Source organism: Falco biarmicus, chromosome 11 (assembly GCF_023638135.1).
Source record: "Falco biarmicus isolate bFalBia1 chromosome 11, bFalBia1.pri, whole genome shotgun sequence".
Classification (NCBI taxonomy): domain Eukaryota; kingdom Metazoa; phylum Chordata; class Aves; order Falconiformes; family Falconidae; genus Falco; species Falco biarmicus.
In genome coordinates, this window is record NC_079298.1 from 7,925,643 (window position 1) to 7,996,328 (window position 70,686).

Here is a 70,686-nt window from a genome sequence, read left to right on the forward strand (position 1 = left end):
ATGAAGGTGGCATGGCTGGTGCGGGCAGGTGGTGGTACCCAGGGTGGGCGGTGGTACCCAGGGCGGATGGTGGTACCCAGGGCGGGTGGTGGTACCCAGGGTGGGTGGCATGGCCAAACCATCCCTGTGGCGCGGCCCCGCTGGGGTCTGCCAGGCCCGGGGGTACCGCCTGCACCGCGGCCCCTCGCAACTGGCCCGGCACGTGGAGCAGAGCTGGGGGCAGGAGGGAAAACTGGGAGAAAAAGGTTTAAAGTGAGTTTTTCCTGTTCTCTGCCGTTAGCACCTCTCTGGAGCCCTGCAGCCCTGCCTCCCCCCGCCCTCCCTCCGCCGCGCTCCTCTTCGGTGTGCGAACGCTAGAGGCTCCCTCCTTCTGGGCTGCCTAAAAACTTTAGTTCCTGACTGTTGTGTTTGGTTTTTTTTTTTTTTTTTTTTTTTAACTTCCCTCAGGAAAAAAATATGGAGTTAATTATCTATGTAAAATGTCAGATGCAGGAAAGGGGCTGTGCTTACTTGGATATCCCATCCGAGGCGAAGTGACTGATTTTTTTTCCCCCTTCTTTTTTTTTTTTTTTTTTTTTTTTTTTTCCTAAGGGGTGGAAAGGACCTCGCGAAATAAAAGTGCAGAAACAAGCCGGTGGCTCCCAGAGCGGCCGGGGCGGGCGCGGCGGGAGCCCCCAGCGCAGCGCGGAGCAGAGCGCGGAGCAGAGCGCGGAGCCCACCGGAGCCCACCTGCCCCCGGGACTCGGCATCGCCCGGCTCTTCGCTCCGCGCCTTCTCCCCCCCGCCCCCCGCGTACTGAGACCGTGATACATATATATTTTTATCCCTCCCCCCGGCTTTTCCTCCAGGACTTTTCCACCGCCTTGGGACACCCGCAAACTTCTCCCTCGCTCCCCCTTCCCTCCCGCCCCTCCTTCGCTGGTGGTTTTGTGCTTGTTTTGGTTTTGTTTTGCTTTTTTTCTTTTTTTTTTTTTTTTTTTTTTTTCCCCCGTGGAGGGGGAGAAGACCCACCCGCCTGCCCTTCGCCTCCCGCGCCCCACCGGAGAGGCCGGGAGCGGCTCCGGCAGCGCGGGCAGCACCTCCCCGGCGCACCGCGTGTGAGCCCGGCCCGGCTCGGCGCGGCCCGGCGCGGCTCGGCACGGCTCGGGCGCTCGCCCCCGATAATGCAGAGCTACAAGTACGATAAGGCGATCCCGCCGGAGAGCAAGAATGGGGGCAGCCCGGCGCTGAACAACAACCCGGCCAAGAGCAGCAGCAAGAAAGCCCTGCTCATCTGCCTCGACTTCCTCTGCCTCGTCATGGGTGAGCAGCCGCGGGGGCTCCGCGCCCCTTCCCACCGCCCCCTCCCCAGCGGGACCCCCTCCCCGCCCCCCCCCGGGCTCTGTCGGGCGGGAGGGCCGGCCGCGCTCAGCCGCGCCGCTTCCCGAACAAAAGCGGAGCGGGGCGGCCGGTGGGGGGAGCGGGCCGGCCGGCCGGGCTCTCCGCGGGGCGCTCGGGGCGGGGGGCAGCCAGCTGCCGTGCGGGAGGTGGGCGCGCCCCCCCAGCCCCCCCGATTTACCCAGTGTGCTCGTTGCCGTGCTCGGCGACGCGGCCGGGCGCTGCGGCAGGGCGAGCAGCCCCGGGGGGCTGGGGCCGTGCCCCCGGCCGCCCCTCGCCAGTGCCGCGGCCAGCTCCAGGTGGAGGCAACGCTCCACGGCTGCGGCGGCCGGGGCCGCCCGGGGTGGGGGGGTTCCTAATTGCCCAAATCCGTAGGAACCCGGGCCCCCTTGTTAATTTGTGCCGCCCCCCACCCCCCGGCCCGGCCGCGTCCCCGTCCCGCGCCCGGCACCGGCCGCTGAACTCGGCGCTTTCAGAGTTGGCTTTGGAGTGCTCGCAGGCATCCCGTGGTGGCTGGCAGAGCTCCGGCGTTGCTAGCCCGCTTGGCTTTGGGAGCGGTGTGGCACGGAGGGGAACTGTCAGCAGGCCCTCTCCGGAGCAGCCCTGCGTGCGGTGCCGGGCCGTGCGGTGCCGGGCCGTGCGGTGCCGGGCCGTGCGGTGCCGGGCCGTGCGGCCGCTGCGCTGTGATGCTCCCTGTCACATCGACAGGCACGGGCAGGGGAAACCAACCGGCTCCCAACAAAGAGATTAATAACACGGCAGCACGTGAGTTTAATACTCCAGACACCACAGTCTTTAAAAGAATTGTTTCTGCTTAGAGCCCATTTTTTAAAGACTGTCAGTTTGATTTAATTTTTATGTAGTTTATTGATCATCTGGTGTATATTATGGGGCACTAATACATTAAGAGGAGAGGCATGGTTTTCTCTTTATATTCCCACAAGAATAGAGGCTGGTGCAGAAAGCTTCATCTTGTATCTGGAAAAAATAAAAATACTTGATAGCCCATATATGAAACCAACATAAGTAGAAACATAACTAGCTTGACTTACCTCACTTATTTAAACAGAAGGTTGGATTCCTAGTAAAACAGCTCCTAGGAGTCAGTACTTTTAAACTTTTATTTACACAAGTTTTCTTAAGGCGTTCCTGGCATGAGTGAGTGCCGTTTGAATGGGTAAAGGGTTTTTCTTCCCCTTCTCTGGGCTAAGGGTCCTAAACAAAAAAACAATTAGTTGACATGTGTTATTCTACTTTTGATAGTTTGGGTAAACAGAACTTATCAAGCATCACTGGAAGGTATTGTTATCGGGGAGTAATGTGATACAGCAAAAACTGTGATTGTTGCTTTGTTTCACGTTACTACAGGTGGAAATCAGAAAGTAAACACCAGAGTTAGTTGGTTTAGTGTTTTGTTTGGGTTTTGGGTTTTTTTTTTAGTGTGAGGAACATTTAAAAGTAAGAGCATAAATTCAACAGCAGAAGAAAAGTTTAGGTCTGGCTGATCACCGGCAGGTGAAGAACATGGGTGGGACGTGGTAAGGGAGGTGATTATGTGATGGGTAGCACATGATGTGTGTTTGGGGAAGGGCTTTTCAAATACACCCAGACCAGTAGTATCGGATCTGCTAGGGGATGACTGGGCATGAGTTGCTGTGAAAGCCAGCTGCCCCACTTGCAGGAGGCTTGGCTTGCTCTTCCCTCTGGCTTTTGCCAGGGAAGACTAAGAGCTTAGAGTTTCCAAGCGTTTAATTCCCATTTTCTTCCTTCCTAACCTTGTTAAAAAAAAAAAAAAAACCCAACAAAAAACCCCAAACTGAAACACTTTGAAGGTGTAAAGAAGATGCTGTAGCTAAAGCCTGTAAGAGAAAGTTGGACAGACACAAGTTGATGGGTATTTTACACATTTAGTAAAAAAGAGTCTTCTGTAAGGTAATGAAAACCAGAACTGGGTAAATGACTTGTTTTAAGGTGGCGGTACCCAGCAGAGGTCTTCTGCTGGTGCATGCAGGCACATGGCCAATGGCCTCCAGTGCAGTTAAACTGAGTTACGCCTCTTGAGCGCCTGCCCAAAGACATTCAGAGTAGCAGGGAAACAGAAGGCTTTTTCTCATTTGAGGACCACTTGAGGGAATATTAAAACTGGTCATTTGATTTGCAGAGGTCTGTGATGCTGCATTGGCTTCTACTGCAGGTACTACCATAGTTCTGACTAGAGTCGGTTTTCTATGGGGGGAAAATGAAAAGAATAAACTATGGCTGAAATCTCTTCCGAAAATGACACACATCAGCTCTCTGTGAGGTGGTAGATGTGTACAAATCCTTCTTTGTTTACATACAAATTTAAACAAATTACCCAGAAGACAATCATCATAAACATCTAAGAAAGTCAGAATAAGTAAAGCAGAGCTATCAGGAGCTTCCTTCAGCTTTAATTTGGTGCAAGGGGTTAGAAAGATCCACTTTTGTCTTTCATCGTTAAGTACAATGATTATCTTGATAGTAAATGCATAACAGGAAGATTTGTATCTTTGTTTCTTGGTGATTGTGGGGAGCGAAGTGAAGTCCTGGAGCCGTTGGCAGAAGCATGTTGCTGGTGGAGTAGATTGGATGAAGATCTGCTGAACCAGACCCCCAGTTTCTCCTGCATTTCCATCTTGGGTTGGCAGGGAGCTGCGTATTTTTGAATACCCCCCTCCTCTACTGAGTGCACTTGGCACTGACAAATCCCTGGTTTCTTGCATGAACAAGAGGTTTCCTCACCAGCACTGTGATCTTCCCAGAAATTTCATGTCGGTGCTTAACTCTGCAAAAGAGGCAGAAAAGAACTGAGTGTGCATTTATTAAAACAGGTCATCCAAGGGGGGAAAATAACTTTCTCCATCTGCTTCCTCCTCTCGGGAGGGCTCTGTTTAGAGAATTAGAAGATGCTTCCTGAAATTGTTAGGACTGCAGGCGAGCTTGGTGGTGTGGAAGAGACCCCGCTGCCCTGTCCCTGTCTCACTGGTCACCGCGACACATCTGAAAATGTGATTGAGGAACTCGGCCAGGGGGGGCTGAAGTTGCCCCCATTAAGCCAGTCGGTGTCTTCACATTGTAGAGCTGTAAGGAGCTCTCTGAGCAGCAGAACGGGAGGTGTGATGGGAGGACCTCACTCCACCTTCATCTGATCGTCCTCAGCCCAACTACAGCCCCATGCCTTTGTCAGGAGTTTCTCGTGCCTCCTGCCCGAAGCGTAGAGCTGTTACTGGGGGGGACTGGTGTGGCCCTGGCCAGGGCAGGCCCCCCATGGGTTTTGCTGCCCAGATGCAGCACTGCACAGTGCTGCCACAACCAGCCAGCACCTTCCTGCAGGAGACCTGGGCCAGGTGGGGAAAAGCCTCCTGGCCCTTGAGGTGGGATGCTTTGGAGCCTGGCCCCACAGATGTGACATGTAGGGTTAAATTTATGCCTCTCAGGCCTGTTTTTTTTCCCTTGCCAGGGACTCCCCGCGTTCTAGCAAACTGTGTGCAGCCACCTGTGCTCTGCTGACGGGCACTAAGTCGAGCGTTTAATCTGGGAAGAGGGGAAGGTTATGTCAGCGAGGCCGACGGGGCAAATGGGGGTCTTCGGTAGCTTGTATTTGTGCAGCTTGCGCAGGTAGAACAGCTTCCAAAAAGTCCTGCTTGTGCTATAAAATAGAGGGATTTGATCTGGCATACCTGCTTCCTAGGCTCCTGGAAACTGGGTTTATGGGAGCAGATGTTTCAGGCTGGTGAGATGTAAACTGCACATAATTTACTGCCTGCCTTATTTTCTGTCTCTAATTTAATTTTCTCTCTTCTGTCAATCCCAGTTGTACAACACAAATTTTACTGCCTTTGGGAGATTTTTGAAGCAGCAGATGGATAGCCCTCTTACGACCTTAATATCTCTTTAGCTTTCTCACACATTTGGCATCTCCTCTTCTGTAGTGAGCTTGATGCTAAAATGAACTTTCAAAGTAAATATTTACACTAGCGGGACCTTGACATGTTTATGTAAGTGGGGATATAATCTTATAATTTGGGCTAACAATTTAGATTACTCTTAACTTTCCTCTTCTGTGCGGAAAACTGTGTCGCCGTCCAGCTTTCAGAAGCAAAAAAAGGTTTGAGTTCCACCGGGGGCCCTGTCGCTCTGTCACAAAAATTGGCACAAACAGGCCTGGCGTTGTCATTTAAGCGTAAGGAGTGGGAGGAATTAAAGATGAGGGATGAGGTTAGAGTTATTTGGATGCTGTAAAGTTGAATTTGATGAGCTAAGCAACTTTGCTTTGTTTGGGTTGGGGTTGTTTTTTTATTATTATTATTATTTTTCAGCCTACCCTGCTGTGCAGGGCTCACTTGTCGTGTAGGTAACATCTTTCCATACGCTCCTGAAGAAACTGCTGACCCAACCATTTCTTATTTTCGGCAAGGGACAACAAGATCTGACTGTACTAAACCAGCTGGGCAGTCCCAGCGCCTTGGTGTTGTCTTCTCCATGCTGTGTCTTCTCTGTGTTGAGGAGGGCTGAGTCCACATCACACGTGAGAAGCTGCGTGGGTGAAGAGTCATCATCGTGTTTTGAGCATCCCTACATGGGGTTTGATCATTAATGTTTATGTATCGCTTGTTTTAATACCCGTAGGATCTTTTGGTGGCAGCAAGCTCCCTGCGAGGCAGCAGGGTCCGTCTCAAGACGGCCGCTCTGGAAGCGCTTTTGCAAAGGCAGGTTTGCAGAGGTGGCATCTTGGCGTGGGGTCGTGTGGCTGTCCCCCACGATGAGCTGGGAGTAAAGGAGCTTTTCTGAGCCTTGAAAAGCTTCTTATTGGACCAGCAGTCAGCATGTAAGCACAGTACCCGTCCTTAGTTTTGCCCCTCTCTTGAAAGACCAAGGGAGCCTGGTCTTATGGATGAAAAGACGGGAGAGAAGTATTTTGGAGGTGTTTAAAGGACACTTTTTTTTTTTTTTTTGTTGCATTTGCTTTATGAAAACCAGAAAACCTATCAAGAACAGGTTATTAGTGACAATTATACTTGAGGTGTTAATTGCAGAACAGGGAAATGCTGTACCTATGGCAGACGGAGTCCTCGGGGGTATAAATCTGCTGGCTTCCCCGAGCCGGTGGAGTTTGGCCAGCCTGAAGACGTGGCTCCAGGAAAGCAGAATTACATGCAACTGCTTCATGGCCAGAAGTGCTTTGAATCCTGTCTACCTGCTGCTGAGACAGGCGGGAGATGGGATCACAGTTACAGTAGATGACATTTTTTTTTTAATTGTCTGTTTGTAGTGAGCATAGAAAATAATATAAACATCACTCCCAGATCAAACAGATTATTTTTATACCCTTTAAATCTCAATTTAATATGCATGCCTTTCTCAGGCTGTTTTGGTCTGGCTTTGTTTGTCTAGATACAGGCTGATGGTATATTCTCCAGATGCGTGTGCCTCCGTATACCGCCCAAAGATGGTTTGCATACCACAGCTGGGGAGCCCGCGCTGCACGGGCACAGCCTTGCAAACCAGGGCTCCTCTTTAGTGCCTGCATCGGAGATAGGAAGGGTGCTTGTATCTCTGAATGTCTGAAATTACTTAAAAGAGGGGGGGAAAAAAGCCCCAGCTCTGCTCCCGAGCTTGCAGTGGCAGAGCAGGCTCCATCCTCTCCGTTTCGGTCATACAATGCCCTCGCTTCATCCATGGTAATCCAGAAGGGACCGTTGTGGTCGCCCAGCCTGCCTGCGCCTCGAACAAGGGCATGCCTGTTGAAGGCAGCGTGGGGAAAGGCAGCAGCCTGCACACCCTCCTACCCCAGCATCCACACAGCCGGCACTGGGACGGCGGCTTCCCCCAGCCCTGTGCATCCCGGGGGGCTGTGTTCGGGGGGGCAGCAGGGGAACCCCTTCCCCAGATGCAGCTTTCCCTCCTGTGCAGCAAAATGCCAGCTGGGCTTTCAATACAAGCGCTGTCATATTGTTGGCATTTTGGTGGTGTGTTTTTTTTTTTTTTTCTTTCTTTCTTTTTGTTCGGTCTTAGGGCCCTGGCTTCTGCAGTTGTGTTGGGGTGGGGTTTTTTTGATAGGTCAGGTTCCGTATTTCCAAAAAAAAAAAAAAAAAAAAGGCTTGAAAATGAGAATCAAGTGAGTGATTAAACACTTTAAAAAAAAAAAGTGAATTAAAGTAATCTAGCACTTATTCTGTAATTATAAAGTCTGAAGTCAGTTTTCTGAATAGATTTCATGGTGATGATGATCTTTTTTATTATTTTTTTTTTTTTTCCCCTGTGTGCATGGGCGCCCTGCCTGCGCCCGGCCGTCACTCTGCCCTTGCAAGTACCTTGGCTGGCAGGGAGCTCACCGCAAGCTGGGATGCTGCTGCTGCCTCTCACATCTCCTCATGGATCAGCGTGACCCTCTCTTCAAAGGGCATTCGTATCCCTTTCAAAGCCATCCTGTCTGTCCCGCTTTTGCTCTCTCCCATGACATCCACCTCGGAGAAGCACTACCTGCTCCACAATTTTAGCAGGTGGAAAGCTCCCTAGCACGGGTCGGGTGTCTGTGTACGGGGTGGTGTTGGAGCAGCTGTTGGGAAGTTATGCTTGAGAATCCCTTCTTGCCTCTTAGCCGCACGCTGTGGCTTTGTGGTGGGGTCATGCAGCAGGAGCTGCTCCTCAAGTTAAACCTAAGGAGGCAGAACATCACCAAAAAAGAGGAATTTGGAAGTGTCTTCATCAGCTTTTGATGCAAAGCACGGGAAAACTTGCCTTAAGCATAGGTTTGTTACCAAGACGATGTATTAATGAGTCTGAAAATTAGGTTTGTCCCGGTGGGTTTCTAAGCATCAGAAATTCCTATAAACTCTGTCCTTTCAAGTTAGTCACGTAAGTGGGCTTGTTTTTCACATGCGTTGGATGTTTTGAAGACAGAGGGTTGAAAACCAACTCTCTGCATCAAGCAAACATTATAAGCAGAACATGTAATTTAATTCCGGAGCTTCTGATGCTCTGAAAATGCCTGTGCTCTTTATGCCGTGTGTTCTTGTTCCAGTGTTGCTTGTAGCTCGCACCCATATATGAGCTTGTCTTATCTGAGCATATGGTGCTCTCAGTCAGGAGCTACAGGGCTAGGCTGGGGCTGCCAGCCAAAGCCCAAATGAAGCTGCAGTTGGTCTGACGATGCTGGTGACACCAAAATGGTGGAGAATGTTCATAATCCTCTAGTACTTTCCCATTATTTTTCATCCCTGGCCCAGAAAGACATGAAAGCTCTGTTAACCATAACACAGAGAAGCTTGGGAGATGCCTCCAGCCTTTCTGATAAAACATACCAGTGGGCTTAGCTTACAGTGCTTGAGACACACAGCAAATTGAGGCTGCATTGGCATTGCTGGGCTAACCCAGAACTTGCCCTGAACACCGAAGGCAGCTGTGGCACGGAGGTATCCTCTGCTTTGGGTGTTTGCAGGCAGCAGGCTGTACCTCTTGGAGCCACTTCACCTTTGCTGGCTGGAGGAGCTGAGAACAGCATGGTTCTTCCTTCCACAAGCTTAAACAGAAGAAGTGCATGTTACTGGTTAGTGGTTTTGGGCAGCCGTCCCTCTTGAAACAGATGATGCTCCCCCTGAGAGCTCGCTTCTCCCAGCTGTGTCAGGGTTGTAGCCTGCTGTCCCGCAAAGGAAGCGACTAGCTGCATGGCATCCTGTAATTAGCTTTAACCTGGTTTTACTGTAAATTAGCGAGAATGACAGCCATTTTTGAAAGCTTTTACAGCAGTGCCTCTGTGTCCAATAATGCATGTACTGCAGACAGGCACTGGATGCAGATATTAATTGCATTGCGCTTAATTCAGCACATGCTTTTGCAAAACTGAGACATCATCGCATGCCTCAAAATGTCCAGCCCCTGAATTTGAAAGCCAAAGTGCCAAATGGGATCTCAACTTCTTGTCTTCTTGATGCTCAGCAAGTTATTTATGGCCTTTGTTTCGGGGTGGTGTGATGGGCCTTTCTTCAAGCCTGGCTGCGAGGCTCAGCTCGCCCTGGTTGTTGCTCCCACCGATGCCGACAGGGAAGTCTTTGCTCTGGTCCCTGCAGCAGCGCAGTGGCTGTGGCAGCTGGTCCTGCACCCCAAGCGCTGTGAGGGCTTCCCAGGCTTTCCTGCAAAGCCCACCACTCTTTAAAGTGTTGGCTTCCAAAGGGAGGGTTGAAAATAGCGTGGCGTAAGTGCTGATAAGCAGGTCTGGTCAGTGAACACTGGGTGCATTTATGTTCTGAATGATGCTTGCAGAGTAATTTTGGATAGATGATAAGCTGATGGCAGGCTGGAAGGCTCCTTTGAAGTCGATAGCTGTGAATCAGTTTGGTGTTAGCAGGTTTCTGAAGCTGCTCTTTGATCACTGCTCAGATGGCCCTTGCTTTTTGGGGAGCTGCTTCTCCCTTCAATGGGTGGGTTGCAGTCTGGGAGAAGCCCTGGAGGAGCCCTGTGCCAGGGTTTGAGCCCTGCTGCCCTTGGTCCTGCCCAGGCATGTCACAGGGGAGGTTGGTTCCTCTGGGATTCTCTAATCTAAGGAGACGGGGAGCATGAAGGAGCATCACCTCCATGTGTGGGCAGGGAGCTGGAGACCGGTGGGGGTGAGGGCACACTTTGAAGGTGGTGTTCCCAGTACAGATGCACCCCAGGTGCCCAGTGGGGCTTTCAGAGCTATTGAGGTACCTCTAATTCCGAACAGTTCCAGTGGAGCTGCAAACTTACATGCTTCTGCCACTCCTGCCGGGCCATGACTCCCAAGATACCTTTTGAGATCAGATCTTCAGTGATGTGCAACCATGGAGGAGAAGCCTGCGTCTCCCAGGGCTTGGGGCAGAAGCGTGTCCCCAGGACATGTGTGCACCTGTCCCAGAGCTTCCCACCTCAATTCCTGGGAAAGCTCTCCTGGTTGGCTCAGTTCCCATGCTGCCATGTTCTGCAGAAAAGGGAAACGACCTCTGAATACTCATTGCGGTGGGAACGGGCTTGTCTCTTCCTAAAAAAAAGAGCTGAAGTTTTTCAGGTTAAGGCTGTAGGGGGAAAGGTGCGCTGAAACATCTGCCAGCTGATAATCCGTAAAACAAATGGCTAATTCTCAAAGGAAGCACCTCGAGGGGGCTTTAGCCTACTCATACTTGCCAAGCTAAGAAAAAATTCCTTTTGCTGCCTAAGCACAAGGGGCTGTGTTTTCAGTAGAGGCCTTGGGGTTTGTTTTTTTTTGTGTTTGGTTTTTTTGTTGTTGTTGTTTTTGTTTTGTTTTGGTCTCATTTTTCTTATCAAAGTTTGCAGCATCAGTAACTATCTCATCAAATAATTCCATATTTTTTCCCATAATCTGGGATGGATACTTTTTTGTCTAGCACTCCTGTTTCTTGGCCATCCATACAGCAGCATGCAGCTGTCATTCTGCTGCAGCTCCCACAAAGCGGCTGAAAACCAAGGTAACAGCAACATTTTGAGCGAAGGGGATGAAATGTGGAATAGGTTCAGCGTATTTCTTTGTCATTGTTGGAGTCCTATTCAGTCTGGAACTGAATAGGAGACTGATTAGCATGTGGAAGCATTTCTAAAGCATTGGGCTGGGAGGGTTGGGTGGTTTTGTTTGGGGTGTTTTTTTTGTTTTGTTTTTTTTTTTTTTCCTTAAAGGAGAAGTTTTGTGGCATTTATTTTTCTGAGTGAGCTGGTATGAATCTTTGTCAAATGCCACCCCCATGGAAAAGTCCAATAGTGTTTTAGAGAAGCCTGTTTTGATAAATCACCATGTGCATAGGCACAAAGAAGTTTTCCAGTGCCTAAAACTCGAAGAGCTGCTGCAGGATCTAGGGATGTAGCGTGTTTAAGAGCCAGACGAGTGGGACAGAGTTTGGGATTCATCTGGATTGTGGATGTAACAACAGGGACTTTGTTTTTGCTCTTGCTGAAGTTGTCTGCAAAAGTGGGTGTTGCTTTATGAACGCAGGATTGGGTCCACAGTCTGAAAATCCACCTGCTTAAATGCTCAGCGTTTTGCTTTCACAGAGAAAGATACAACGCTGAGGTCAATTAAAAAGCTAACGGGAAGTGAAAAACAACTTTTCCCCTATGAAATTGCTTCAAGTCCTGGGCCTGAGGCTGGTTTCGGAGAAGAGGGTTTGTTTTCCCCTTGATGCTGGGGCGAGGTGCTGGGACTGATGTTCCAGTTCCTCGCTGCAAGATCTCCCTGTCTTGCTCCAAGAGGTACCTGAAATTACTCCCTTGGTACTACTTGTGGGTCTCAGCTGGGTCAGTGCTAGACCAGAGGTCCAGCCATGGCAGTGCCGTACCTCCTGCCCTTTGTGGGACTGAGGGATTTTGGGGTGTTTGCAAAGCCCAGGGAGCCGGGGGATCCCCTTGTGTGGCAGGGTCTGGGTGGGTGTAGCACACTTGTGCCCCTGAGCTTGTAGGCAGAGTGGGCGGTGCAGGAAAACGCAGCTAATTTCTGGGTGCAGTGAGAGATGGACTTAAGTTGCATGGAAAACTCATGGCAGCAGTGGGAGCTGAACCCTCTTGGTGATGCGTGTATGGCCCAGACCCTGTGCCTGGGTTTCTCCGATGCCTTGTCTAGTTTTCGTTCAATTATTCTGGTTTAAGAGAGGGGGAAAAAAAGTGTTTCTCCAGCTCACTGGTGCGCCTTAATGTAGGCTATTGAAGGCTGATTAAAGCTAATATTTAATTAAGGAGAACTTAGCTCCTCTGTTCACAATTCACGATTAAAGGATCGTTTGAAGTAATTCTGCAATGCTTTCTTTTTCATCCTCCCCCCCCCCCCCGCCCCCCCCCTCCCTCCTTTAACGTGAAGAAAGTTCCTAGCACTGTACGTGCCCCAGCGCCGAGGTTTTGAACGCTATTGCAGGACCGCAAACCTGCTGGCGAATCTGGCCGCTGCCAAAGGCATCTGAACATTAAAAAGCCCTGCAGAGGGGTGGAAGGGAGTTCAATCTCAGGATACGCTGATTTGGAAAGGGAATCCAAACAAAGAGGCTTTTCAGCAGAGGCTGAGGCTTGGCTTCTCTCAAGGGCAGCTTGGGCTTGGGGAAGCATCCGGGAGGCGGCGGAGCAGGAGTACACGAGCTGGATGCTGCGCGGTGTAAGGTTTCCCAGCACAGCGCGGTTTTGTGTTACAGGCCGGGGAACTGGCTGTAAGCACTCCTCTCTTTTTCTTTTTTTCTTTTTTCTTTTTTTTTTTTTTTCTCCTTTTATTTCTGTTGGAAACAAAGGGGAGGTTTAGGCATTTTGTTTTGTTTGGTGTTTTTTTGGGTTTTTTTTAATAAAGGTTCCCGTCCCCTGCAGGTTTGGCGATGCCTGTTGGTGTTGGAGGGGGACCCATCGGTGTCTCCAACCTAGAGAAACCCTTTGGTGGGTCCTTTGCCAGCCTCGCAGAGACACTTGATTTTGCTCAGAAAGCACAGCCCTCACGGGCTCGCCAGGGGTGCTCTGGCAGAGCCTGTGACGCTGAGGGGACAGGCAAGGCTGTGACTCAGATAAGAAGTGAGGTGGATGCTGGGGCAGCTCCTTCACAGCCGGAGGGATGCGAAGTGGGGCGTGTGTCTGCCGGACCCCAGTCCCCACACAGCCCTGTCCCTTGCAGTGGCACCTCCGAGTGCCACCACGCTCCCGAGCAGTGCCCGGGAGAGCCCAGCGGGGAGGAGGTGCTACCAACCATCCCAACCAACCCGTTGGGGTTTTTTATAGGCACCAGATGGTTTTAATAGAGGAAAGCTGAACTTCTTATGACCCTTCCCCACAGACGTTGTTTGTTGTTTTGTAATTGTGGCCAGGACAAAAACGTGTCCCAGAACCTGCAGTGTGAGAGCGTGGTGCCTGGTGCTGCCTTCTCCCGCTCCGCCGGGAGCCCCCGCCGCTGCCCGCGCTCCTCTGCCTGCCCTGCCTCGAGTCATCTCGGGGAGGCTGCCGGGCATGCGAGCCTGGAGCCTCTCCACCGATCCCCCCGGTTAAAGAGATGAGCAGGAGTACAAATTGGAAGAAACAGAAACGTCTAAAAGCAGAGCGCAAGGAAGCAATAAAAAGTCAGGCCGTGTTTTCCCTCCTAGTTGATTAAAAATTCTCCTGATAAGCAAGAAAGCGTTCATGGCTGGACAAGACCTGTATCATGTCAAATGGAGTGAAAGGTTTATTAGAAGAGTAACGTGGTGCAAGCATTGGGTTGTGCGCGCAGCCTTTCTGGCGTTGAGTTGCCCCCCAGGGCTGAAGCTGTTGCAATGGTATGGGAGCAAGAAGTGTGATGGAGAAACCGCTTCTCCTATGGAGAAAGCAAAATGTATGAAAAGGGGGGTGTCTGGAGAGGGGAGCGGGAGGTGGGGGTGTCTGAATGCTGAACAACTGTCAGGAAAATGAGCAGAGAAACTGGCTGTTGGGGAAAGCTGTATGACAAAGGTAAAGGGAGTAGAGCAGAAGCCATCAAATTAATGCTAACAAGGGTCTCTGGGTGTTACACATATATCCATAATGCATGCAAAGCCATGGCTGAGCGTGTCACTGTCCTGTGACCGTTTCTGCAGGTTCCCTCTTGCTGCCCCTGTTTGCAGTCTCATCTCTGCCCAGGAGCATCAAGCTAAGTAAATCTGAAATCACGCCTGTCTCGTGTGCCATTCCTTTTATGGTGGCTCTGGGGACAGGAGGCCACTGAGATGCTGCAGGCTGGTGGGAGGAGAAGTTCAGTGGACCCACTATGGCTTTCGGAAAGTAGAAAGTCAGGCAGAAGAAGGAAATGAGGGCTAGGTCTCCTGCCCTCCATGGGGAAACTAACACTGGTGGCAAACCAGTGGGCTTGGAGACCTCCTCCAGGTCTGTGCCAGGATGCTCCACCGGGCCCATGGTTTCCCCATAGCTTGAGAAATCTGTTTGGGGATCAAACACAAGGCAAGGATGAAAAAGCAGGAAAACAAAAGGCTTGCTTCCATGCCGTTGTGTTTGACTTCCCAAGGTTTTAATTGCCAAGGGCTGCATTGGGAGCCAGCTGGCTGCAAAAGGGATGCAGATCTCAAGTAAGGGAAGAAGGGTGCGCTTTTTTTGCCTTTTTTTTTTTTTTCCTGTCTGAGGTATCTAGTAAGTGCTACATTTTCCTGCAGGAGATGCAGCTTTGTATAAGTTTTTTTCCCCAAAAGATGAATTATCATTTTTAGGTATCTGCTTGCTCAGCTTCTCCGGTTGCTTTTAGAGCTCCTGCTGTTATTGTTTTGCTAGCTATAGGAGTAAGAGGGTGCAAGCAGCAGGAAAGGCAAGTATGGAGTGCAAACTGTACCTCAATTCTAGAGTTTTTCTCCTTGGAGCAGAAAAGTATGCTTTATACAAAGGGAAAATACAGTAGGTGATTCAACTTGCAAGCCCTCGGCCCATGCACTAAGGGGTGCACGCATCCCTGCAGATGCTGGTACACGGTGACAGCAGGATCAGGCCCACTGGTGTGTGGCCTGGGAACAGGCTGGACAATCTGAATTTTGCTGCCAAAACCTTGCTTGTACAGTAACTTGAAAAAGGGTGGTGGTGGGGGAAGGCTAGCTTAAAAATAATAATAATAATAATAATAAAGCATGGGATATTTGGCATGCTGGTTGTATAAATCTCGACATTAGCTACCTGTGAATCATCCAGCAGCACGTTAATTGGTACCCCTCGGTAGATGAGGATTTGGCATCAGGTCTGCATGTAATTACAAGCCACACACAGAAGGACACAGGCAGCTAATGAACTCCTGCCAAACTCCAGCTCCGCTTCTGCGGCTTTTGAAGTTCACTGGTCTTTCAGTGTTTTGTATAGTAAGCACTGAAAGGCATCAAATCACTCCTTTGACAGCGTTTAGAAAGGGTTGGTTTGTTGAATAACCGGGTCCCTCCAAACTCCCATCGGAGAACTAGAGCATCTATAGGCGCCTTTCTCAGCGGAGCAGTAAATAGGCTGGAAATAGAGGACACCCCCTAGGAGCCGCTGAGCTCCTGCCTTGCTGACAGGAGCCAGCAGGCTCCGGTTGCCACGACGGGCTGCAAGAAAAGAAACTATTTCCATTTAAAAATCCTTCAAAACAACCCGACGAATGGTATGGGCTTTTTCCCAAGCCTCAAAGTGTTTAAATCGGAGGCTGTGCAAAGTGGGTTGCAGCGTGTTGGACGGGTCTGTGGTGGCATCGCCGTTCCGAGGGCGGTAGTAAGAGGGTTTTGGAGGGTTTCTGCCCCATTGAGAGGGCGAGTTTTCATGATGCTGGATTTGGAAGGTCGGTGTGCTTTTCTGTGGATGCTTTGTTGCTGGGATTGGATTGGAGCCCAAGCCGTTCTCCTCCTCTTGTCATGTCTGAGGTGACAAAGGGAGCTGTTGTTGAGATAAAAACGATTTCCATGAAAACCTGCCATTTTCAGGCAAACATACCAGGGGGGTTTCATGGCAGTACCATGGTGAAGAAGAATAACGCAACTTGGCATGAAGTTCTTCCAAAAAAAAAAAAGGGGGGGGGGGGGGAGGAGGAACAGAAGAACCTTTGTCAAAATTAACCGCAATAAAGAAAAAGGGACTGCTATTCCCTTGGGCTTCTTTAACCTTTTTTCCCCAATTTATTCACATGTTCCTTGACAGCAGGGCACAGCATTGTTGCAGGGGGGCTGGAAAGGGAAATTGGGAGTTATCCATTTTTGGTTTTAAAAAGCACAGTACATGTTGTGTCCCTTGAGTCAGTGTGAATAGAGACTTGGCCGCTGCCTGTACCGTTCGGATGTGGCCCGATTTATACTGTCCCCTAAGGAAGCAGGGCTATGGAATGTCACCTGGCTGCAAAACGCAGCCGTCCTGGGGAGGTGTGGGCTGCGCCTGGGAAAGGGGCTGTTGCGACTCTGGGTGTGACAAGGTGGACATGCCCACTGTGGCTGGCCCTTGTGCCAGCGCTGGCCTTGGGCTTGCAGAAGGCGGTGGTGAAATTTCAGGTGTTGCTATGATACTGCTGCATCACCTGGATTTGCAGAATATGCAGTTTCTTACAGGGATAAGAAGCACCCAGAAGTCCGAAATTGGTGTGCGACGTGGAACCGTGCTGTCCCCCCAAAAATCTGTTTGGCTTTCAGGGACCCAAACATAGAGTCTCATCCAGAGGCAGGTGGGTCAGGGTGGGTAAACCCTTGTGAGCAGCATGGAGTGGGCACCTCTGTTGCTGCAGGTGACAGCTTGCCACCGAAATACCCCATTCCCAGCTGCTCTCCACCAAAGTCGCTCAAACTTCTGCGGGCAGCGAGGTGGCAGCATGGCCAAGGCAGCCGCCATCGCATCTCCGCCTTCTCCTGCAAAGTCTCCCCTGCCTTTAATACAAAGCTGTTTTAATGAGGAGCATGATTTTTTTACTTCTTTAAAATATTACCTGGGTACTAGCGCAATCTCAGGTTTATTGCGTACTGTTATATGTTAGGGTGCCACTTTATGCTGTAATTGTGGTCAAAATACAGAGGAGGGAGAAAAGAGATACTATTATGCCTTTTTAACCTGCAAAGCCTGACTGAGATCTGCTTTAAGGGCTGTGAGATCAAACCCCCATCGCCTGAAGGGCCTTCGGATCATTTCCACCTCTGCTCACGTTTTTTTGCCTTTCAGCACTGTGTACTGTGCGTTATATCCTGGAAACTCCACCAAATCTTGACTACCGAGGGGGAAAAGTTTCATTTCCAGTTAATCAAGGGAGTTGTGTAATACCATTTTCTCCTGGGGAACTTCCAGAAGAAAGAAAGGAGGGGTGGGGTGGGGGGGTGGGTAGAAAGGGTATTACATAAAGCAAGTATATTAAGAGGAAATAAATTATGAATTAAAAGTGATTAGTGAACTTTTAAGGAAGAGGTCAGGAGTGCCATTTGGACTACAAACTTTTTAAGCTTCCAGTGCTTGTATTGGGTTACAGAGTTATAACCCAGCCTTATTTGTGCAGGTGGCTGCAGCTTCAAATCCAAAGAAGGATTTTGCATTTACAATAGGTACATTGACAGAACTGGGTCAGAAAGCTACCCACGGCAGGCTTCAGTGCTGGGACAAGGGCTCTGCCGCCTCCTGCGCAGGGCAGTTGCTCCCAAAGACGTGCTTAATTGCAGCTGCAGTGCCTGGCTGGGATGCTCTGGGAATGGGGAGAGGAAGCTTGGGAAGTTCAGCAGATGAATTTTTTTTTTTTTTTTTTTTTTTTTTTTTTTTAAGAGACCTGATGTTGACCAGGTTAACTGGCTTTATTTTTGCTTCAAAGGCTTTGCGCCTTTGTTGATTTAAAAATAATCAAGAGGATTTTGTTGACTGCAGTCGCGTTGGCTGCAGTTCTGTATTTCCACTCGTTAATGTTAGGGTTCAGCGTGGCTGTGCAAAGAGAAGAGCCAGGGCTTATACGTGGCGGTGTTTGGGGGCTGTAAGCTGAGATAAGGAGTCTCTGCTTGATAGCTCATATATTAAAACAACACCTACAGCCCACAAAACTTTCCTCCAGAATAGAGGTTGGTGGAGTGGAGCAGATTTGTTACTATATGAGGAAATATCGGGGTTCCCGCAGGCAGTGTGTGCCAGTGGGATGATGTGGCTGAAGGGGAGCCGCAGCTCTGCTCACCTTGCTTTGGTTTGGAAGAAAGCTCCTGGATTGCCCCCAAAGAAACGGGGTGTTGCACCCCTTTCTCATGGTGGGAGTGTTGCTGGGACTGGGCAGTGGTCCGAGCTCTTCCTCGAAGGCAGAGCCTGGAGGAGTCATGGTGAGGCAGGGCTCGTTCCAAACCCTGCTGACCGGCAGAGTAAACCGTGTTCGCTTCGTTTGTAATTGAAAACATAATAGTCGCTGCAGTGTATTTTTCGCATGATCTGTTTGCCCTCAGTATTGCAGCGTTCACAGGCACGTTTTTAATTCTGCCCCCCCATTCAAGCTGGGTCATCCTAGGTCACGCTTGTCATGTCTTCGAGACCTTCCAAAGCACTTGGATGTACAGAGGTGCCTCAAAAGATGCTGACACACTGGGGTTTTCAAGGTGTATCATGTTTTATTCCTTGCTGTAGACAATGTGAAATGATGGCTTTGTTTCCATCGTGTTTGGCTGGAACTGGCTTTGGAGTCCTGTTGATAATGTCTTTTATGTTCACCCTCTCCAACTGTTGCTGGTCAGCCAGTCTGGCCTAAATCTGATTTACCCTACAAATGCAGAATTTTATATGCATCTAGGTATTGTGGCTTGGATAAGACCTTTTGTTCTTATTAATGCATTTTTTAGGTATTAAAAATATATGTGCACTTTAATATTAAAGCTCTTTTAATATCAGCTCATGCCAAACTCCCAGGAGGAACAACTTAACATACTTCTTAGAATTCGCTTCCCTTTCTTCCTTTGTATGTGGTGTTTGCCTGTGGAAAGAGGTAACGGGTATTGTCTAAAGGCAGTATTTCTCCCAGCAAAACCAATGGCAGCACTCGTGTTCATCTGCAGCTCCTGGAGCATGGGGTTGGCCCGCTGTGCTCCAGCTGCACGGGGAAGCATTTCTACCGAGGTTTCGAATCCAAAGGAATTTGCAGTGTGTGAGAATAACTTGACATTTGGTTTAAAGTGTCTGTGACCAAGGGCCTTTCCATAATAATATTCTCCCAGGATGGTGGGGTCAGTAAACACGCTCCAGGTTCCAAAGGGTGGGTGTGTCTCTGGATGATGTGTTTTGGCAGCAGGTAGAGATACCTGTCATTCCTGCCACCGCCATCAGGGTTTTTTTAGGCACTTCTCAAATACCTCTGCAGCTTGGGGTCATCAATGTTACAGGGTTCTTCATATAGAAAATGAATATTCTTGGCTTTCTTCTTGTTTGCTGTTGCACTAGCAAGCATGAGGAGGCATTTTGCCCAGAGTTCCTGAATAACCAGTTCTGATTAAAAAATAAACAAACAAAAAAAACCACCCAAAAGGTAAGAACCCAGAAAATATCATCATCTAGGTCAAAATGAAACTGTGTTTGCCCACTAGGAAGTCTCCTGGACTCCGTGGCAGCCGGTGGATCTAAAAATGGTGAGGTTTATGCTAAAGTTCCTATGATTTGGCCGAAATATAACTAATAATAATAAAGTGGACTGAAATGTCACTCTTTTGATAGGAAGGACACCAGAGGCATTGACATAGGTAGCTGCAAAAGTTCATGTGAGTTACATGGGAGAACCTAAAGCAAGTAGGAAATGAACCAATATCTTGGGTTTGTGGAAATCAACCCATTGCGTCCTCGGACTTTTCTAGACAGGTCAAGTCAGAGAAATGCAATATATGCTGATCCTTGCTTATAGGTTCTTTAGCACTCTGAAGCAGGTTCCTGTTCTACAGTAAAGTCTAGCATTTGTTTGTGTGTTTGGAGAATTTTCTATCCTTATGTGTCTGCGTAGCTGAGAGTAGTGGAGCTGTAATAGAGTTGAATGGGAACCTGTTTTGCAAACAAAGATATTACATGTGTTTCCAAAATACAGGCAGATACACAGAGCAGTCTTCTGGACTGCTGGAACCAAGGTGAAGAACAATTAAGACTGAGCCCGTAATAAAATGAGTTGAGGGTACTCTGCATTTCTGATGCTAGCCTAGTTTTCTCCTGTGAATATATGGGCCTCAAGTGTCCAGTTTCAGTCAAAAACCATTGGCAAGGAGGTGCACCACTGATGCTTTCAAGACCTTTAAAAATTCCAACATAATGGCCCAATCCAGTCTGCAGTAGGATCCTTCTTTTGGCTACCCTTGGGCTGTGGATCAGGTCCCTTTCAGATTACTTTTTGGTTGACCAAGCTCCTACCGCTCCTTGCCACCCATTTTGTTGGGGCTCGTGCAGAATCAGGCCCTGTTGTGATTGGCAGCGTATACCTGATATAATGAAAATGTGGAAATACTTCTTTGTGGTGTTATGTTTTATCTGTGTATATATATGTGTGTGTATGTGTGTATATATATATATATATATAACATCAACCAGCTTCAAGAGTTGTTTGCTCTTGCAGCAGCTGCCAAGGCTGGTCTGCAGTGCTGCAATTCTTTTCTAAAAGTTGGGGAAGCCAATTTCTAAAGCCCCAATAAAAGCCTACCTTAGGCTAATCTAGTTTTTATGCATTTTAAAATATGTACAAATATTGTAAATCAAATAAGGTTTATATGTACCCAAAATCAGCCACGAAGTACTTTAAATAGAAAGCCCGTCTCTTGTACGTGCCCAAATATTTACAGTGTGTCTTGAATGAGGCATTAGATACCCCGCTCAGTCCTGCCAAATTATTTAATGATCTTTTTCACTTATTAAGCTAAATGTCTAATCTACTGAAACCTTAAAAACATGGCCAAGGCCTGGACACTGGCAGCCAAACACATCACAGGGCGCTTGTTAGAAATTACCATTGCTTTGTTGAGATAGCCAGCAACATCCCACTGACCTGCAGGGTTGAAAGAAGAAAGATTTAGTGGGGAAAAACACCACAACCACCTCCATCAAAACCAAACATTAAAAAAAAAAAAAAATACCCTCATGGTGTTTAATTTAGTGCAAAGGTGAAGGCTGGGCTGGGAAGATGAGAGCTGCATGGGTGGGTCACTGCAGAAATGCCTCTTCCCCTCCTGTTCCCTCAGATTTTCTGATGGGTGGCCGGTGAAAGCTTTTCCCTTCTTTTATTTTTTTTTTTTTTCCCCCATTAAACCTGCACAAGCATTAACTTTTCAAAGACTGCAGGATTCAAACTGCTGAACCCAACACAGAGCCCCCCTCCCCCCCCCTTTTTTTTTTCTGCCTTTGATTTTATGCACATTTCAAGCTGGGGAGAGTGCATAGGGATTTTGCAAGGGTTTTTGTTTAGGCTTGGTGGTGGGGTTTTAGCTTTCATGGTGCCAGCCTTCCCAGGGTTATCACCTATTAATTGCCTCTTAATAAAGGTGCTGACCAAAGAAAGGAATATTTTTTTCCTCCGCGCTAGATGTCCAAACTTGATTGGTTTTATTAAATGGAAAGACAAATAAATTTAAACCCTGCACTGAAATACCTTAGCACAGGACACCAGCGGTTAGAGGTCACCAAGTCACTTGGACTTCCTCCCAGCAAAAGCAACATCAATTTTTAATGTCCAGCCCCACGGCATCCTGCGGTGCCTCACACAATCCGTTAGTGTCCACACCTGCTCTGTGCTGCTCGGGGCAGGGCTGAGCCCGTTTGGATGGGGCAGGATCAGTCCCCAAGAGATTTCGATTATGCTCATGGTTTGGAGCCCTGTTTGATCTCCTACAGCATAGTTAGAGCAAAGCATGTGGTTGGGATTTCCTTGTTTTGTTATTAAAGCAAAAAGTCCCCTTTAGATAAGGAGAAAACCCTTTCCTTCACCTTGTGGAGTGTGTTACAACTCAGAAGGTAATCTTGGCTCCATTTACCTTTATTGCATTGGAATAAACAAATCCCTTTGTGCTTTATCCCTGTGCTTTAGTTTCCTCTGTCTGTGAGAGGGGGATAACAGCACTTCTCTGGTTGCAGTCCTATGAGGATGTGCAGGTATTGCCTCCATGCCTCAGGGTATGGTCCACAGGCTGCCGTGTGGTTTATCAGCGTGGAGGTACCAGTATTAAGCAGGATGCAAAGCCCTTCTACAGCGTTACTAAAGCTTTTGCAGTCAGTCTGTACACGGAGGTGAGCCATAGCCACGGACAGAAGGGCCAAATAGGACCATGTTTGGAGAAGAGTCACCATGTCCAGAATCAGTAATTTTTTTGCCTACCGTGTACGTTTATTGCTCACTGCAGTGCAAGTCACCTTTCGTTACCGTTTTCTGAAATGTACCTCTTGTATTCTCGGTAGTTTTGTGCCATGGGTAGGGGGGTGGGAAGTGGTGGAGGTTGAAAACTTGGCACCTTTATGGGGCTCAGCCGTTGGGTTTTGTAGCTGCACATCCCTGCAGCCAGGGATGCAGAGCTTGAGTTTCCTGTTAGAACACTGGACTGGAGAGGCAGATGGGGCAGGAGGGCTGATGAGGCCATCTTCATGGTGTGACCCCATGCTGCTCGCCTTCCATTTCCAAGGGTGGGTGGGCTGTAGCCCCACTTCTGGATAGCTTTGCCGCTGGCAGGTCTCCTAGTGTGAATAATGTCTCTGTGGTGTTTTGCTGAGGGATCCCAAACATCTCTCTCTGTGTTTAATTTTCTTTCTTCTTCCAGACTTCTTTCTGTAGTGTTTTTCTGCAAAACCCATTCTCTGGCTGCCTTTTGGCATCACTACAGGCGTCTCTGTGCTGGAACCACCTTGCCAAAAAAAAAATGTGGGTGGTGACCCAGTCACTTAGAGAACCCATCCTCCAAGAAGTAACCTGGTGGAAGAAGAACCATCTTGAGCACAATTTACCATTCGCCATGGGCAGGGGTCTTCTTTGCCTTGGGTAATTACTGCTGAAAGAGCAGCCTCTCACCCAGCCCTCAAAATCAAAGGCATGTTATGTCTTCTAAGTAATATCCGTTCAGCTATGGAGAGTATGTTTATGTTTCTCATGTTTAAAAAGAAAAAAAAAAGGGGGGGGGGGGGGGCGGGGGGGCAAAGGAAAAAAAAAAAGGGAATCTGAGGTTACTGTTTTGCTGGAAAAATGTCAAGACTTGATTGGCAATATCCCGCTAAACCACAAGTTTGTAGGAGAGAAAACAAAACCATTGGATTTTCTAAACTATGCCTATGCACGCTTAAAAAAATGTATACCATATAGGTCAGTTATGCTCTTATTATAGCTGTGGCAAGAGTACATATAATTGAAACGCGGAAATACTACCCCATGCTGTTCAATGAATGAAGGGAAAACAAATCTTTATTATTCCTGGGTTCACATAATATATAGGAACACTATTGTCTGTCTTTTTTTTTTTTCTTTTTTTTTTTTTTTTTTTTAAGCCAGTTTTAGCTTTCAGATGTATTTTATTGTCTGTGGGAACATGTGTTTTACAGACCTGTCATGTGAAAGCTATTAACAAGAGGAACTGGAGAAATAACAATAAGCCACGTAACCGTGGCATGTCTACTCCCCGAGTTCAACAGTTACGCCGCTGCTTCAAGTGCATGTGAAATTGGATCGTGCCAAGCGACATTAGCTCCTCTCCTGCAATTTTTCATTGGGAAACTTAAGGATTTTTTAAGTGGCCTATTAATATCAGATTGCTGGCATCAGAGGCACATTTTGGGGCCAAGCTGGCTAGGCATCAAAACGGTTAAAGAGTGGAATGAAGATCAACTGGATTCACACGAGATGTCCGATTTTATTTACCAAATCTGAGCTGGGCAGGTGGTTCTGAAACTTTTCCTTGCTGGTTCACACACGTGGTGGAAACCATCCTGCTTTGCCAAGCACCGCGGGGCCCAGTGCTTGCAATTAACCCCTTTGCAGTGTTTTCAGAGAGGAGCTGAAAGGGGTCCTGAGCGGTGGCCCTGGCTGTTCTTGGGTACCTGAGAGGCTTCAAGTCTGTGTGTGGTTGTCCCGGCTCACCGATGATGGCGATTTTCCTTTTTCTTAAGACTAACAAACCCCCTAATAATCCTGGATTAGGCAAGCCTATTAACGTATAGGAAAAGGAGCCAAAAGGGATTGCGCAAAGTGAAATACAGAACGTGGTTCACGTGGAGAAGGGGAACATTATTTTGATGGTACTTTTTAACAGCCTGGATGGTAACTTTGGTAATCGCATCTAGCAGATCCCGAGGACTACAAACGTACCGTGGAGAAATTTAGGTTAAACCCAACAGCACTTCATTTTTATTTTATTTTTTTTATTTTTTATATTTATTTTAGAAGGAAAAACCCTCTGATGTCTAAGAGTGCTAGCTGTGTAAACAAGCTCACAGATACCTAAGCAAGTTAGTGGTCGACAAATATTCCCTAGTGCTTTCTGTAGGATCTGGGCGTGAGACCTGTTGTCTTGGCCCAAGGACAGCTTGAACCGCGGTGCATTTGTTTTCCCCTTACCTGGGTTTCGCTCTGCAAGTGGGAGGAGGGTTTCCTGTACCTTGTGGTTTGTGATTTACTCTGAACATGGGTTTCAGGGAATTTGGGGCTTGTTTTGGTGGGGACGTACTGCTCCTCTTGGTGTTGGGCTCCGTAGCAAAGGTAGATGGGGAAACTGAGGGTGCCCTGCCCAAGGTACCATCGTGGCTGGGAAATACCCCGGGGCTCTCGTAGGATTGAGGCAATGCTGTGTTTCTCTAAAGACTTGGAAGAATATGGTTACAGCTGTGCGGCGATTTCGAGGTGTCCCTTCCGTACTGCGTGCCCTAAGCCGTCACCCTGTGTTTCTGAGCAGATCTGCTCCATGCTTGATGCGAAGGTCCAGACGAGCTGTGCAGATGCAGGTCTCCTGCATGGAAAGTTCACAAACAGCATTTTGAAACAGGTTTTGTGTGGCTTTAAGGTGATCGAAAGCAAACAGGCTCTGGTGGGAATTCAGCAGCTCGTGTAGGTGGGCTGGCTGGATGTGTGCACCGCTTGCCCTGGCGAGGATGGGTCAGGGGTGGGTATCCCACAGCTGCTCAAAGCACATCGTCTTATGGCAGTAGGTACAAACATACGTATACCCTGTAAATACAGAGAGGGGGGAGTCAAGGAAGGCTTCAAAAGCTTAAAAGTAATGGGGATGGAGTGTAGCTGGGCTGCCCGAGTCGGAGCAGCCGTGCTGATACTCGATCCTGCAGTGTTTGTTTGCACAGCTCTGGGCTGCCCTGCCGTGGGGCGCTCGGCACAGCATCGGGCCCTCCCAGGAGAGAAGCGCCAGATTCATTTTCATGGCTTTTTGCAGAGGGATTGCTTTAGGGGTCCGTTCCTGTAAGTTAATATTTGCAATGCACAAGGCTTAACTGAAACCAGGCAGTGCAGACATCTGATAACCATAACAGAGGAGATGCTTTTTCCCCGCAAGAGCGACTTGGAAAAACAAATCCCAATGCTACTCCCTTTAGAAAGATAGCAATATAGAAAGAAAAGCACCGGGGACCGGTGCTGCGTGGTTTGCAAGGGGGTTTCTACTGGGTCTTGGGTTTTTTGGTTTGTTTTTTTGGTGAGCTGCTTGTGTTTGCCTGTATTGCTGATGCGTTTGGTTATTGTCTCCCCTCCTTTCCAGCGGGGTTGCCCTTCCTCATCATTGAAACGAGCACAATCCAGCCCTACCAGCGGGGCTTCTACTGCGATGACGACAGCATCAGGTACCCGCTGAAGACGATGGAGACTATCAATGATGCAGTGCTGTGTGCTGCGGGCATCCTCATCGCTATCCTCGCTGTAAGTACCACCTCCGAACCCCCCCTCTCCTGTCCCTTGGGTATCCTGGGTGGCTTTTTGTCACTGTTTTGTCACTGTTCCATTGGTGTGGGGGTTTAACACACTCTTGCCAGTATGTCCACGCTATCTACTGAGGTGCACATCTTCTCTGTGATTATTTGACTTCTGCGTAATGTGGAGCAGTAAACATTTGCAAATGAAAGCTTGTAATGGGAGGAATGAGATTACTCCTGAAGCCCATAAACAGGCCCAAAGCTGTCTGGGCAAGTCTGTGAGCTCCACAAGAGTTTTTTCACCCTCCAGTAAGAGTTCAGGGTAGAAGCAAAAAGACTTGGAGTGTCAGTAAGGACTTGGCATGGTTTGTCCCTATTCAAATAACTCTTGGTATTTGCCTATTTCATAAGGTTTAAAAAAAAAAGAAAAAGAAAAAAAAAAAAAAAAAGAAAGGATACATCTTTTCAGCTAACCAGTGCCTGGAAAAATTTCACAGGTTAGTATTAGATTTTTAAGAGATTGTATATTACAGCCGTTTTAGAAAGACAATTAAAACCTTCCATGGGGAGCATATTCCCAGAGTCCTCACTCTAAAAAGTAGTTAATGCACCACCTTCCCAATGCCGCCTTGTTTCTCTTTTCCTGCCAGCTTTCCTAGAGCTGTGGTAGGAAACGATTGCACGGTGAGAGCTTTAAATGTCAGCCAAAACCCTAAATTCAGCCCATGGAGCTGAGCCTCCTTATGCCAGCATGTATTTGGTGCTGGGGCAGGAGGCAAGAGCTGTCTCCTGGTTGTTGGTTAAATGCTTCCAGCTGAAGATGAAATTCCCCTATGAAAAGTACCTACGATTTCCTTCTCACCTGCTGCCAGCACAGCTCAGGTGCTTTCCCAGAGATGCTGCCTTCCTCTTGGTCCTTCAGCTGGGAGGGATGGAGATGGAGAGGTCAGGAATGCTTGTTCCCCTCCTAGCTTTCATCTTTGCTCATAGGAGCAATGGTGTGGGCAGTAGGTGTTCTGGCATGGCATGTGCCTGCTTTGGTAGTACCCCGTCCTCAGCCTTGCTGCTTCGTGCTGTGAGCATCTTCATCGTTTCCTGATCTCTCCATCGTTTCCTGACCACATACACTCACTTAGCAAAGTAGGTTCCCATAACTGCCTTGTGCCTGTGCCCCCTCCCTCCTCAAAACAAGCCTGAAAGGTGCCAGACCCCCAGTTTTGTAAACGCAGCCGAGTTTTACCCTGCAGGTGAATTACCCCCAAGTGTGGAAAAGCCATAAAAACGAAATGAAAAAGCCTCTCATTTTCGCATTACTGCCTGAGCTATCGGCACGCCGGCTCCATGCAGAGTGTGCTTCTGATCAGTAATGAGGCAGTGGCAAATATGGGAGTTGGAACAGAAACTGGAAACATAATCAGCTGCCTATGTGATCCATCAAATTTCTACCACGAAATAGCAGGTCAATTAAAAGAGAAAGAAAATCCCCAAAGAATTAGATGTTTCTGCCCTGGTTTCACTGTGCCCACAACAAATGTAACTTAATAAGGTAAATTCAAAAGCTAAGTTATTTGCTGTTGAGTGATACAAATGGCTAACGAGGAATTGAAGCAACAGATTTCTTTGCTATGGCAGCATGCGTGGAAAATTCAAGTCAGCCTGACCTCTTTTTTCAGATGTAACCCAGATACCAGAATTACTGTAGCATAATAGGAATTCCTTCCAAATCCACAAAGCACTGACTCCGCTCCTTTCGCTCACAACGTTGCCTTCGGAAGGCAGGACAGTGGTTATGAGGACTTCCAGGAGCTGGCGTTCAGGATGGAGCAGCCAAAATTTCACACCCTTGCGTTACGTGGCGTCACAGGCAGTCTAGCCCAGGGTAAAAGGTCCAGGTCATGTTTTAAATGGCTTGAGGACACCCAGAGTGCTCGTTAGGTAAACAGCAGAGGCAAAGATCTTTGCTTCGATCAGGATGTGAGAGGATATGCATTTCGTTCTAATACCTATATATTTACTGGCTTCAGGCAAATTTCCGTGTAGATGACCCTGGAGAGGCTCGTGCCCCTGGGATGCGGGCTCTTCATCTCTCCTGGCTGCTGCTCGTGCTGGAAGGTGGTTAATTTGATTGGCACAGCAGCATGTTGACGGTCCCTGGGATGGCTCTGGGAAGGTGACATTTCCTCTTGCTGAGCCTCGTACGGTACCGCTGCCATGGTGCCCCGGCCCTCACACCTGACAGCTCTTGAAATCCTATGAAAAATATCTAAGAAAATTAATTTCCTAGGTGATCTGAGTTACACAGCTGGATTAGCTGGTAGTTTTACTGTTGAAGGTGATATGCTTCAACGTGATTAGACACAGGGAACATTACACCAGAGACGCGAGTGATTAGAAAAGCTCTAAAAGTAATTACAGGTTAATTGGATTGCTAGTGATATCTTATAATAATGATAAAACGGGCACGGCAACCAAAAGTCTGCTAAAGGCATTCACGGACAGAAAATTTGGTTACTGGCTCCTCTCTAGTGACCGTCTTAAATGTGTGTGACAGTCCCCCGTGAGCTGTGCCCATCACGTCGGCGCGGCATATGTCCCGTGCAGATGGCTCAGCAGAAATGCAAGGCGTAAGAAGAGCTTAGTATCTTTAAGACTTGTTTTCTTTTCAGTATGTCCTTTCAGTTCGTGCACATCTGTGCTGCATTAGTTTTTCACCGTCCTGCTTTATCTGGGACGGCACTGCCAAAAAAACAAGTTTGCCCAATTTTTAGCTTCTCATTAAGGTTGAGCCATGGGTTTAACTAAGCGGGGAGGGTTCGTAGCTGCCCAGCAGCATGCTAGCGGGGGAATGAAGTCTCCAATTTACAATCTGCTACATGTGTGCAATTACCCAGACCACCAACGGTGAGAGAAAAATATTAATCCCCAGACTTTTGTTGGTCCCTCTTTAAAACGGTCACATGCCTTTCCCAGGCCAAGAGCCTCAGGTTTACGTGGATCTGTTTGTGAGTTGGGAGTAATGGCACATCTGCCAGTATCAGATGTCATCCTTAATTTCTCTTGTCTCCCCTCGGCAAAAGTCGTGAGTTCTGGAGCTGTTAGCTCCCCTCCATGTGAGCCCAGGCTCCCGGGAGGCTGCAGGCAGCGGCCGTGCCCATGTGCAGGAGCCTCCACGTCCACCCAGGACAACCTCCCCCTGCAGTCCTCATACCAGCAGATGTCCTGGCGAGGGGTCCGAACCGGAGATAAACCGTGGTCTTTGGAGTCTGTGAGGATTAAAATGATGCTGGAGCTGGTGAGCTGCAGCTCCCCAGACAACTCTTGATCACGACCAGATTTCTAAGAGTAAATCTCAGCGGTGACACGTAAACCCAGAACGCTGGTGCAGCCATGCAAAACATTTCTGTGCGTGGCAGCAGAGTGCTCTAACTTGGCCTTTATTTTTTAATTATTATAGTTGTATCTCTCTTTGATAAATCCTGCTTAGCAGCAATTTCAGCTGCCTTAGGTCAACCTTTGCTTTTCCAAGCCATGCTACAAGTGAGTTCAAACAATGATACAGCTTCATCTCCTCTTAGTCTAATTGCCATACTTTTCCAGTTTATTAGTTTCCAAAGGTTGTGCCAAGCTTTTAAAAAAGGTAGGCAGGGGAGCCTTGTCTCCTGCACGCCGCTGGCAGGCTGCCATGCCGGGAGGAATATTGCTGGCTGCTCCAGAAAGGGATTAACATGAAGGCATTTTTCCTGACAGTTAATTTTACATATCACGGTCCTCGTGACTAGAGAGGGGCAGGGATAAGGGGGCAGCCAACAACAAAAAAAAAAAATCGGCCTCGATTTATTACTCGGGTATAAAAACATTTAAAGTAATGAATAAAATCCTAAAGCTGTAAATCTGGAGCTCAAAACCTAGGTGTGTAACGTGATGGAGAACAATTTAAGCCTTTGCTTTTTTGGAAGAGGTGAGACATTTGGACTTCATTTCACAGCCTGATTTTCATTAACCTGCCTTTTGAGAGCCGGGATTGTGAGAAGTCAGGTCTTCTGCTCCCTGACAGTGATTTATGGCGATATTGTCAAACCCCAGCACCCCGACACAAGAAAAATGTGATGTGCTGCCATGCAATTGCAAGACCCCTTGAAACGCCCAGAAATGGCTGGTGTTTACACAGGCTTTGAGTGGCAGCAAGTTTTGGGCCAGAATCTGAGAAGTTTGGGGCTTTCTGAGTCTTTTGCTGTTGTGCTCATGGTTTTCAGGGAGGAAGATAAGCAGGTAGTTATTTTTTTTTCCCTCCAAAATGATTTTGATGAGAGGGTAGGGGATCTGGCCTCTCCTTCCCAAACACACACTGATTCTTTATCTGGTTTATATTGCTTTTTTCCCCTGCTGTACTGGTATGGATCTGGGCTACTATTTCACTTCTGTAAAGACGTGCCAACGTGCTAAACCAAAATCTAGCGTTGTTTGTGTTGGTTGTTTTTTGGGGTTTTTTTGTTCATTGAATTTTTCCATAAAGAACATTTCAAGCGCTGCAATCTCTTCTTGAGAGGGCAGAGAAGGAGGATGGAGAGATGCTGGGCTATGGCTCTCCTTCCTTGCTGTGGGAGCAGATTGCTGGTTTGAGATGCTCAGAGCTGAGAGCTGTCTCAGCCCTGCATCTGCTGCAGGTTTTCCACAGCATTTTGCCTACTCTCTAACCTCTCTGTTGTCTTCCCCCCCCCAGATTATAACGGGAGAGCTCTACCGCATCCACTACCTGAAGGAGAAATCACACTCCTTTATCCAGAACCCCTACGTGGCGGCTCTTTACAAGCAGGTGGGCTGCTTCGTTTTCGGCTGCGCCATCAGCCAGTCCTTCACAGACATTGCCAAAGTGTCCGTCGGGCGCTTGCGGCCGCATTTCCTGGAGGTTTGCGATTTGGATTTTTCCACCATCAACTGCGCTAAGGGAGTTTACATCCAGAACTACACCTGCAGGGGAAACGACAGCAAGGTCCAGGAAGCCAGGTGAGAGTCTGCGGCATCAAAGCGATGGGTTACCACCACCAAAATGGCACCTCATGTGAAATATCTCAGGGGGTTCTCTGCCAGCAATAGATGACTCAAAACGCTGCTTGCTCTGCAAAGGCTGTAACTGGCTGCCAGTGACTGGCAGTTTCCCTTAGGAATCGCAGCGCTTGGCTGAATAGTATTTCTTTTCCTTTCTCTTTACTCCTCCACTATTGTTTCCCCGTGTGGTTGCTCAATGTGGGAATTCACCACGGGAGCTGAGCTGATGGTGAGCGGCTCGAGCTGACCCATGCGGCGGGGCAGAGGGCTCGGAGGAGGACGAGGAGGCTCCGTGCAGGCAGGGCTGCCAGCGCCTCCCCTTCGGGCTCCGTATCAAATCCATCAGATGCTCGAGTCTGACATTTCCAGGGGCACATTTCACACGCTGCAATTAAGCAACCAGAGAAGTTGCTCACTTCTTATTTCTTTATGGTTTCCTGGTTATTTGAGGCGAGAGGATGAGTTATCAGGCTATCCTGGAAATCACTGCTGTCCCACAAGTAGACCAGGAAGGGACGAACAATGCAAGCATCCTGTCCATCCCTGTGCGCTTTTTTTTTTTTTTTTTTTTTTGCTGGGTGGATAAATGGGGGTTTTGTAAGCCAAAAGACTGGGGGTTGTGGGTCCCTCCGCTTTGGCATCCCTCTTAGTAGCAGCAGGCAAAGTCACCATATCACGTGTAAAATTATAATACCAAAGGTTATAGTGACTGGTTCTTAGCACCTGCTTTGTTTTGCAGGAAATCCTTCTTCTCCGGGCACGCGTCCTTCTCCCTCTACACCATGCTGTATTTGGTGGTGAGTAGCCTCAACCTTGCTTGAGATTGACATGATTTACCCACTGTCCCCCTTTCCCAAGGCACTCACCCCTGTTCAGTGGCAATAGCAGCACGATGAGCATCAGCGATAGAGGGTTGGTTGAAAAAAGAGCCTGAACAAGCTGCTGGTGGAAAGCTCCACTCTCAGCCCCTCTGGTGTTATTTGGGATGGAGACTCCTGGGGTGATAGTTTTGCTGCACGGCTTTGGGATGTAGCCAAGGCCGCAATTAAATCTGAATCCAAATAAATCTGTGGATGACCTGGGCAATTTCATTCACCCCACATTGTGGTTTCTGCTGAGGAGAGTTTGGGGTGAGCCAAAACGCTGCACCAGCGGAAAGGGGACGATGTGCCGTCGTGGCTCTGTCGGGGGGCGAAGGCTGGTTCCCAACTGTGCCAGCAAAGCAGGTGGAGCAACCTCTGCCTGCCTGGATCCGGAGCAGAGGACTGGGACTTGTTTTTCTTTGTCAGTGAGAAATGGCTCTACCCTTCCTGCGCTGGGCTGGGGCCGGGGCGGCTGCCAAGGTGCTTCCTGCCGGGGCTGCGGGAGGCTCGCTGCCCGCACCGCCCGGGGCTGCACCCGCGCACGGCCGGGGCTGTCTGGGCACTGATTTCTGTCTGGGTTTATTTATTAATTTTTTTTAAAAAAATTACTTATTTGTTTTAAAAAATCAGGAAAAAGGTTTTTGGATTCCTTTCAAGATTTGTGCTTCCCCCATCTCCTGTAAGCTCAGACCAGCAAGCAAAGAAACAGCATGACACCGATAAAAATGTTAAACACGAGCTTTATCTGCGAACATTGCTTCCCCCCCCCGCCCCCCCACCCGCCGGTCCTTTTGCTCTACCCTCTCAAAAGATAAGTGACCGCTGCTCCCTCCTGCCTTTTCAGCCCTGGATTCCCCCTCCCTGTGAGCATTTTCTGTAATTGAATTACTAAGCTTACTAGGCTGTTGGGGGCGGTGTATTAAATTGTTTTCTCGCTTTCCCCCTTACTTTATTTTGTTCTTGGAAAACATCTGAATTTCTTCAGTAAGCGTTTTGGCCGTTTCCTCCCAGCTGTGTTACAGTGCAGAGCTGCCCTGGTGATGCTTTGCAGGAGGCTCAGGCCTCCATCACTGCCGTCACAAAACTTTCCGAGCTGAGTTTGGAAACCATTGCTCACACTGGCATTTATTTATTTCCGAGGGGGTCTGTGGCCAGTCAGATAAGTCAGCACCAAGATGCTTCTGAGTCTGGCATCCAGAAACAGCGAGGACTGCCAGTCTCTATTAAGTCAGTGGTGGTTTCTCTCCAAGAATTGGGTTGTCCCTCCAGGATTTATTTTTTAGGAGATGCTGCTCCTTGGCCTTTTTGCAAGTTGAGTCCAGTGCTTTCCCTTTTGCACGCGATCATGCCCTGCAGCATCCTTCAGGGTGGGGGGGAGGACCCGGGGGGCTGTGCGTGGCTGGACAAGCACTCACCCCCTGCCCACATTTCCACCCCGCTCGCTTCAGCAGCATGTGCCCAAAGTCACCATGGTTTGACCCTATGTCCGCAGGGTACCAGGCAGGCCGTGGTGCTTCACTAGTTGGGTTTTTTTCTGTGCTTTTTCTGAAAATCCAGCAGTTACAGAGCAGGCGAGAAACAAACGGGAATGCCAGTGCCTGGGGGGCCTGGTGGCAAGGGGTGCACTGGAGACCCCAAAACTGCAGCGTGCATGCAACATTTCCATGGGATGCGTGGAAAACCCACGTGGCTCATTTTCCAGCACTGCTTTGCACCTGTGCCTGCTCCTTGATTTTCTTTTAACTTCGCAGAAGACTTCAAAAGTAGTGTTTAGCTCCTGCAGAATGCTCCGGAGCAGAATGCTGCCTCTCATCTCTTTGCTGCCCTTCCCTGTCCCCATATGGGAGCACTCGAGCTGTCGGTGCTCAGCAGCCTCTGCCCCTTGACCCTCTGCTCTGGGACAGCAGCATGGAGGGGTTTGGACACACAGTCCCTTAAGAATTTTTATTTTTTTTTTTTTTTTCCTTGTCCCAAAACTGGGATAACGTTGGTAGCAGGCTCTGTCTGACCAGCTGTTTGGTTGCCTTGTGCCTTAAAATGTCAGGGGAAAAATTGCACCAACTGTTTGGCCATAAATTAAAGGGAGAAAAAGTCAATTTGGGACAAGACAATGTGACACAACATGTATCGGAGGTGAGGAAATGGTGATCTTAAGGGTCTTTTCCAACCTAAATGATTATGATTCTAACTTGCCCACGAGCACCCTGCTCTACATCACTCCAGCTCCCCGACAGCGGCTGGAGCCTGAACGAGAAATCTCACAGAAAACGGGAGGCAGAAAATCTGTCATGCTGGAGAGGCTGATAATATCCAAAGATGACGTTTAAAAAACCAAAATGAGATGTTACAATAACCCAGAGGGATTTTATTTAGTGCAAAATAAACCCGGCTGTCTTGCCCACCTCAATGAATGAGTGGGGTTTTGAAAGCCTGGTTAGAAATGTGGCATCCACCATGCTGAAGCCTGCAGGAGGTGGGTTTGATGAATTTAATCAGGGAATCATCTCAACCGAAACAAAACAGTTGTTCTTCAGTTCCTGGGAAGTCAGGGCTTTGCTGCTGGTGCTTTGGATACCAGGAGTTTGCCGGGAGCCTTTGCAGAGTGGGGATATTTTGGGGGCTGAGCGTGTGCTGCAGAGGCTTGGCTGATCAGCCGCATCCTGAGTGCATCCCCTATTGAACAATACTTCATATTTCCAGGATAAGTCACTTCCTGCCTTTCCTGGCATTCCCTGGCTTCATGCTTAAGGCCCATTCTGAATTATAATGTTTTCAAGTTTGCCTCACCTGATGGAGATGGGTGCCAAAAAGCTTTACTTGGTCTATTAAAAGATAACTGGATTCCCAAACATCCCACGGGGCTTTGCCTGAGCCATGGGGCTGGATTTGCCCAGGTGTTTGGTGGCCAGTGGATGGGTGACGGTGGCTTCCCCATCGCCTGGCGCAGCAGCAGTGCCCTGTGGTATCCATCAAGGAGAATCAGTCTGGCCACGGGCTCCCGGTAGGAAAATGTGGATAGATGCCAAGCCCAGGAGGGCTCTGGGGGAAAAGTCCCAGGGAAAGGCGCTTGCAACACAGTAAAATCTCCTGGGATTTAGTTCTAAACACTGAGACTCCGGGGCTAAGTTTCTCGCAGCCTTCTTGTCACCAAGAATACTCAATTAACATCAGGCCTTTGTATAAAAAAATTAAAAGGGGAAATTACGCTTGGGTAATCCTCTTTGTCTTAATTTTCCTTGCTTTGTTACTCCTTGGCTGAGCAAGCCTGTAATACGTATTTTTAGCAGGCTGAGGAAAGAGGAGGTATGTAACAGCCTATTCCCTGCAGCCCTCCGGACCCGACCCGTGCCTCCGGGCTGTGTCTCGCTGGTGTGGGGAGGCTTTGCGGGGTGCGAGGGATGCTTCCCGCTCCCCTCGAGCACCTCAGACCGTAAGACTGACTGTTTTTGCAGCCTGAAGTTGCCTAAGTCGCAGCCAACCACACAGAGGTTGCAGAACAGCTACCTTAATATCAGAAAAGCTAAATGAATATCCCTCAGCAATGTTGGCTGATTCCAGGTAAAATGAGAGCAAAACAGGGTGGCTTACGCATTTAACGCGCGTTAGTGGGTGAGGCGGAAGACTTCAGATCAGGTGTGGTTTAGTGTATTCTACTGATTTATATGAAAAATTAGAGATGGTGCCGGTGTTGTGTATTGGAGTGAGCGTGAGGCTTCTCACCGGGGTTTCTTGCTGAAGGGTGGAGAAGGTCCCGGTGCTGTGATGCTGCTGAGCTATCACCTGCCTGCGAAGGCAACTCCATGGTGGTTGTGAACTTGAAGTCAAGCTTAGCAGTGACCTAAGTAAGCTGGAATAAGCTGGAATTATATCAGAGGCCAGGGCCAAGGTGTGAAATGCGTTGCTAAGCTGATGGGAGTATTCTAGAGGGAGCAGGAGGATGCTGTACGCTCAGCAAAGAGGCAAAGAGTGTGCCTTCCCTGCTGGGAGGTCTCTGCTCTTCTCCTGTCCTTGTCTTCTGGCTAGCTTGGTGCTAAAAGCTGAATTCTGCAGTTCCCCTTCCTCCAACTGGCTTTGCCCAGCCAAGGCAGTGCGTTACGGTGGGGTGGGTTTGGGTTTGCGAGGTTTTGGCCCCATACCGCTTTGGGTACCGTTCTGTTTGCAGAGGCAGCTTCAGGTCGGGCAGCCAGGAACAAGACTGGCCGTTTCCCAGAAGGAAACCTTCAGTGTGGCTAAGGGACGTGGTTGATGGAGTTCAGCCTTGTGGTGAGGAGACTGTGAACAGGGCAGGATTTCTGGGTGACAGAAAGCTCCGGGAGGCTGGAGGTGATGCTTTTAGCCTGTGTCCCCTGGCAGCTCCTCCTTGATGGTTTTGCTCAGGGGTTGCATGCGGCCACCAGTTGCCCGCACCAGCACTGTGGAAGTCCCCTGGAAGCAGAGGAGCGATGTGACGTCCTTCAAGCCATCTGCTTTGTGGTAACTCAGCCTCTGCCAGGAGACAGTGGATGGGAGCTCCAAATAACTCTTGCTCTGTGCAATCCCATTTCATTTCATCCACCCCTGCTCTGGTTGATGCTCCTCCTGACTTATTCTGCCCTGGGATGGTCTGTGGTGGAGATAACCCCAGCTGTGGTAGTGCTCCTCCATCTCCTCCTGGGAAGGGCGCCATCCAGCCCCATATTCCCATCAAAATCTGGCAGTCCTTAGCAGGCAGCACTTCAGATTTACTCCCATGTTTAAAAAAACCAACAAAGCCACCAAAATCCCTTCAAAAGCAGGTTTTCAGATAAATTGCCAGGAACTTCCTGTTTCTTTGTAATAGCACTGATTCCTGTTTTAGGGAAATTCTGATCCTGTCAGCCCCCAAGCTCCCCTTTTGCTGTTTGACCTCTTATTAACTAGGTTTTTCTTTCATATTGAGGGCAGAGGCAAAGTTTGGAGCACCCCGAGGCTTTCACCTCTGAAGTACTGAGGGGACCGTCAGCACCCTGGTGTTTGAACACAGTTGCTGATGTCCTGCATGCTCATAGTACGCCTGTGGAATACGAGAGGTGTTGTTATCCTCCTTTTTTTTTTTTTTTTTTTTTTTTTTCCCCCTTTCCTCCCCTTATAAACGGGAAACTTAAACAGCAATTTTCCCAAGACTTTTTGTTGCAGCAGTAAGAGGAGGAGCTCAGTCGAGATCCTCATGCCGGTAGTGTGGTGTCTGAGGTGCATCTACTGGGGTGGGTTTTGCTCCTCAAAGATGCGTAGGTGTATCTTTGAGTGTAAGTTGGGTGCTGGGGACCAGGGTGGCACCCAGCACACCCCGCAGGGTGCCGCGCTGCCTTTGCACACCTTCTCCAGGGCTGAAGCGTGTACACTAGGCACACAGTTCAGAGCTGTGCTTTGGAAGGAGTGGGTCAGTATAAAAACAAGTGTATTTTTTAATCACTTCAGCCCCAGAAGTGTCTGCTTTACTGCGTGTTCAAACTCGTGGTAGGTTTTTATTGCTAATTTTTAATTTATACTTTGCATCCTCACCTGTAGTTGACCTATTTAGTCCAAGCTTGTTGAATGCAATGATTTGAGGAGAAGTCAAGCCTGTGTAAAAGGGACAAATGTCAGATTATCCAGCAGCAGATTTCTTTCTTGAGGGGTTTGGTGTGATAGAGCCTCAAGACTAAGGGAAGGTGCTAGGTTTCAAGTCTTCCTGGTAGAACCTAAGGGTTATAGTTTATAAGATACAATACTTGGAGCGAATTTTGCTCTGCAACAGCATACTGGCACCTGAGTTTTACACCGTCACCTGGGCTGGGCTGAGACTCTTGAAAATGGAAATAGTCCTGACCCAAACCCATGGAAATGGAAGGATATTTTTTTTGTGTGCTTGAAAAGTGCTGCTCTCCACAAATGCTGTTTTTCCAAGGGGCATTGTCTCTGCGCTAAGAATTTGTATTTAAAGATATCAGGGCCCCCAGCTCTCTCTGTCACCGCCTTCCCTGAATGCTTCCCAGGAGAATCCTGCCTGCACGGTTTATTCTCAGCACCAGATCACTGGGTACTCTAAATACTATGGCAATGAAAATTCAGCCAGCCTAAGCGCTGCAAACTGAAAATGCAGCTGCCTGCTAATGAACCGCATAGATATTTGCTTGCAGGCTGAAGTGCCTGCTGTTAAATCACTGCAAGGGACTGTGCAGGATGGGGCTGTGCTATTTCACAGCTCCAACTTTCCTGCTCGGAGGTGGCTGCATTTTACCTGGAGGGAAAGCAGCTCATCATTGATGGTGGGAGTTTTTGGGGTTTTTTTTTAGTTCTTTCTGGGCAGAATATGCCTCCTAATTTTAATATGTTGATTAATGACTCATCTTTCTCCTGAACATAGAAATTACCATCACAAGCTAGAGGACCAGCCAAGCAGTCCATTTGCTGGGCTGTATTGGCGCAGGTTTGCTGTAACTCACCCCGGAGCGTTGCATGTGCAAGTTTGCATGGTGTGGGGCGTGTGATGTGGCTCCGCTCCCAGACTCGGGCTGGTTTGCAGATATATTCCCCAGAATCATAATGTGTGTTAGCCAGCACCGAGCTGTTTTGGTACTACTCTCTTCCATGTTAATTGGCTGACAATTTGGATAATTTGGAGCATCTGCTCCATTCAAGAGACACGACGTTTCATTTCCTTTAAAGAGCCCAGTGTGTGTTCTTTCCAAAAAAGGGTAAATATAATGTTTATGCAACAGCCAAACATACTAAATTGGCCAAAATGATACTTCCCCCTTATCAGCTTTCCAATTAATTCTGATTTTATAGGTAAATGGTGTCATTAAGTTATTTGTGGTTTCAGGGAACCCAGCAAGAGCTTCATTCCCTTTCATATCAAGGCAGTGTAAACTGCTCCGGGTGTGTAAAAGGGATCATAAATGGGTATTAAACCCCTTTCCAGCCCTCTGATGTTGCAGAGTCCCAGGAAGCACGCTGGGTCTGGCTCCCAGGGCTTCGTTTAGGAGCAAGCAGAACATACCTGCTGCGGCAGAGCCCACGGGCAGCAGGTCTGAGCTGCAGGAGCATTTCCCAGGCACTTTTACAGTCCTTGAGCCATCGAATGCCTCTGTGCTCCCCGAGGCCGAAAGTCGCTGCAGCGTCCCTCCCTCCCCGCAGCCTTCCTCCCGGCGCTGGGCCCAGCTCCGCTCATCTGTGGGCAGCGCGTTGCCGTTTTCCTGTCCTCTCTTCCCGCCCGGCTTCCCGTTTCCCACAGGAACCAGCCGTGCCCGCCGGCCGGAACGGAAAGGAGCCCGAGATAGTCATGGTGGGGGGACAATGTCCATTTGGCGTCGCCTCAGCTTCGTCTTTTTGGGTTGAGCCAGGACCTTGCTTTCCCCTCGCTGGGCAGGAGTGACTTCTTGCACCACGTGGCTGCTCCCGACGCCCCTGCAAACCCTGGAGCTCGGGCTGGGAACCACGGTGGCGATGTTGGAGGAGTGCGTTTTGCATCCACATCATAAGTGGCTGTGACTGTGTCTGGAAACCCTTGGGGCTGGGGCTGGAGGTGAGGCGTGCTGCGTTGTTTCCTGGGTTTCCTCCGAGAGATGCCCTGGGTCCTGCGTGCCGCACGTTTGGGACCTTGCTTCTGTTACACACTGAATAGCAGTGGAGAGGCATTTCCTTACTTGGCCCGATGGGATGTTGTGTGGAGGCTGAAGCAGGGCTGTGGGGTGAGCTGGGATGCAGGGGGTCCCAAGCCCCTGACCCTGGCTCACCAAGGAAGTGCTGCGCCCATCCACCTCTGCATCCCCTCCATGGCTTAAAATTGCTCCAGTTCCACTCCCCTTCGCATGACGGAGACCACACTTTTGCAAAGAGCATCCTTCTTCTTTGGCAGTTCCCCCTCCTTGAGCCACAGGGGCGCAGGTGCCCCAGGGCCAGCCCCACAGGGCGGTTGCTGCCATGTGTGCACATTTTGGGCACGGCTTCTCCTTTGCTGCCCTCAAATTAATGCAACATTTTTGTTTTCCTCTTTTCCCCACAGTTTTATCTGCAGGCCAGATTCACGTGGAAGGGAGCCCGCCTGCTCCGTCCCCTCCTCCAGTTCACCCTCATCATGATGGCATTTTACACCGGCCTGTCCCGCGTGTCGGACCACAAGCATCACCCCACCGACGTGCTGGCGGGCTTTGCCCAGGGAGCCCTGGTGGCTTACTGCGTGGTGAGTACAGCAAACCGTGCAAGGAGTGGCAGTGGGGATGCTGGGGGGGTCCTGGGGCAGTAGGGGGCACCTCCCCAGCCCAGCTTGCGTAACCCCCCCGTGACAGCCAGGGATGTGGCAGGAGGCTTGTCTGGTGTCACCCCTGTGTGAACCTCCTCTGCAGGTGGAGTGCGGCTCAGGAGCGGGGCATCCTACCAGCCTGGCGGTGGGTGATCTGGTGGCCACTCGGCCAAGGAGGGGGCACCCGCTGGCGCTTCCCCCTCCCCATGAGCAAACGCCGCTACCGTTTTGGAGGGGGGAAGCACTTCCTCTTCTCCCCCGCCAAACAAACTGGATATTCAGAAAAAAATGCAACATTTAGAGGTTTTTCCCCATCAGCCTTGAGCTCCTGGAGGCTCCTGGGCAGCTCGGGGCACTGAAAAGGCATTCAGACGCAGGAGAGTATTTCCCTCTCGGCCAGCGGCATTTGCTTCTCCAGCTGCTCCCTGTAACGAGCACCGGCTCGTTTGCAAGGCTTTCTGCCAGGACCCAAGCAGGGAGTCGGGGGTGGCTGGGATTACAGCTCTTCCCTGCACAATCCAGCTAAAAGCTGTCCCCTGGGAGCGGGAGCTGGTGTCTGCCCAGTGAGGGGAGGCTCCTTTGGTGGTGGGCTTTTAAGGTAGCGAAAGGGCTTGTGAGAAAATTGCAAACAAAAGCCATGCCTGCTTGTCTTCAGCTGCTGGGCTTGTTCTCATCCAATTTGCTTTCCAAAGATTGACCTGATTGTGCAGCCCCCTAACTCGAAGTGACACATGTAGATGTTTAAAGTAGGCAGGGTGGGGGGTACTGGGACGGGTGGCTGCCTCGCATAGAAACAAAGGGGCTGGTGGTTATGGTTATTCCAGTGCCTGTACAAAATCCTGAAAACAAGATTTTTAACAGCTCACCACTTGGGTTGTTTTTGGTTTCGGGGTTGGTTTTTTTTTTACCTGATCTAAAAATAAAGCAGCCCTGGAGGCAAGGAATTAAGTTTGCTAATGTTGTATTTTGCAAGGAGAGAAAATAGGTTATTTATGTACTTTCCACTAATTGATAATATTCCAAAGCCAAAACAAAAATGCCGTTGTTGGGAAGTTTTTATGAAGTATTATTAACTCTCTGAGCAGTGGCTGTTGGCTTTTGCTGTTGCTTGATGCCAATGTCCCACGCGATGCTGGCAAATTTAGAAGGGAGAAGCTAGAGAACCCTGTGTGTGTGCACAGACGCATGCTGCTGTAACTCCTGCTTCCAGCAACAGCTTTACAGGTCCTGTGTCCTTCATTCCAGTATTACCGGGCTGTTTCTCCAACTCCTGGTAGTTTTTCCTAGTCTGGCAGTCAGCTGCAGCATGGTGATGGCTGTGCTGGCAGCCCTGAGGAGGAAAGGCTCTGGGCCACACGGGGAGTGATGGAGCAGCTCGTCTCAGTCCAAGTGCCTGAATTTGCATCGTGTGGGTTTGTTGAGACACCAAGTGTGCATCACCGGGCGGTTTGATGACGGGATATTTACCTCTCCTTGCGCCTTTCTGCTTGAGAGATGGGATAGTGGCAATATGTAGAGGGAGCAGGGACCAGACAATCAACCCCTGGATCCCAGCAGTGGTTTCAGAAAGACAATAGCTCTCCGGATGCTTGGGATGGGCGTCTGGATGCTTCCTGGCCAGGGCGAGCGGCAGGGCTGGCCATCCCCTCCCAGCCCTCCGGCAGCTGGAAGCTGTGCTGGGAAGGGGAGGCTGCAGCAGCGTTGGGCTGGTTTTCCTGTGTTGAGGTAAACCGACATAGGAAGCAGCTGCCTGCAGTTTCACAGGCAGGCTGGGCTTTGCCTGCAAGCCTGGGGCGACCTGCGCCGCTCCTCCCAGCTGGCTGGTGGAGGGGACACTTGTCTCCAGACCCTTTGCAGGCATGGCTTGGTGGCTGGGGACATCTCAGGCAGCCGCTCAGGACTCGGGGCAGGTTTTAAACCCAACCTTCACCCCGTTTCATCAGCCTGCAAAGATCCATCAATATGTTCTTCTCCCGAACCTGGCTTTGCTGGCGTGAGCCATTGCCTGGGAGGCGATTTCCTCCCTTTTGGGAGATGGCAGCAAGGGACAAGAGGTAGAGTCACCCCGAGACTCCCTAAAGTTTGATTGAATGCATAGTTTAGCAGCTTTTTTGCTACATTTACTGATATGTCCTGGGGTGCTTGCCCAGCTCTGGGGTCCAGCTCTCGTGCACGGGATGCTGTGAAGCAGAGGGAGGGACCTGGAGACTCACCATCTCCAACCCTCCCCAGGGTGCTCCCAGACACTCCTTCCCCCAGCACAGCCTTCAAGAGTCCACTCTGATAATAGTCAAGGGCCGTTAAAATACCATAGTTATCAGACTGTAATTTTCAGTAGAAACCAACTGTGGGTTTCATCTCCGAGGGCTGCCAGAGCTTAAATCCAGGTTGTGCTGCAGCAGACACGTTTGTCCTTCAGTGCCTGAAATAACAAGCAGAAGACATTAGTGTCAAGCGTTTCCAGCTGATGAAACATTCATACTTGGATCCAGGGTGAAATATGATGAGGATTTCTTAAATGGAAAGAGTTTTTATGCGCGTTGTAGGCAGCCTGCTATGTGTCGTGTAGTTGGTCTCATCATCTGCTGGAGGGAGAAAGGGGAGATGTCGGAAGGACAGGCTCCTGGCATTGCTCTGGTTAGCTTAGATGAGTTGGTTTTAACCTCTCTGGATGCGAGTAAAGATTTCTCTGGATGTGAGTAAAGATTTCTTCAATATAATGAAAAGGAGTAGGAATTGTTAAGGGGCAGTATAAGATACTGGGATCCCTTTGTATAATACACGCTCAGTCTTCTGCCATCAAGTTTTCTTTATGGGTGGAGAGCACCTTCTACAGGAAATGGAGCTAATCCAAGTGAAAAACTTTGCACGTTTATTAGTCCTTTTTTGTGTTAAATAGTTCAAGCATTAGGAGGATTTAACACACTGTTTTAACCCCCAAAGATCATGTTTCATGATTCCTATAAGTGTTTGTATAACCTCCAGCCATGTTAAAGTGCAGTACAGTTTAAAGAGAAATGAAACCTCTTACCCAGCCTCTGAATGAAACCCTGAAAAGCAGCAAGCAGCACAGTAAAAACTGAAATACCCGGGATGACACTCCACCATAACTCATTCCTGTCCAAAATAAGGACCAGACTCGGCGTAATCCTCGTATGCTTCTTGCACTCGGCAATCTCCTCCCAGAAGTGGATTGGTCACGGCTATCCTGGTGCAGGAATCGGACATCTTCTTGATTGAATCCAGCTCTCTGAGGTGGACAAGCGAGCAAGATGGCATCAGAAATGCACCGAGCCAGCCGAACGGGGATTTTACAGTTATTAAAGACCCAAAAGAAAACCGTTGCCAGGGCAGCTCAATGTGCTTTTACACTGCGATGCTGCAGCAAAGAGGCCAGACTCCAGCTTGTGATCCTTGGCGGGATCAGCTGGGTCCTGTTATTTAACCAAAAGTACAAACGCTTCCACTTGGATGCCCTGTAAACAACTTTATCAGCTCTGTTATACAGCTAGGCAGCCAAACACCAGCACATACGCTGAGAAAAGGGGTGGTTTATATGTCAGCTCCTTCCCTGCTTTTCCACAAAGCAATAAACGCCGAGTAACAACAGCTCGGCTTCCTGCCTGCATCCCTGGTTACAGCCGGAGGAGGGAATTGCCACCTCGGGCAGGTTTGCTGTCTGTTCGGCTCAGCCCCTTACCTGCTGTGCCGACAGGGACTTGCAGAAGTTGTTTCCAAGGATGACTAGACCTGCTGCCTAGGGCCCTGGGTAGCTAGAGAATGTAGAGATGCAGGTGGGGAAAATGTTTACTCCCTCCAGCCTGGATGTGCTAATCCAATATTATTTCTTTGAGCACCTCGGACTTATTTTTTTCCCCGTTTTATCTGGTTGCTTAAATATGTTGTGTTTGAGGACTGTGGGAGACAACTCAAATGCGCTGCTCATTCCAACAACCACGTGCTGCTCCTCCTTGGGTTTCGGCTCAGCAGATCCACAGCTCGGCCTGAATTACCCGAGATGACCCAGCAAATCTGAGCTGGCAGAGGCAGCCGGCGGCAGGACCGAAGTTGGGGGCTTTGGTGCCAGCTAACAAAACGATGAGTGCTCACCAGTTTTTGCCCCATCCAGAGGATCCGTGCTGTCTGATTCTTTTCCCTTCTGTCTCAGGGCTGAGCTTTGGCAAGGGAGAAAGTGCCCCGGTCCTGAAGGACCGATAAGCTTTGTGCAGCGACTGCCAAGGGAGGATGTGGAAGTTTCCTCCCAGCACTTTGTTTCTTATTGTGTTGCTACCTCCCGAAATTGCCAAGCACTGGCTTTTTCACATCCGGGAGAGGGGTTACATCACGGGATATTTAGGAAGAAGTAGTCAGGAATAGTTCCTCCTCTCCTTAGGCTTTGGCTTCCAGGACTGGACCCCAGCTCTGTACCGGTGCCTTGGTGAGGCATGAGGAGAGAGCATCTCTCACCGTTGACTCATAGCTGATAACTTTTAGCACAGCTTTGCTTTGAAAGCTTTTAATTGCCTGCCTGATGTCTGGCTGAATGAATTGTTTCACGCCAACTCCATCCCTAAAGCCACTCGCCGTGAGTCAGGCCAGCCCTTTGGAGACCTTTGTTATTTCGTCGGAGTGTGGGCCATGTATCTGTTTCCTGGCTTTTCAACCCGCTCAGCAGAGGTTTGGGTATTGCGCTCGGTGATGACGCAGTGAGAAATGAAATTGTTCTGTCATGATTTTACGCTGTGTTCCCTGAGGTCTGAGCCTCCTCCCATATTTGCAGAATTCCCAGGGATTTCAAAGCTATCAGTGTTACAGGCAGGCATTTAATAGCATAAAAAGTGCTATTTTTGCAGCTTAAAGATACCGTGTATGTTGTAAACCAGGTTTTTGAATGAAGCATCACCCAATATAGCTAAGTTTCCCTTCTCCACTTATTCCTACAGGTGTTTTACGTCTCAGATCTCTTCAAGCCCAAGACAAAGACTTGCCTGCCTCCACCGCCCATCCGGAAGGAGATCCTTTCACCTGTGGACATCATTGAGCGGAATAACCATCACAACATGGTGTAGACCTTTGAGAAATTGGATGGGTGTTGTATTTTTATTTTTTTAATATTTTTTTTTTTTCAAAAAATGACTGCTGACAGCAACTACCTGCTGCTCTCAAATCTCATCAGACAGTAGAATGTAGGGAGAGACTTTCTTGCCCGACCAGTAAAGTCTTACTCTGTGGTCTTTTCAACTTACGACATTTGGATGAAAGGGGTGGTGGTCAACTAAGTCAAAAGCGACAATGAGAAAGGGGAAAAAAAAAAAATACAAAAGCCGAACAAACAAGGAGAGGTGCCGGAGTTCTGGATGTGCAATTGGTTTGAGTGTTCATGTTGTAGTGAACGCCAAATTGTTCATAGCCTAATGAACACGATTTTCGGAAAGCTGGCCATCTTAGGGTTTTGTTACTATGAAGATTTCCAATGCCTGCGAGAAAGAACAACAACTCACGACTAAATTGTGTAGCACTATATACGAGAAACAGCACTGAGTCAAGATCTGGGATTGGTTTGTAAGAGTTGCTTTTTTTCTCTTTTTGATACTAGTTTATTTTTGCCTCCTCTATTCCATACTGTGACTTAGTTTAGAAGAAGCTTGCCCGGTCAAAGATCTCCAAAGGGTCTCTGTTCACACTACATGCCTTTAACGAGCAGTCTCGAGACGTGCAGTGAGGCTGAATAACTCCATCCTCTACGCAGAGAAGCCACATTTCTTCCTCTCAGTTTGCTCCCTGGCAAGGGCTTGTCCTGCCTGAGCTCTTGGGCATGCGCAGCACCCACAAATGGCCCTTCACAAAAAGAGCATCCTCTGCTTCCCAGCCATATCCCCCCCCCCAAAAAAAAAAAAAAATCACAGCAGGTTTCCTGCACACCCACGGGAGCTGGCAGTTTGCAAGTGGGTAGTGGCAGCTCTGCCGAAGACTTGTTCGCACTACGACCTCGGGGCTGAGTCCTGGGGAAACTTTTATTCTGCAGTTTCGGGACGGGCTGCTGGGCGGCACGTCCCAGCCTGGGTGTCAGTCAGTCTGTGCATCCCCCCACCCCCTCCGCCCTTGGGCACCCCGGTGTGCACCATGGCAGGTACCAGGTCCTGTGCTCCGCTCGGTGACACCGGTGGTAGATCAGTCGTGCCTATATCGAGTGTGATTTATTGGTTTTTTTAATTATTTTTATTTTTTTTTGCCCGGAAACCACAGGTTCTTGGTTTGCAGCCCTTTCACAAAGCACGTTTGCAAAGGGATCCCGCAAAGCATGCAGAATGGCCATTTGCACATCCTTCTTACAGAATCCGTCCTATCATTTCAACTATAGCAAGCTATGATTTTTTTATATATATAAATATTATATAAATAATGTATAAAACCTTAAAAATTAACTATGTAAAATATTATTTCTGAAACAATTTTAGATATATCCACTATGACTATAAACTGTGTCCTGACCTGTGTTATTTACATTTTGCTGCTTAAAAAAGCATTGAATTAATTTTTTTATAGTCGACTAAAATATTGTAGTTCTGTGGTAGTAATATTTTAATGAAAATAACTACAATTAGAGACATTTGTATAAAAAAAAAAACATATTAAATTGTCTGTATTTTTGTAATGTTCCATTTTGTAAAGAGAAGAATATTCAAAGACTTTTGTAGAATACAAAATTGAAGTTTGTATCTGCGAAATTATTGCTGTATAAATGTGCTTTTTAAATAAAAGCTCATAACACAACTAAACACCCCGGTGCGAGGCGCTTTCTGCCTTTGGGTTGACCTTCCTCTGCCAGGGAAATGGGGCCCTTGCCCCAGGGGATGACTGGGGGTGCCCCTTTGGGGTTTGGCGGTAGGTGAGGACATCTGGATAAAACGGACCCGATGCTGCTATCGATGGGTATGCGAGAAGGTCCCACCGGCTCCTGGCTAGGGAGGGTGTTATGGGGACACTCATGGGTTTGCATTGAACTGCCCTTGGCTGTGCCCGGTCTTTGAGCAAATCCCCTTTCACTGAGGGCACCTGTACTGGGTTTGAGGGCAAAAATCTTGCAGCTCACTGGGTTACAAAGATGTGGGTGGAAGGGGAAAAGAAGGAGAAAAAAAAGCCCACCCCATAACAACATATGCTCAGCTATATAGATGTGCCCAGCATACAGGCACAGCAGTCTTGATTTTTTTTTTTTTAATTGTTATTATTTTTTCTTCCTCCTACAGAAGAAAATGAACTTTTCGGTGGTGACACACGGTCAGAGCTGTGTTTCAGCCACTCCTTGGGTGAACCGCATCGGCAAGATAACACGGCAGAGAAATAATTTGCAAGAATGCATGACAGGAAGCGAATACCACATCAAACTGCAAATAAATAGCAGGTGGAAATTAAGCAAGCAGAACTCAGCTAGCACTTGCTATTATTATCCTAATTAGTAGCAATATTTTATTAAGCGTGGAAAAACTTCGTAAACCCGCACCTGTCCTAAATGCAAAGGGAGTTTTCGTGGTGCCACGTGTGATTCATAAGTGTTTGGGGGTTGTGTTGTAGAGGTGAGACTTTAGCTGGAGGGCAGTGGCCGTGAGGATGGGCCCTTAATCCCTGGTTATCTGTGCAATGTGCTGCCTGGCTCTAGGCTGGTGGCGCGGGCGCGGGCGGGAGGAGGAGTCCCTGCACAGCTGACCGCGCTGGCCCCATGGACCCCTTCACGTGCAGGGCTGGCCAGCGCTCGGCCAAGAAAAGTGTTTACTTGCATCTTAACCCCCAGCTTCTTGGAAGAAAACAGGAATACAGATGTCTGGGTGAAAGAGGAGGGCTTGGAGAAGTGTCAGAGGGGAAACAGCACAGGAGGTGATAAGAGCCAGGGCAGAGACGGTGGCTGCAGGGCCGTGGGACCCTGCTCAGGATGTGCGGGTCAGGTTGAGGAGAGGGAGAAAAGGCCACGGATAAATCTGTGGAAGACGACAGGCTTGAACGTTACAGAGCGGGGCTAAGCATCAGCGGTGCCAAGTCCTATTTCTGGCTGAGTGGTGGCTGTTTCCTCCTCCTCTTCCCGTCTGCCTCCGCGGTGCTGCCCAATGCCATCGGCGCCCTGGGGCCGGCAAGGTACAGGCAGCCTTGCACGGCGGCCAGTGCCCGCTGGGGTGCTGGGGCTCACCCCTGCCAACCGCTTGGGAAACAGGTAAAGGGGAGTGATAACTGCGGGAGGCATGGATGGGAGAAGGCAATATGTGGTGGCATGGTCTGGAGAGACCTTCCTGGGTTAGCCAAGCGTAGAATACATGTTTAGGTGCTACAGAAGGAATGAGCACTGGTATTAAATGAGCCTTTCTATGAAACCCCAAAGAGAAGTGAAAGCCAAAGGAGCGGAGGCGTAGGTACCGCAAGCCGTGAGCATGGTGATCGGAGCTTATCTATCACCATCGCTTCCTGCGGGGCAGGAAGGAAGTGAAAGAGAAATGGGTGAAATGGAAAAAAAACCCAAACCCAAACCCATACAAGCATTAGGATCCCAAGGCAACTGCTTCTGGGGTGGTCTCCCAGCAGTGTCTGCGTGTGCAGATGGAGCTTGCACCTCACGCTGCTGTGATGCTTGGTCCTTCATGCAAACGCGCATCAGCAGGGATGCTGACCAGCCGGGAGGTTTGGGAGCTGGTGGTTTGCATGCTGCCCTGCACACTGCAGCTCTCTGCAGCTATCCCGGCAAGGGAGACGGAGGAGCAAACTCAGATGCTTTCATGCAAACAAGACGTGTTGCTGGAGCCAGAGGCTGGATGCTGGTTGTGGCCTTTAGTGCTGCAAAATCTGGGCTCTGCTCATGCCGATGCTAATCGGAGGCTATGGAACACCCAGCGCAGCCGTCTGCCTTTGATGCTTGGGCCTGGTTGGCAGATCCTTTCTGCACAAGGGGATGTTCTGGTCAAACCTGTCCTTTTTTGCAGAGACTGGTCCAACATGTTTTTGCAGGCAGGGATTTGTGCATGCACCTGACTACCATGGGAGCAGGTCTTTTGTTCCAGGGTAAGAAAGGTTTACGCAAGCCCCGGGTTCGGCCATGTTTCGGTGTACCTAAACAGCTTCACTCAGCAAGAATGTTTGGCAGCCTTCAGAGGCTGGAGCTGTTGTACTTCTGCTCAATGATTTTTGGATATGAGGTTCTCAATCAAGGGAGGGTGAGGGAGGAGATTCATCCTGCAAGCACAGACCTGTTTTTCTCATGCTCTGAGCCTGTCTTGTTTTGGGTGTCCAAAGTTTTCATCCAGCTGCTTGTAAAGATAAAGCTAGCGGTCAGCCGTGGACCCAAAGGACATCTCAGGCTGAGGTCCCGCAGCACCGGAGGGCTGGTGTTAAGCCCACGTCCATGGCTGGGGTGCAGCAGGGCCACCCCTGGAGCCAGTATCCTGCATCAGCTGCATTTCTCCCCCCTCATCTCCCCTTTCTCTCGACACACCCTCTGTGTTCATCCACCATTCTCCTCCCAAAAGGCAAGCCAGTCCTACCTCGTGTTTATCTTTACCTCTGGAGACCAGATCAGAGGTTCAGATTTTATGAATGGAGTGAATCACTTGCCTCCTGGCTTCTGTAAACATGGTCCGTATACCTGCCCACAGACACGAGCTACTGCCCGGCTCCTCCAGACTTCCCTACCCTCGTTCCCTGGGTGCCAGGTGATGGTCCTGGCACAACCCCCATGGCCAACTGCTCGTCTTACCAAGCTACATCAAAGCTGAACAGAAGCTGTCGCCTTCACCAAAGGAAGCAGGAGGTAGAAAACAACCTCTTGTTGACTCAGCCGGGGAGGGGGGGATGGAAAACACACACAAACAAACCCCAAAACCCAACAACTTTCAATTATCACCTTTGCACGCCACCCCCACTGGCACCAGCCGGCGCGGGAGTGCCTGCGTTAGCTTGTCTTAAGTTATAATTTCCTCGGGGCACAGACTACACCTATGTATGTGTTTGGGTAGTAGTGATCAGACTGGTTGCAACGAATCCCCACCCCATCCTATCTGTAGCTAGAAGGGAGCGAACTCACCGGGAAAATCTCCATGTTTCCTTAGAAAGTCTCGTTCTGCGAGTTCCTGCCCAGCTCAAGAGCCGCCAACTGCCACCGCGGCGGTAGCTCGCAGGCAACGCTGCTTTTAATATATAGTGGCACAGCTTCATGTAGCATTTAATTTTTGCCTTTAACGCAGAAAATAACCATCTTGGCACTTTTTTTTTTTCTCCCCCTTCCCCTCTCATCAGGTGACTCTCAGCCCTGTGTTTTGGGACACGCGAGGCTGCCAGCTAACTCAGTGCTGGTGGCAAAGGCAGCAGCATCGGCGGTGTTTAAAGGCATGAACTCTACAGGGTTTGATCTCAGTCTACGCTAAGGGTTCATAACCAGCAGGAACAATGGGCTATTATTTGAGAAAAACACCTTTCAGAGTTTCCACGTGTCAGCGGAAAGCTGAGAAAAAGAACCACCAAAACACCAAAATACCTGTACCTGCACATCTGTGAATAGGAGAAATGGGAACTGAGAGGAATTCAGCCTGCTCCTGAAGTCTTTGGAGTGATTAAAATCATACCAGAAGTTGAAATTATGTGACTTCTCTTTCCCACCTGAAAAATGAATGAGGTGAAACGAAGCCATCACTTAGTTTGTACAGGAACTGGTGTGAAAAGCTTGGCTTTCCAGCCATGCTTTGACATCTCCATTTCCAGGTGTGTGGTGTGAGTGCATGCTAGCCAAGGTCAGCCTGAGATATAAATTAAATAAAGGAGCATTTAATTCGTGCTAGGCTGATCTTTCCTCTGGAGAAACATCATGAATGGAACAGGAAGAACCGTGCTGTTTTAATAAGGAACTCAGACATCAAATAAAACAAAATCTAAAAAATAAAATAAAGAAATAAAATAAAATTTAAAAGAAAAAAATAAACCCTTCTTTTATCCAAAGAAGGAAGGGAGCCAGATCTCCCGTGAGCACCATCATTTCAAAGGGACCTGCCTTCTGCACAAGTGCATGATTTGCTTATTTTCAAAGAAATTTTAGTGATGTTGAAGGCAAATTAATAACACTGCTCCAGCCTCTCAGGGCTTGTCTGAACAAGAAAAGTTGTTAATGTTTAATATGAGGTAAAATTTTAATCCATTTCATTTAACTGTAGATATTCTTAGTTCAGTTTTAAGCAGGATTAGTTCTGTTTACCTCAAGTCAAGTAAGCACAAGTATAACTGATATAAGCCTTGCTTAAATTAAAGGAAGAATAGCTACCAAGGCTTAGGGGGCGCGGGGGAAAGAAACCCATTGAAGCTTTTGTTTAAAAAGAAAAGTGGGGTTTGCTTTGATTTTTTTCTTTACAAAGTATTTCTTTCCATGGGAAAACAATAAAAACTAGAAAAAGTCTATGAAAGTTTTGCTTGTAAACGAGGAGACGATTGCAGCTGAGAAAACACTAAATTCAAGAGAGGTGATTCCCTTTGCAGAGCCAGCCTCAGTGTCCCCTGGGCGAGCCTGGGCTGGTTAGACCCGGCACTTCCAACTCACCTGTTTCTAAGAGTCACAAACACAAAAATTATAAGCAAATTAATCAATGCCAAGGCCAGCAGGATGCTCCGTCCCGTGCTCAGAAATCATCCAACAGCTCTTATGTTTAGCCTTGTAGCCCAGGCTATGGTACTGCAAGTCCTTCAGAAAGACATCCAGGCTTGATGTCAAGGTGCCAAATCATACCGGATTTACCACATCCCTTGGCCAGCTGTCCCACCGGCTCATTGGCCTTACTCTTAAAAATATGTGGTTAATACTTCCCTTGTTTTTCGTTACTAACTGCTTCTGTGTTCCCATGCCCCATATCCCTTCGCTTTAATTTATAAAAAAAAAAAAAAAAAAAGCAAGCTTTTTCTTATTAAACCATGCTGTTTTCCCATAGCTGAATCCCCTGGTTAGCTTTTCATGGGGTTACCTCATACTTCATGCTTCTAAGTTTAAAGCTTGCTCAGTTTCTGCTCAGGTTTTGCTTCCCCAACAAGAACATAAGGAAGGCTGCAAGTTAGCACAAAACCGGCGGGGAAGGGTCTAGCTGGGGACCAATTTTGCTTTGTACAAGCAATTAGATAAGGAGCACCTTCTGCTTGTAGGTCAGATTTAATCTGATGTTCTCCAAGAGCAGAGACTCCTTATCAGGTCTTAACCCTTCCACCTTCCAGGCCCCAGGAGAATAGCAGCTTGATAGCATTCGCCCTCCTTCATGCCTTCTTCAGTCAGGCATCTTATCTGCTAGACCTCGGGGTACTTCTGAAAAACAGATAACCCTCTCTCATGGGGTTGTCCATAGCTTCAGGAGAGGCCTCTTTGCAAAATGAACGTTAATGACTTCCATACCCACGTGTAAGATGCATTTCTTCAAGCAACGCTGATGGGTGGGCAGCATTTCCCTGCTCGGTGGAGTGGGGGATAAGTCACTTTATACTTGGTACAAATGTGGTGTGATGCTGTTACGTAGGTGACCTGGGCTACCATGAGCTAGGGACAGATGGCAAAAGTCTTAGAGGTTTGGAGACGGCTCTTGGGGGTGATGCGAAGCTGGAAGGTTAAGATGTCTCGGAAAGATGATTTTGTCATGGATTGACATACACCTTAACATTCACACAGCAGAACCACCTATAAACGTTTCAGCTTTCCAAAAGAGCTCCAAAGGAACTAGAAGTTGCCTCTGTGCTAAGTTCTTGCACAGCAGCTGCCATACCAGTAAAGCCAGAGCAAAGCCAAATGCAGATTTGACCTTGCTGAAGCAAACAGCAGCACACTGGGTTGATAACGGATACCTGCACAGACAGCAGCGAACGTGAGCTGAACAAAAGACTGCAGGAGACTTTCCACCCACGGTATGCTAAATAGGCCGGAGGGGTAAGGGGAGGGATACTAAGCAGAGGGTTATATCTTCAGCCTTATTTATTAAGGACAAAATATTCAAATAAGTGTGTGCTCGCTCCTTGTCTGAACTGGCACTGGAAATAGGAAGGCAATTGCCTTTATAAGCTCTTGCAGGAAGATTTGAATAAAGAAGGCAAGCTTACTGGAGGCATTAAGCCACGCATGTCTTATCTTGCAATGAAGGGAGCAGTTCCCCGTGGAAGTGGGCCAGACTAGGCACCCAGCAGGTGGATTAACTGTTCAGAGGAAAGGGCATGGAAAGCAGCTTTCTTGCAGAGCAGGTCCTCATACAAATAAGTAGGAGGCAGCAGGGCTTAGTGCTTAAGCTAATGAACCACCCGTCAGACCTCTCTGGGAGAAGATATTAGCACATAGCGGTACAGCCTTTGACAGGCTGGCACCTCTGCAAGGAGCCAGAGGGTTCGGTAGAGAACAGGCTGCCTGTAGCCAACCTCCCAAAATACACATTGTGCTTTAATGGAAACCTAACACAAACATTGCCAGCACAGGACTTACAATGAGCTTCCAGTTTGCCTCAGGACGTTTTCTCCCAATTTGGCTGTATTTATAGGCGGCTATTTTTGCTTGAGTACAGAAAGGGGAAAAAAATTGCATGGACTGAGCTTCACTTGCCTCTGCACTCACCGCTGTAATGGGGAAGGGGAGACATTTTGGGGTGGTTCACATCCATGCAACAGCTGCTGTGCTCTATTTTTTGTTATGGGGGAAAACATAGACATTTTTGCAGATATAAGCCAGGCAATCCAGGGGTTTATTAAACATGAAATGAGCTTAAGAACACAGAGAGGCAAAACTAGTTGCATGGTGCCAGGGTGGACAGGAGTGGGGTGAGGCTGGGGCACGGGGATGGGTTTGGCTCTAAGAGCAATCACTCTTCTCTGCCGATGGAAAGCCTTCCACGGTTGGCTTTAGGTACTCCGGGAAACCAGGGCAGGTGTCGGGGTCAGAAGAGAAGCGTACCCTCAAAGGACACCGGTATGGTATTTCCCCTTATCTACGCTATCAGCCAAGGTAGGTAACCTCATGCACAGGAAGCCAATCTGCTGGTATTTCTAGTTACCAAAAACATTTGGGGTTTCTTCTAGCTGTTCCTCGTTTTATTAAGGCAGCTTTGAGTTTGGGGTTTCCCTTGAGAAATTCCAATATTTTACTGTGTATTTTCCTTCTGAATTGAGACAGAAAATCAAAATATTAACTTGTTTTTCATGGAATGGGAAATTCCAAACAACCTCTATTAGGAAATGTTAAACACTTTTGTGCAAATCTATTTGCCCATCTACAGTGTAGCCCCACAGAGTTGCAGGAACTAAGCACAAAAGAAGTGTCCTTGATTCAACATCACTTACAAACTCATAGCATTCAAGGAATACATTTTTCTTTTCTTTAGTACTTCAAGACATGGTACAAGCAGCGATTTCATTATTTTTAAGTAAGTGTGGTGGCAAGGCTTGCTCTTGGCCAGCCCACCGGCTGGGGTAGCAGGAGCAGTGTGATGAGCTGTGTTCACCAAGGCAGCATCTAAGTGCATTTGCTTACCAGCCTGTGAGATACTGCCTGGAGCCTTGCTCCTGAGCTCAGTAAAACTTCACTCCTCCTGGCACAGCTGCTGGGTTCCTTTCAGAGGTTACCCATCCCCTTCTCCCTCGAGCTGTGCAGGCTCCCTGGCCTAATCGCTCCTAAGGGCTTAGAGGATGCTGGAAATGATGCAGGCATCCCTGTGCTAAACCTTCAGGGGAAGGTGATATTTGTCGTAACGACCCATTTCCTCTCCCTAGAGCAACGCAGGGAGGTAAAGTGGGAGTTATTATGCCAACAATAATGAAGTGATGGGGATTAAAATTACTCTGGTGATACAAGTTGCCCAGCTCTGGTTTCCTGTGCAGTTTTCTGTGTGGCACCTGCCAAGCACCCAAATGTCTCTGTGAATCTCGGTGTTGCTCTCTGTGAGATTATTTAGATGCTCTGCTCCTGCGATTTTAACAGGAGCTGGCACTAACTGGGAGCAAGGGTTCCAAATAACCTTTTATATAGGGGCTCCAAGTCCTGAGCAGCACCCCTGCATGCTGCACCCATGCTCTGCTACCGACACATCACGCCTGCCATAAACAGCGTTGTCAGATAATGCTTAACCTGCGTAAGCCCATCATAATTGCATAAAAGTCAAGTGAAACATCCTTTGCTTTGTGTAAATAACTCAGGCCAGAGTCAAAATAAGTGCCAGCAGAGAGATCATGTTCTTACAGCAACGGGATTTCCAGGAATGCTGCTTCCCTTACCGAAAAGAATCTCTGTTGTCCGAACACGCTCGGCTTTGAGCAAACAGGGGCTAAGCCGAAGTGAGAACTAACTGCCAGGGCTCGGCAGCACATGTTTCACATTAAGCAGCTGTTTGAGGGGCCTATGTGGCTTAGCGGATAAATCATCAGGTTTGTCCCCTTGCAGCTCACAAGTCCAGAATAGCCTGTGGTCCTAAAGGAGAAAAAAACTCAGCCCAAGCTCAGTAGTTTCCATCACAGAGGTTGTGCTCTGGTGTGAAAAGGCCGGCACACGGGCCAGGCCTGGGGGCTGAACCCGTGGGACACCCCAGCCCCCTCTTAGGTGGGACGTCGGAAGCAGTTGCGGGATGCGGCAGTCCCAGCCCTGCCATGCATGGCCTGTGGTCCTCCTCTGCCCACACCCCCGGGAGCAAGCACTGCCCATTGCTGAAACATGGGAAAAGCGACGAAAACAGTGATGAAACACAAGCCTGAGGATCCAGCACACAAATAGCAAAGGAAGGAGAGATAAATACTACGATAGTCTTTAAATATCTGCGGAGGAAACCAGCCAGGAGCCAGTTTGACTACAGGGGGATGGGCTGGAAGCTAATGACAGATGATCCCGATACTACACAGCGGTGAAGTGGATTTCCAAGCACCGTTTTCACAGAAAGAAGCTGAATGTCGCATCCTAGAGATCTGGTTCATTTTCTTGGGAGGAAAAGGGCTACTAAAAGCCTTTAATAGCTCTTATTCAGGCAATCAGGACTGTAAGGAGCTGGGAGGAAACCGGCTGTGATGTATGAGATGCCACAGACTAGAACGTGGTAAACAAGGGTAGGGGAATAGTTGTTTTGACCGCACGCTTGGTACACAGGAAACATCCAGCAATAAGAGGGACGACTCTGAACAGGAGTTCCCAGTCCTATATTTAAGAGCAAATCAAACCAAGGGAGGACCCTGGAAATTATAGACAACTACAAATAACCCCAGACCTTTTGTCTCAGCCGTGGGAAGATCCTGAGGACACTGATAACAGGGACTGCATTGCACAACATGGGGAAAGAGGGGGGCTGGTGGCATGTCCACTCTGCCAGGACCTTGGCTCTGACTCTGGCTACAGGCTGCAGGGGAAGGTGGAGAGAGCCCGGGAGAGGATAATTATGGAATAACCTGTTGACGGAGGAAGTGGCTTCCCAACCTTTCTTTACTTAGGACTTGAGTTCTGCTCAAAAGCAGGAAGATTTATAGCCCTCTTCATGGTTGCGTTGTTTTCTCCTTCTGGCCAGATTAGTTTAATAAATGAGAGGTAGGGAAAAACTGCTGAAAAGCAAAGCCCCTACAGCGGTGCTGTGCCACATCATTAAATAAAGGGACTTTTTAGTTAAGAGGAGTTGTTTGGCCCATAATTACAGCTAAACTTCCATTTGGAAAATGGCTTTTAGTCCATAGTGGCTTCTCTTGTAATTTTAACAGGATGGAGTGTTTGAATCCTCACCCTCTATTTTAGAGGGCAGCATAAAGTGATTAGATAATATTAAATAGCAGCTGCTTTTCAGGCTGGAAGGGGCTCTTCGTTGCTATGTGATTCTGCTATACAAAGGCTCTTTCTGAAATTAAGTACTCTCTGTAAATGTCAAATAGTGTTTGGTTCTCATTCCTGAGGTCTGCACACAGTTCATTGTAGCAAAACACAGGCTGAAAACTAACCTGACTTGTATGACAGAATGAGCATCGACTGGGAATTTCCAAATCCCAGCACCACCGGAGCAGCTGGAGCTCAGGAGATTATTGAAGGTGAAGATATCACAGTGCCCCGAAACACGGGTTAACCATGCTTGCAATATTTACTGTCCCCCGAGACTGGATTGGGTATCCTGAGAATGCAATGGCATGTTTAAACATGTTGCCTCATCGCCATTTTGATCTGGACAGATTATGAATCTATAAACCAGCTCCGAGGTCACCAGGCAGCTTCTTTAGCGATAATAATAATTACATTCCTTGCATTTACACTGCATTTTTCATTTGTAGATCACAGGAGACTTCATCAAAGCAGGCAGCACTCATAACTTCCCATTATTACCAGCAGAGAAAATGAGGTGCAGGGGAGGTAAACACCTTGTTTGTCCCAGGTGTGGGGGGTGGCAGGTGGCAGGAATTAGGAGCCCCGGTGGTACCTTATTTAAAGGAGAAGTCATAACCGCTGACCTGTTTTTCCAAATGAATGGGCACGAAGTTGCCTGAAGGTGAGGAGATTGCTTGGAGGTAAGGAGATTGCTGGGGAGTTTGGGATGAACTGCTTCCGCTTTGTTCTTTTTCTTTATTTTCTCCAAAAAGAAACATGTCACAGGAACCAGCTCTTTCTGACAAAGCTCTGCTGAAGAAAGGTTTCTTGACCTCGTAAGGTACTTTGTCGTCTGAAAACGTGTGTACTTGGCCACAAAGGCCCTTGATGGAGATGTGAGAACCCTAGGTCTGTGTCAGGCTTCATGGCTGAATCTCCCCATCCCCGATGAGCTGGTCGTGGTCTCACCAGGATGGTGCAGCTGGCCTGGGCTGCTCACAAATGCATGGTTTATCCAGCCAAAATATGTAGCAGCTAGCCATCTTGCATGCAAGCAGACTCCTGCTTTAACAGTTTCTCCAAAAAATTATTTAAAATGCTTATATCCCTCAATGTCTGGATTGCAACCAGTTGTGGGACAAGTCATGAGCTGTCTTCCTATCTGAAAGCTTTGAAAGGTGTCGGTCTCACATCCATTTCCTGGCTAGCAGGGCTAAGTTCTGATGCTTCAGCAAATTTTTTTGTCCGTCCTCATGTGGGAAATTTCCTGCCCATATTTAAGCCTTGCATAGCATCTTTCTGCTGTTGCTCCCTCTAACAAGAGAGGTGTAAAAAGAGAGGAAAACAAAAAAAGATGAGCATGTAAAAACGGCCTCTGCGTTATACTCTTAAGAAACACATTAATATTGCATTATCCAATTGTCCATCTTCATTTCACATCACTTTTAATCAGACTCCAGTTTCATTCCAAAGTAGAGGTCTGGGAAAAATAGGATTTTTTTTAATAGGAAATGTTGCTTTCTTGGGGGGGAAAAAACAAACCCAAACAAAAAACCCTTTTCTTGATACTTGAGCTGGAGTGCTTTATAATGCATAAAGTCATCTGTGTTTTGCATTCAGCAGAGATTTGGGCTTTTGCCTGTAGTTGTGCAAAGTTCCAGCAAAAATAACCCAGTGAGATTTATTTCAATTTTTGATGCACATTTTGGTGTCAGCAAGGAACTGAGATCTCGGAGATGGAAAGATGTTATTTCTCATAGCTTTGCAAGACTTTGTTTAATAATTGTCTGAATCAATGATAGAAGCTTTTATTGCTACTATTGTCCTGGCCTCCTTCACCAGGGCAAGCGTATTCCCTAAAAAATAAGGAGTTTGCAAATTAGGGATAAAAGAAAGACTGCCATTCCAACTTCTTTTAAATATGAAAGTGCACTTTGGAACTTTAATTGTTTTAGGTTGGTTTCTATTAATTCAATTTTGCATTTGAGGAGAGGCAGGTTCACAACAAAAGCCAAATTATCAGCTCGGTTGAGCTCTGTGCTTTGCACTGGTTTGATTTTCTTTTTTTTTTCCCCTGCAAAACAGCTGGCCTACTGCAAGGCAAACTGTTGCAGACTTGCAAACTCAAAACAAAATCCAACTGGAGGCTAAAACCCCTCGTGTCTTGCAGAAGCAACAGAGCATTTTATTGCGAGGTGTAGCAGCGATTACTGGGGGGGCCAGGGCTATGCTTCCTTGCCACTCCCAGGACACATTTGTGTCTCCACTGAGTTTTGTGCAAGGCTTGCCAAGTTTCTTGTCCCCAGTGAACCTGAAATGTATGTTGGTTTCTGTTTTACACTGCCTCCAAGGACAGAGAGAGGAATTAAATCTCACCCCAAGCAGGGCTGCTCACCCTCAGTGAGGGAGGATCTGGCATGGAGGTGCTAATGTGCCTAATAAAACCATCACGGTGGGAAAGTGTTGGGAGTCTCTTTATTGATGGAGCCCATCTAAATACCAGTCCTCCGTGACAGCACATGTTTAGGCAATAAAAACTAGTAAAGAGGAGGATCTTTGCACTGACCTCACTTCCAAAATTAATATCCTCCGTGGCTGACCTGGGGGTGGCTCAGGAGCTGGGGTGGGAGCATCAGCAGCTGCCCAGGGAGCCAGTGTGTGAGCTGGAGGAGAGCACGCTGTCATGCAAAGCAACCACCAGGTACCTTAGAATCTGATATGCAGGCAGAAAATGGACGAGGAGTCGGATTTCTTTGGGAGATAGGGCCAGCAGATTGGGGAGGTGAAGGCTTTCTGACCAGACAGGTGACTGCCGTCCCCAGAGGATGCTGCAAAGTGAAGCCCTCGATAGCTGCCTGCTGCCAAGCAGCACCACAAACCCTCCTCTCCTTCCAAGGAGATAAAACCAGTTTGTGGACCTCGTACATCTGAGCTAATTTAGATACAGCTGGTGTGCTGTGACTTGAAGAATCAGTCAGCAATATACAGGTGAGCAGAGGTTATCTTTATTTGGCAGCGCTGGGTGCATGGGGGATGGCTCCACCAAAGTCATGCACACCGAGGGGACTTGTCAGTCCCCCCTTTATACAAGCTACTCATACCTATTCGTTAGTTTTCCAAGAAATTGTTTACATATTCATTACAATTCTGAGAATTCATGTACATATCTCATGCCTGCGCAATGTCCTTGAGGAGTTGTCTCTGCGCAGACTCTATTCCTTAGCGGCCATGTTTAAAGTCTTCATCTTCACCACGTTGCATGTACAACAGGAATCTAAGTCCAAATGTCCCTTCTAAAGATAACCAACCCAAGGACTTAGCAGTCTGTGCATCCATCATGTGGCAATAAGGGTCCTTGGACATTTCCCGACTTTTAACTAAACAGGTGCGTCATCCTTTACATAAGTGGTACAGCATTCACTATCCATTCCCCCCTTTTCTAGCAGGTATTGTAAATTTTTACAACTATAGAAAATCATCATATCTTATGATCATTCTTCAACAGCAGCAAACAAAACATTGAAGTAATATACGTATTAATATTCCTAAAACTACTACAATAATTATAAAAAAAGCATGCTTTAACCATTCTAAATTAGGTAACAACGAAGTCAGTTTGTTCCATATAGCTTCAAAACTCCATGACAAATCGTCATTAGTAATTTCATGCAGGATCTGCACCTTGTTCCATATCTTATGGATGTCTGTTTAATCATTCCATCCATCAGATTGGGAACCAGTATTTTGCCCTGGGTTTCCAGGACAAGCTCCTCCTGTCTTGTTTGAGCTTTCCAATGACTGTTATTATCACTTTTCATAACTACTGTGGTGGTTAGGTTTAATATTTGTAAATCAAATCTGGGACCCAACTTATATGTTATATTATGAAATAGGCGATATCCTCCACCATAGTTTAGCTTTTTCCAAAAGTCCGGCCAGGTAGGCCATTTGTCATCGTGATAATTCCAGTTTTGAGAGGCCACCCCATACAGGGGTGTTATCAAGCCTCCTTTAGGAAGAGAGGTACGTATCCAGCATTCCTTAGCTTTCGTAGCATTAACAATTATTTGTAATGTTTGAAGATGGGCATTGTTTACCCATGTTTGTTTCTAATATCTCTACAACAATTACAATTAAGATCAGAATAACTCTACACAAATATCCCTGATCCTTTTGACAATCCATTGTGTTTCTGAAAGTTATTACAATTAAAGATTATTACTATTACAGAAATTATTACTATTACAATTATGATCTAATAAATTGTAGTTTCATGAGTCCTGCTGAGGTGACGCTCCATGATTTCTCAGGAGCTTTCTTTATCCGAGAATAGTGAATCCAGGCTGGTTGTTCTCTTATCTTGACAGCGGTGAAGGTCGTCAGCAGCACCTGATAGGGTCCTTCCCACTTTTCTTCTAAAGGTTTCCCTGAAAAAGTCTTTATATACACATAGTCACCAGGTTTAAAGGAGTGGATTGGTTGATCTAACCCCCTGGCCCTTGTTCCCAATATTTGTTTACTTATAACCTTTAATTGTCCCTGGAGGGCCTTCACATATTCACACAAATATCCCTCTCCCAACTGTCTTAGGTATTCTCCAGCAAATTGTAACTGGTATGGTCTCCTGTATAATATTTCGAAAGGGTTTAAATTTTCCTTTGTTCTTGGCTTAGTTCGGATTCTTAATAATGCGAAAGGGAGAGATTGTGGCCAAGTTAGATTTGTTTCTTGCCCTATTTTTGCTATTTGTTGTTTAATTAAATGGTTCATTTTTTCCACTTGCTTGAGGTATGTAAGGACTATGTAATTGCCAATCTATTCCTAATACTGTACTCACTTGTATTATTTTGGCACAAAAGTGTGAGCTTCTAACAGAAAAGATTGTTGCCAGTAGCCCAAAATGGGGAATAATCTCATTCAACAATCCCTTCGTTATCTCTCTTGCTTTATTTGTTTGACAAGGAAAAGCTTCTGGCCAACCTGAAAATGTATCAGTCATAACTAATAAATATCGGTATCCCCCTTTTCTTAGGAGCTCAGAAAAGTCAACTTGCCACTGTTGTCCTGGATAATTTCCTCTATTAATGTTCCCTAGTTTTGTTCTATTTGCTACATTGGGATTATTACGTAAACACACTTAGCATTGCTGAGTCACTTGTTTTATTACAGTATATAAGTTTGCCCTATCAATTTCTGATTTAGATTTTTATATAACGTACCAGCTCCCCAATGAGTCTTATTATGTTCTGTTAGGGCTGTGGTCAATATTAAATTGGATGGTACCACTATGTGGCCATCTGTCAAATAAGCTCACTTACTTAATTTTATTTTACCTTTCATGTCCTGAATTAGCTTTAGGTGGTCTTTAGAATAGTTTGGCTCCTGATCTGTACTTACAGTTTGTATTTTACCATCTGGTATTAAGGATAATTCCTCCTTTCCCACCTCCTCTGCTACTCGTCTGGCCTCATGGTCGGCCAGGCAGTTTCCAATTTCCAAATCAGTGGCTCAACGGGCCACCTTATGTTCTTCCTTCCTGGATGACCCTCTTATAACAGCGGGGGCCATTCCTCACATCAAGGTCTGGCATGGCTTATGTTCCCACCGCTCAATGCCTACTGGCTTGCAGCCAACAGCGGAGCTCAAGATTCTTCTCGGTGGCAAACATGGAGGCCAACCCAGTCTTGCCCTTGACTATGGTAGGAGGCACCTGACCAACCTTATTCCTTGTACTTCATTGCCAATGCAGAGTTTCATCTGCGCATCTCATAACAAGTCACAGTCATGGCAAAACCCACAGATTTACATTAGTAGAACTACTACAGAGTGTATTTTATCTCATTTTTCATGCCAATATCCCCTACAGCCCTGCTGACCAAGGGATATTGTTTTGCCTGAACTAGGCAGTCCTCCCGCTTATCTTTTTTACTGTAGCAGGTAAAGCATTTTTCGCCTTACCTGGAATTTATTTACAGGTATACCTGGTTAAAGATTTTTTACTTCAGGGAGGTCCTCTTTTTCCACTCTTCTGTTGAATTAAAGATAAGCTCAAGATTTCAATTAATTGATTATTTTTAACTTTTGGGTTCATTTTTCCTTCTTTAAACGTCTAGATGTTCTAATAAATCTCATCCCAACAAAGATTTTGGTGAATTTGGCTTTCTTATTTGTTTTCTTAGTTTGTACTTTAGAGGTTTCGGGATGTTTTCCTGGTGGCCAGCAGCTCCCACAACTGTAACAAATTCTTTTCACTGAAGTTTAACACCAAATAAGTTGTTTTTGTATTCACTAAAAGTTCCACCTCATTTTTCCTAGTCCCTAGTTCACCCGAACTTCTTGATGGTTCTTTAGCTTAGGGCAGTCTCGCTTCCAGTGTCCACTTTCCCTACAATATGTACAGTGATCCGATCCCATAGGAGAGGGATTCACTCTTTCACTTCTGCCTGACGTTCCTCCTCTGTCTCTGCCTCGTCTCCTCTACCAGTTCAGCACGACCCAGCTCTTCTCTTACCTTCTGTACACGTTCCCTGTTCCTTCTATCAACTTTTCTACATCACGATTATCTAGTAACAATCAACTCGAACCTTTATCTAGTCCTATTAGATCATCCTGATAAGTCTTTCACAACCAACTTTCAAACATCTAAATTTCCGCATCAAGGATTCACCTTTATTCTCCTCAGACCCACCGCCTGCCCTAGAGGGGCCGTTACCGGTCCCGTTGTGCTGCAAATGCTGCAGCACTTGGGGTAACATTGTCTGGTCCTTCTGCTCAATTGTCAGCAACAGCAACCCCCTCCTTGCCATCAGAAGGATTCGGGGCAGGAGATGCTCTCCCTGCTCTGCAGGTTACACAAGCCTGCCTCTGCTACAGCACTTCTGTTTTAACTCTTTCTTACCCTGAATGCAAATCTGCTACTTGTTGCTTTAAGTCTGTGTTCTTACATACCATGCCTTCGCAGGCAAAGAGCAAACACCCTGCCATGCGTCCCGCAGGGCTCAGCCGCACCCTTCGAGGGGCTACGGGGGTTTGTACAAACTCACCCCAATACTTTTAACACTTTCATAGGGTCCACTCTCCCTATTCTCTCCACCACCACCCCACAGCTTCAGATTTTACAGACGTTAGTACAAGTTTTTTATCTTACAACGTGTTTCATTCTGGTTGCTCCACAGAAGGAAGCACAACCTGAGCGCGCTTTTTTTTTACACAAAAATTTCAACAGGAACACCTTTCTAGTTTAGGTCTCAGTTTTTTCCTATCCTTTCCTAGAGCCATAATCAAAGATCAGGTGATGTTAATCCCACACTCCTTCTGTCACACAAACATATTGGCACACATTGCTTCATCCCATTTTTCCTCTCACCTCAAGAATATAACTGTAATAAAACATTATAATTCAGTGTCCCATTTAAGGGCCATTTCTCTATCCCCACACTTATACGGGGCCACCACTGATTGCAGTACTCTAACCAAAGTAGTCTTATTCACACTTCCTCCAGGTTGCCCTCCTATTTCCTTCCAGTGACTTAGAACACATCCCAACGGACTCTTTCTTACTATTCCAACGCTTTGTTTTCCCCCCATACTATCTCAATTGCTATCCCAGCCACAGACCACTCTAATTTCACTTACAGCTCTCTCTCTTATCCCAAGGCATACAAACCTTACAGTTAGGGCATTCAATTTCTTGTCACCACCATACATATAATAATTCTTTACACCATATACACTTTAAAACATAGAGGTTCACATTCACCCCTCAAATGTTCAAGACAATAACCACATACCAACATTTATAATATAATTAATACAGAAATGTTCTCACATTTCCAGTATAAATGATTATAACTATTATTAATAAATTTATAATTATTAATCCTGTATATACAGATTGACTTCAAATTATCAAACGTTTTTTGTGGGTTTTTTTTGTCTCCTGACCAAAATGGAATCAGAGTTCTGATATTCCCTTAATATAAGAACAGGTACTAAAACAGAATCAGATGTATAACTGGGGTGCCACCTACCCGGTATACGCCATCCTGCATAAGCATACAATGATCTTATGCCTTATGGACAGCTTTTACAGATGGACCGGTCCCAGAACAGAATTCGAAACAGTACTGTTTACAACATACTAATATTTACAATTAATATAATATTTGAATAAAGATAGTACCTTTTTTCCGTAAGATGGAGTCCTTGTCCACTCCTGTGGTGATCTAGATGGATTTACCCTCTGGGAAAATCCCCGGGGGTACCCTAGGGAGTCCTCGCTCTCAATGGGTCCTGCAGCCGGGCCTGCAGCAGGTCCCACCTGGGCCGCCAAATTGATTTGAAAAATCAATCAGCAGTATACAGGTGAGTGGAGGTTATCTTTATTCCATGAATAGTGAATGCTGTACCACTTATGTAAAGGATGACACACCTATGTTTAGTTAAAAGTCGGGAAATGTCCAAGGACCCTTATTGCCACATGACGGATGCACAGACTGCTAAGTCCTTGGGTTGGTTATCTTTAGAAGGGACATTCAGACTTAGATTCCTGTTGTACATGCAACGTGGTGAAGATGAAGACTTTAAACATGGCCGCTAAGGAATAGAGTCTGCGCAGAGACAACTCCTCAAGGACATTGCGCAGGCATGAGATATGTACATGAATTCTCAGAATTGTAATGAATATGTAAACAATTTCTTGGAAAACTAACGAATAGGTATGAGTAGCTTGTATAAAGGGGGGACTGACAAGTCCCCTCGGTGTGCATGACTTTGGTGGAGCCATCCCCCATGCACCCAGCGCTGCCAAATAAAGATAACCTCTGCTCACCTGTATATTGCTGACTGATTCTTCAATTTAGCTGGGAGCCGAAGGTAACTTCTTTCTTTCGGCTGAACTGCTCCCTTCGAGGGCTGCATTTTCCAAGTGCTCTCTGCTTGGCCACAACATCTATAGCTCTGACAATTATTGTTATTTTAATATTAGGCTAAGAGCTAATGTATTAGGCTGGTATATTAAGCTGGTAGCCTGTAGACTCTTTAGCCAGCCTGTTTTGGTGACACATGAAGGAGATTTTATAGATGGGCTGTTCAAACCCGGCTCAACCCTGGTCTGGCATTTAGCTGTGGCTTGCAGAATATAATGGCTGAATGCATCTAGCCCATGCCCACAATAACTCTCTCTGACTGCAAAAGAAGTTCCAATAAACATGTCATTCAAATGCGAATGTATTCCAGTAAAAATTAGTGAGCTGATGCTATGAATAAGTTGCAGAGCTGTAGTGTAGTTTCAATTGCCCTCCCATCAGACGGGACCGAGATGATTAACACCAGATCAGCCATGATATTTATATTGCTCGGATCGTGGTGTGTCATAAGCGAATGCAAAATTGCATACTGTATTGTAACAGCAGGGATGGGAAGAGCCACGTAATGAGCTGGTTTTATAGTGAGAAACAAATGGGATTGTAACAGAACCCTGGAAACAAGGGAGTGCTTCCAAGTGGGGTGAGGGAACAGGACAGCCGCATGTGAGAGCGGTGCTGAGAATGGCTCTTGGGTTAAATCAAGTAATTTATGTAAACAGAGGTGTTAGCTGGGTGGTGTTTTTTTTTTCTTGCAGTGGCTTCATATGATATAGCATGCATTTGAATAAATGCTGCAAATAACATATCCCCAGATGTGGCCAGCTTACAGTGTTTCATAAAGTTAATTATTTCTGTTTGCTTCTGCTAAAATTAAGCACTGCAAGATTTTCTATTATCCTTTATCCCCCCTATTTTATTAATAATGGGGTTCCCTCCTGTGGATCTGCCCTTCTAACGAGGGAGTCCCTCCCCCACCTGTGGCCCCTTTCCACCGAGTGTGATTTTGTAAGATCTCTTGTCACCAGGGCTCTGTGAAGACTTAGACGTGTAATGGGAAACATGTGTCTTTCCCTGGCGCTTGCAATCCTACCCCGAGGAGCTCCGGCAAGGGCTGAAATGGGAGTGCTCTCTGCGGAGCCAGGGAGCTGACAGGGAAGAGCTCGGAGCCAGAGATGGCAACTGGGGTGTTTTGTGTTGGCTCTCAAGTGCAGGATCTCACACAATAACGATAGCAGCAAACGGCGGTTTCTGCCGCGGAGGTGGGGGGATGTTGGGCAATAGAGTTCGTGACAAGCAGCCTAGACCAAAGGGAGCAAGGGGGAAATAAATGGCTTTTTAGAAGATGGCAAAAGCAAAATGATGGGAAAACAACCCCCAGACTGGAGCCTCAGCCCACCACAGTTTTTCACATTTTCCTGAGCAAGATTAAAAAGGAGAAAGAAGCTGAAGAAGCAGAGAAGTTGGGGAATCGGTGGGGGTTTTAAATGATTTTTCATGGATCATCACAATCAAAAAGTGGTCAACATAATATTGCATGCATGATATGATATATAATATACATAACATATATGGGATAACAGGCCTTATTCCTCATTGTTATTCCTTCTGGGTGTTTTAATTTGTAGCCTTCTGGACAAAGGAAATCCTTTAAAGAAACCTGTGCACTGCACAAGGATGCCAGGGTCAGAGTACGGGTGAGGTTTACTCCAGTGATAAAACCTGCTAATCACCTGGGCCACCTCCTTCCATTTTCTGGGGTACCAGGGGGGCAGAGCTTCTGAATCTGCTGACCAGCCAGAAATACAGCCCTGAGCAATGATGATCCATACCCAATTGTCACATCTAAAATCTGAGTGTGACGTGGCCTCACCTGGGATTAGACACTGGAATGATGAAGCACACAGGATCTGGCTGGTGTCTGACAGCCAGTGCTTCTGGATTTCCAACAGCCAACTTCATTCTGGGGGGGGGGGGGGGGAATAATTAAAAAATCAGGCTAAGGCTGAGGAACATTGTTGTTTCCTCGCGAGTTCACTTGCAAAGGTCACTGCTCCTCTCCCCCCACCCCAGTGTCTCTTTCTGCAACTCTTTTGTTCGTGCAAGACTTCAGGAATTAAAACCTCATTGCAAGGGTTACAAGTAGACCACAGCAGTGATACATTGCACTGATTATCAGCAGCAGGCGAGCTTTTCCCCGTCAGCTCCTTAGCTGCGGTAGTGTACAAGATCTATGTGGCTTACACTGATTTTTTTTTTTCTGCCTGTAATTTTTTTTTTTTTCAGCGAACAGGGACTCCATTGCATTAGCGGAACAGACTTATGATAAGTTACATAGGATTATATTGTTACAGGGAATTGCCATCACCTCAGCAGTAATAGAAAAAAAAAAAAAAAAAGATAAATAGATAAATAACAGCAAGAGAGCTGGGAGTACAGTGAGAAGAGAAATGGCCCTGGTAGGGAAGCAGACAGATATCTTCCCCAGGTAAAAAGATTCATTCATGGAAACAGCACTCTGGGAAATCTTTGTATGAAAGAGCCAAGCTGTAGGAAAGTAGTTGTCTTTATGGGAAAGGTGGGGTTTAGGGGTTTCTAGGGGTTTAAGTTTTCTAGATCTGGAGTTCATTTGTTGGCGCAATGATGGGAACATCATTTTCAGAAGTGAACGGCAATTTTCAGTGGCCTAATTTCTGGGTAGATAGATGGAGAAACCTTGGAAGATGCTGGTACCTCCCCTGGGAAAGTCAGGTTTCTTGCAGCAGGACCCCTGAAAACTGAGGGAGCCCCAAATCACCCAGTGCTCTTGCAAACAGGCACATCATTGATTAAAGACTTGGCAGGAATGTTATCTTTCCTGGCCTCTTGCATAACAGGCTAGATAATTACATTTTATAATCTTTGCATCAAGCCTGTAATTCCCTGATTGCATTAGAGTATGTCTTTGAGGAAAAGCCCCAACCTAAATGCCCAGAGAAGTGCCTTGCGTCCCTGAGCAGTCTTTGCAGTTGCCTATTAGAAAGGGTCATGACTAGAAATGGTTTAACATTTCCACCTCCTATTTGGCCTGATCTTATCTGGACTGAGCTTCCAGCCCTGGCACCATTTCTGCTGGCTCAGTGAAAGACTGATTTGCCATCAGCAACCCTTTCCCTGCTGTGGGGACCATCCAGCTGTGATGGAGCTGCCTCCTGCCCGCCTCCTTGGGGAGCTCAATGGGTCAAATTTCTGAGATGTTGCCTGTTGTGGTTTAACCCCAGCTGGCAGCTAAGTACCATGGCGGCTGCTGGCTCACTCCTCCCCCAACCCCTGGTGGGACTGGGAGGGGAATCAGAAAAAAGGTGAAACCTGTGGGTTAAGAATAGATTGATAATTGAAAATAAGTAAAATATAACAGTGCTCCTACTAATAATTGTAATGAAAAGGGAGATAACAAAAAGAAAAAAAGAAAACCCTTGGAAAAACCAGTAAGTGATGCACAATGCAACTGCTGACCACCCGCTGGGCACGCTGACCCCTGCCCAGCCAGTCCCCGAGCAGTGATAGGCCCCTCCTGGCCAGCTCCCCCAGTTTATATACTGGGCTTGACATCGTGTGGTATGTCATACCCCTTGGGCCAGCGGGGGTCAGCTGTCCTGGCTGTGTCCCCTCCCAGCTTCTTGTGCCCCTCCAGCCCTCTCGCTGGCAGGGCAGGAGAAGCTGAAGAGTCCTTGACTTAGTATAAACACCACTTAGCAACAACTGAATGTGTTATCAACTTTAATATACTAAATCCGAAAGGCAGCACTGCTCCAGCTAGTAGGAAGAAAATTAACTCTATCCCAGCCAAAACCAAGACATCACCCCAGCCAGGTTTTCAAACACCGTTTTTCAGGTGCGCTTTCCTAAACCCTCAATAATTCACTGACATCCTCTCCAAAGTCTGGCCTCCGCACCAAGCCTAAGCCTGGTATGATCCCCGCTGCGCTACGCACAGCGGCAGCAGCGCTCGCCCGCTTGTAACACCAGCCTCTGCCTCTCTTTTATTTCTCTATATCATTATGTTGATGTAATAAATATGCAGGGGAGCTCCAGGCACCATCCATTTCCTTTGCTTGGAACTCTCTACCACGTTCTTCCAACTGAATATTATCATATGATTATATACGTGCCAGAGACATAGCTCCCGATGTCAGCATTGCTTTTATACTACATCTCTGCCTCCCTGTCCTTCCCTTTGCCTTTCCCATCCCACATTCACACGCTCCCATTACATGGCTAGCCTATATTTTACTCCCTCTGTTCTTGCTGAAGCTCCTCTCGGTAAGGGAAGTCTTGATTATATGTTATGGCCAAATGACTTAAATCACAGGGAAAAAAAAAAAAAAAATGAATGCAGAGGAGCATTGCCTGGAGGTCAAGATGCAGTCAGAGCCCTCTGGTCGGGAGGCAGGTCCTTGCCGAGAGCCGGTGGGCAACTCCTCTCGCTCTGCCAAGCCTCTGCAATCCCGTAAGGATTTCACATCCATCCAGGAAAATTCCAACCCCTCCAAGCCAGCCCAAAGTGAACTGGGTGGAGGGCAAAATCTTATGCATGGGCTGCAAACGTCAAACACTGGGAAAATTCCTGCCTATTTCCAGCAGTGGGAAAATGTATGAGCGGGGAAGTCATATTTACATAAGGCAAGGAAAACACTGTTTCCTTCTTCGGCAGGAAACAGAAGTTATTCTCAGAGCTTCAGCAAAAGAACAAGAAATTAAATAGAGCACTGGCAGCCTAAACTTGTTTTATTCCTGTGGTTTTACAATCTCTGAGTCAAAATAAACACATTTTCAGTCTCAGGAGAATTATTACGGTAATAAGGGGGGGGGGGGGGGCAGGTGGGGTAGTTATTTACAGGCTCCAATGGAATTGTCCAATGAATCATGCAAACTGAAACAACAGATTCAGGGCAAGAAAATTCACATTTATGCAACTGCCTAGTTTGATTCCTCTGTTACCAGATGCTCTGATGCAACAGTAAAGATTGTGTAAAATGTTGGGTGCTCCCAGCAGGAGTTTGGCCTGAGAGCAGGGCAATGTTCAATATTACAACACCCGATTTCTTTCAGCCAAGACTTTTAATGGATTTTGATGGTGGTGTCCCTCCTTAAGGCTGGGGTGGACTGTCATGGGTGGGTACCAAAACAGATCTGCTGGGTGAGGGCTCCTATTCCCGGCGTAATATGGTGTTAATTTACATT

General features: G+C 47.6%; 1 protein-coding gene across 2 annotated transcripts; it reads left to right on the forward strand.

The window, feature by feature from the left end:
* Positions 1–596: 596 nt before the first annotated feature.
* Positions 597–46,580, forward strand: PLPP3 (phospholipid phosphatase 3). 2 transcript variants are annotated; one of them, XM_056356071.1, is made up of 6 exons: positions 597–1,302; positions 25,500–25,657; positions 30,371–30,654; positions 31,436–31,493; positions 39,565–39,741; positions 44,745–46,580. In XM_056356071.1, exons 1-6 carry the CDS (start codon positions 1,164–1,166, stop codon positions 44,868–44,870), a joined length of 942 nt encoding a protein of 313 aa, XP_056212046.1. In that variant the 5' UTR covers positions 597–1,163; the 3' UTR covers positions 44,871–46,580. The 2 variants fall into 2 exon arrangements, with proteins under 2 accessions (XP_056212046.1, XP_056212047.1); XM_056356072.1 differs by lacking the exon at positions 597–1,302 and adding an exon at positions 2,034–2,142.
* The last annotated feature ends 24,106 nt before the right edge of the window (positions 46,581–70,686 follow it).

What these genes read in the sequence shown, in the direction of transcription:
- PLPP3 (XM_056356071.1), top strand. Translation starts at nt 1,164, where the DNA reads ATGCAGAGCTACAAGTACGATAAGGCGATCCCGCCGGAGAGCAAGAAT. An exon ending in AGCAAGGTCCAGGAAGCCAG is followed by an intron (nt 30,655 to 31,435) that starts GTGAGAGTCTGC and finishes TTTGTTTTGCAG; the next exon opens with GAAATCCTTCTTCTCCGGGC. An exon ending in CCCTGGTGGCTTACTGCGTG is followed by an intron (nt 39,742 to 44,744) that starts GTGAGTACAGCA and finishes TTATTCCTACAG; the next exon opens with GTGTTTTACGTCTCAGATCT.